Source organism: Erinaceus europaeus, chromosome 11 (genome assembly GCF_950295315.1).
Source record: "Erinaceus europaeus chromosome 11, mEriEur2.1, whole genome shotgun sequence".
NCBI lineage: Eukaryota > Metazoa > Chordata > Mammalia > Eulipotyphla > Erinaceidae > Erinaceus > Erinaceus europaeus.
In genome coordinates, this window is record NC_080172.1 from 112,280,846 (window position 1) to 112,352,934 (window position 72,089).

At 43.0% G+C, this 72,089-nt stretch overlaps 2 protein-coding genes across 2 annotated transcripts; both read left to right on the top strand.

Moving 5' to 3' along the window:
- Positions 1 to 13,138: 13,138 nt before the first annotated feature.
- Positions 13,139 to 14,472, top strand: LOC103123562 (ATP-dependent RNA helicase DDX39A-like). Its single transcript, XM_060202309.1, has one exon. The coding sequence runs from the start codon at positions 13,139 to 13,141 to the stop codon at positions 14,420 to 14,422; it is 1,284 nt and encodes a 427-aa protein (XP_060058292.1). The 3' UTR covers positions 14,423 to 14,472.
- Positions 14,473 to 28,780: 14,308 nt separating this feature from the next.
- On the top strand, positions 28,781 to 49,611 carry LOC132541485 (PRAME family member 8-like). The gene is made up of 6 exons (XM_060202390.1): positions 28,781 to 29,124; positions 31,336 to 31,899; positions 32,225 to 32,232; positions 32,878 to 33,123; positions 44,940 to 44,970; positions 49,512 to 49,611. Exons 1-6 carry the CDS (start codon positions 28,781 to 28,783, stop codon positions 49,609 to 49,611), a joined length of 1,293 nt encoding a protein of 430 aa, XP_060058373.1.
- Positions 49,612 to 72,089: the final 22,478 nt, after the last annotated feature.

The following is a 72,089-nucleotide window of genomic DNA, read 5'->3' on the forward strand; positions in this document are numbered from 1 at the left end:
GGAATCAAATTTCCAATGCCTTTGACTAACAGAGAAGTGATTCCAAAAGCCAAAAGTACATCGTTCTTTACCCCCAAAAGAGTCTACTAGGTTCATACTCCAGGAAGGGAGAAATAATAGATGACCAAAGAGCTCTGAATCCCAATTCTACCAGCACTTCAGTATGTGTCAGCAGGATTCTGATTATTTCTTTGTTTTCATTTTTATTTTATTTATTTATTTGTTTGTTTATTTATTTTAAAAAGGAGACTTTAACAAAACCTTACAATAAAAGGGGTACAACTCCACACAATTCCCACCATCAGATCTCCGTATTCCATTCCTTCCACTGATAGCTTTCCTATTCTTTATCCCTCTGGGAGTGTGGCCCCAGGGTCATTGTGGATGAAGAAGGTGGAAGGTCAGGCTCCTGTAATTGTTTCCCTGCTGAACATGGGCATTGACTGGAAGATTCATACTCCCAGCCTGCCTCCATTTCCCTAGTAGGGTGGGTCTCTGGCGAAGCAGAGCTCCAGGACACATTGTTGGGGTCATCTGTCCAGGGAAGTCTGGTCAGCATCCTGCTGGCCTCTGGAACCTGGTGGCTGAAAAGAGAGTTAACATACCAGAAAATATGAGTGGACATAAAGCACTATTTCACTTATCTGAGAGGGGAGAGAAAATGGAAGGACAATTAGAAGCATTAAGAGTTGTAATTGTGATGTGGAAATAAGTGGAGTAAGGGCTGTAGGAGAAAATATAAATGGGAAAATAAATTATAGATTGATTGATAGATAGAGTATTAGCATGATAGATGATAGAAAGTATGATTTTTGTATGTAGTCAAACGATATCTGTGACCTTGTGAAAATCATTCCAGTTTCTGCTGGACGAGAGTGGAATTCAGAGATCTGGTGTTGAAAATAGTGTGATATTGTACTGCTATTATCTTATAATTTTGTAGAGCACTATTATATAAATATTTTTTAAAGGTAGGAAAATCATCTCTGTATGAGGTTAGTTCAAAGTCCTGAAGAGTTGTGAAATTGGAAAATAAATAGATTGGAGACACTGCTGTGGAGAGCAGTCTGGAGAACTCTCAGAAGGCAAAGAGTAGACCTAACTAACCTATGACCCTGCAATTCCTCTTCTGGGTGTATATCCTTTTAAGATATAGTTAACTTATTTATTCCTGAGGAAGATAGTTATAAAGAACAAAAGAGAGAGGGAGAGAGAGAGAGAACTGATCTCACTCTGCTTCATATGTCGCCAGGGATTGAACTCAGGAACGCTCAAAGAGTCCATTAATTATACACTATGCCATCTCCTGGACCACCTAGAGATATTTCCTAATGAGCTAAATACACCCATCCAGAAAGTTACATGTATGTGTGTTTTTATAGCAGCATAATTTGTAATTTCCAAACCTGGATGCAACCAGCATTAGACAAGTGGCTGAGTAAATTGTGGTCAATATACATAATGGGTTAGCATTGGAGGTAGTAATGAGTGTGTGTGTGTGTGGGGATTGGGATGGGACACAGTCTTTTGGTGGTGGGAATGGTGTTTATGTATACTCCTATTAATTTTTATTCATATAAATCACTATTTAATTAATATGAGAGGGGAAAAATGATTTTATGTCTCAAACTTTTTAAAGCACAGACTGAATCTTTTTAATACATAGGCTGAGTCTTTGATATGTTGACTCTCTCAAAAGCCTAGACAAGGGAGAAATGAAGCAACCAGTGGCATAGCTATATACAAGATGTTGGGTATTACACAGCAAACCCTAACAAAGAGACTTTCAGTGTTAACCCAATTACCAAATAATGTGATGATATCAATAAGGATCCATAGTATTTTTGAACCATAATACAGTAGGAACCTCACATTTCCACTAAAGAGCCTATAATTTCCCAGTCCTGGAACCTTAGGGTGGGGCACACTTTCCTGCATGGTTCTCTCAATTCATATCAAATAACTTTGCAACCAAAGGACCAAAACAAGACAGGATTAGAACTCCTACAGTAACCCACCAAATCACCAGTGAGTGCAAAAACATGTGCTGGTGACAGAGAGGAACCTACAGAGAGATTAAGTGTCTGGTAATAGTCCCTCAGTTTATCAGTTGAGACACCACCTCCAGTCTGTTCCACCTGTGAGGGACCGCTACAGTGGAAGAGCAGCAGGAAGGATCAGGGAACTCTGAAGGCTACCACCTTGTGGGTCAGGAATTGGCGCAGGGGAGAACGGAATACACCACACTCTGTTGGAGGGTGAATCTGACCTCAATTTTTATTCAGCCAGTGAGAACTTATATATCTTTTAGCCTTACATAAACAATATCTGAAACAGAAAATAAAGCTCATTTCTTGATTAGATGGCCTTGCAGTTTTACACAGTAATGTCGTACTTCATGGGGTGATGCATTTCTGTGTAAAAGGCTTAGCAGATAGTATTTTATGTAGAGTTTTAACATATTTCATCAGAGGAGGTAAGTATTATTTAGAATTTTTCCTAAAACTTTATGTGTTTGATGACCCATAACTTTGTCTATCTCATTTTCTGTTCATCTGTATCTAATCTGGGAATAGGGGTTGTTTGTCCCCGATTACACAGCATTATTACCATGTACATAATGAAAACAATAATCAGAGTTTCCAATTTAAATCTGCTCAAGATGCCAAGACCCACTCCCAGAATTCTTCCTTGAAGAGAGTTTTCCTGGGTGCTAACCCTGTCAAACCCATCGTTCTGGATTTGAGTGGGGTGTGGCACCACCAACAAGGGGACAGCTGAAGGGAGGAGAGGACTCCCCGGAGACTTACCAAGTTCAACTCTGAGTCTCCATTGCTACTACCCTCATAATCTGGAGCAGCAGCAGGGAGGGACACCACGTGACATAGATCTAACCAGGAAACTCAGGAGAAGACTTATATCTAAGTGGCATAGCTGTGGGGCTGTGAAAATCTCTTTGCCTAACCACTTGACTATCTCAGCCACACCCTGCCTTATCTCTTGTTGAGAAGTCAATGATTAAGCTAAGAAGCCTACTTATAGTTCAGAAGCCCTCAGACTCCCATAGGCTACAGAGAAAAAAGGAAAAAAAAAAAAAAGAGGCTTTTAAATCACTGAGCTCCAACTCAGGGATTAATATACTATTGAAACAACTGTTAACTTCCACCACTCTGAACCCTTTAATTACCTTACTTAGACTCAAGTCAATCCAGGAAATAGTGATCAGTAATTTGAAAGTACTAAGAGAGGGAACTCATAACATAATATATAAAATGGCAAAACAAACAAGAAGAAATATGGGAGAAATGAACCAGGACAAGAGTCCAGCTAATAGCCTCCCAAAGGGTGACGCACAAAATAACAAGTTCAACATCCAAATATTAGCTAAGGAAATAATCACAGGAGTGAGCAAAGAGTTTGAAAGAATTGTAATCAGAAATACAAGAACAACAAATGAGACTCTGGAAGAAAACACTAACTATCTCAAGGTTATTAGAGAGCTGAAAGCTGAAATAGCTGAGCTAAGAACACAACTAGTTGAACAAGCTAAAATAGTGTCAGAACAGGGTACCAAAAGAGATGAACATCAAAAATAGTAGAGGGCAGAGAGAATAGACTCAATGAGGCTGAAGACAGAATTAGCAAGGTCAAGGATGAATTAGAGAAAACTAAAAAAGCAGTAAGAGATCCCTAATAGAGATTAAGAGATACTGAAAACAACCACAAAGACTTGTCAGATGACTTCAAAGGAAACAATATACACATTATTGGCTTACCAGAGGACGAAAGAGGGGGAAAGAAAGAAAGCATTCTTCAGGTCAAAATAGCTGAAAACTTCTCTAGTCTAGACAACATCAAAGACATAAAGATTCCTGAAGCCCGGAGGGTCCCAAACAGAATTAACCCAGACTTAAAGACACCAAGAAACATCATACTTAGAATGGAAAGGAATAAGGATAAAGAAAGGATCCTGAAGGCTGCAAGAGAAAAACAAAGAGTCACCTACAGAGGAAAACTCCTAAGATTAACAGCAGACTTCTCCACACAAAAACTACAGGCCATAAGATATATGTATTGAGTGCTTAATGAGAAAAGCTTTCAACCAAGAATAGTGTGTCCTGCTAGACTGTCATTCAGACTAGATGGAGGCATCAAAACCTTCTCAGACAAGCAACAGTTGAAGGAATCAACTATCACCAAGCCTACCCTGAAAGAAGTTCTGAAAGGTCTCCTATAAACTGTCAGACTACCATAAATAGGACATATATCAAAACACTCTAAAACTCTACAAGAATGGAGTTAAAATATCTTCAATCTTTGATATCAATAAATGTCAATGGCCTGAATTCACCTATTAAAAGACACAGAGTAGGAAGATGGATCAGAAAATATAACCAAACAATATGCTCTCTACTGGAAACACACCTAACTCAACAAGACAAAGACAGACTTAAAGTGAAAGGAAGGAAGACTATCATACAAGCCAATGACCCACAAAAAAGGGCAGGAATAGCTATTCTCATATCTGACAGGATAGACTTTAAAATAGGTAAGATTAAAAAGATAGGAATGGACACTACTTCACACTCAAAGGATCAGTCAACCAAGAGGACTTAACAATTATATATCTATATATTTATATCTATTTATCAATATATATCTATTTATATATATTTATATCTATCTATATATCTATATCTATCTGTCTATATATATATATATGCATATATACAATGGAATACTATGCAGCTACTAAGAACAATGAACTCAACTTCTTTGACCCATCTTGGTCAGAGGTAGAAGGAATTATGTTTAGTGAGCTAAGTCAGAAAGATAAAGATGAGTATGGGATGATCCCACTCATCAACAGAAGTTGAGAAACAAGATCAGAAAGGGAAACTAAAGGCAGGGTCTGAGTAAATTAAAAGTAGGACACCAAAGTAAAAACCCTGTGGTGAGTGAGAGGGTGGACATGCTGCTTCCTCGACTGGTGGGTGGGTGGGATTGAACACAATCTTTTGGTGATGGGAATGGTGTTTATGTACACACCTATTAAATTATAGTCGTATAAATCACTATTTAATTAATATGAGAGGGGGAAAATTGATTGTATGTCCAACAAAGGGACTTTTCAAAGTTAACCCAATTACCAAATAATGTGATGATAACAGTAACTATCCATTGTCTCTTGAACCCTAAGACAGCAGGAACCTCACATTTCCACTATAGAGCCTAAACTTCCCCCAGTCCTGTGGTAGGGTGCACTTTCCCTTTTGCTTCTCCCAATTCTTATCAAATAACATTGCATCTGCTGATTGCCACCTAATCAGTGCAGTGAGTGCCACCCCAGCATGCTTCACTTCAGACTGTGTCCAGAGACTTCAGGTGTGGAACGACAACTCTTCAGCTTCATCACTGGTGTGAGACCTTTCCTTTCTTAGCATTCTCTAATTCCATCCCAGGCGGTTCACTTCCTAACAAATTCCATAACCTAGATATAGACCAGGTTCCATGAGATAGAACATATGTTCATAGGTATCCATAAACTAGGGCAAATATATACCTGAAAGCAGTAGTACACTAGAGTTTGCAGTGAGTACCCCCCAACACTTCATCTCCACTATTCCAACCTTTGGGCCCATGGTTGCTCAACAATTTGTTTGACTTTGTATGTTAACTCTTTTCAGCCACCAGGTTCCAGATGCCGTCAGGATGCCAGCTAGGCATCCCTGGATTGAAGAGCCAACCAATGTATCCTGGAGCTCCACTTCCCCAGAGACTCACCCTACTAGGGAAAGAGAAAGGCACACTAGGACTATGGATCAGCCAGTCAATGCCCATGTTCAGTGGGGAAGCAATTACAGAAGCCAGACCTCCCACTGTCTGCAACCCACAATGACCCTGGGTCCATGCTTACAGAGGGACAGAGAATGGGAAAGCTATTAGGGGAGGAGGTGGGATATGGAGATTGGGCGGAAGGAATTGTGTGGAGTTGTACAACGCCATCCCATGATTTTGTTAATGCTTCCTTTCTTAAATAAAAAAAAATTTAAAAAGTAAAAAAAAGATTAAAAATTATAAGAATGGACACTACTTAATGCTCAGAGGATCAGTCAATCAAGAGGACTTAACAATTATTAGTAGCTATGCACCCAATGAGAAGCCATCTAAATACATGAAATGTCTACTGAAAGAAGCTACAGAAATATATTAACAGCAACATAGTCATAGTAGGGGACTTTAACACCCCACTTTCTCAACTTGACAGATCATCCAGGTAGAAGATCAATAAAGACATAAGGGAGCTAAATGAAGAGATAGATAAACTAGAACTATTGGATATTTTGAGAGTTATTCATCCCAAGAAACTGGAATACACATTTTACTCAAATCCACATGGGTCATTCTAAAGGACAGACCATATATTAGGCCACAAAGACAGCATCAGAAAATTCAAGAGCACTGAAATCATCCCAAGTATCTTTTCAGACCACAGTGGAACTACACAAACACTTAACAATCAACAAAAGATTACTAATAGTCCCAAAATGTGGGAGCTCAACAGTACACTTCTTAATAACCTCTGGGTCAAAGAGGAAATAAAGGAAAAAATCAAAATGTTTTGAGACTTCAGTGAAAATGAAGACACAAGCTATCATAATATTTTGGACACAGTTAAGGCAGTACTGAGAGGGAAGTTCATAGCTATACAAGCACACATTAGGAAACAAGAAAAAGCACAAATAAACAGCCTGATTGCACATCTTAAAGTCCTAGAATAAGAAGAACAAAGGAACCCTAAAACAACCAGAAGGACAGAAAGCACTAAACTTAGGGCAGAAATAAATCACATTGAGAATAAGAAAACCATATAAAAGACCAACGAAAGTAAATGTTGGTTCCTCGAAAGAGTGAACAAAATTGACAAATCTTTAGCCAGACTCACAAAACAAAAAAGGGAGAAGACCCAAATAAATCAGAAACTAAATGGAAGAGGAGACATCGCAGAAATTCACCATATCATACGAAGCTTCTATGAACAACTATTAGTCACCAAATTAGAGTACCTGGAAGAAATGGACGATTCCCTAGATACCTGCGAACTTCCAAAACTAAGTAAAGAGGAATTGGATAACATGAACAGGCCCATCACAGCTAATGAAATTGAAACAGTTACCAAACATCTCCCCAAAAATAAAAGTCCTAGACCAGATGGTTTTACAAATGAATTCTACAAAACCTTCAAAGACACTAATACCTCTACTTTTAAAAGTCTACCAGAAGATTGAAGACACTGGAGTACTCTCTGCCAGCTTCTGTGAAGCCAACATCACTCTGATACCAAAAGCAGACAGAACACAACCAAACAAGAAAACTACAGATCAATATCTCTGATGAACATAGATGTGAAAATATTGAACAAAATTCTAGCCAACTGGATACAGCAGTATATCAAAAAGATTGTTCATCATGACCAAGTGGGGTTTATCCCAGGAATGCAAGGTTGATTTAATATATGTAAATCAATCACCTTGATCTACCACATCGACAAAAGCAAGACCAAAAACCACATGGTCATATCAATAGATGCAGAGATAGCCTTTGACAAAATACAACATCCCTTTATGATCAAAACACTACAGAAAATGGGAATAGATGGAAAATTCATGAAGATAGTGGAGTCTATATATAGCAAAACTATAGCCGACATCATACAATGGTAATGGTGAAAAACTGGAAGCATTTCTACTCAGATGAGGTACTAGACAGGGTTACAAATACTGAAAAAAAAAAAGACTTTTTTACATTCACACAGTTTATTGCCACACTGAACTGCCAGTAGGTAGCAGTAAAATACAGCTAACTGGGAATTTTTTTCAATGACTTCTTCTAGCGTTTGCCCTTCTTCCGTAGCCAGTCAACAGCATCAGGTTGAGCCTGATGTAATGTTTCGAGACCTCCTTTGAATCTGGAGAGGTGGCAGTCGTTGACTATGTGGGTCATCGTCTGTCTGGAGCCGCAGGGGCAGTTCGGGTCATCTCTGGCCCCCCAGCGATGGAACATAGCGGCACACCGGCCATGGCCTGTTCGATAGCGATTGAGGAGGGCCCAATCATAACGTGCTAGGTCAAAGCCGGGTTGACGCTTGCAGGGGTCTGTGATGAGGTGTTTGTTCTTGACCTCAGCTGACTGCCAACTCTGTTTCCAAGAGACTGGAACATAGAAGTTCAGTGTAGGCATAGGGGACCAGATTGGGTGACGAGAAATCAAGCGTTGGACAGGGTGGGCGAATATATCCGTGTATATTGGCAAGTCCGGTCGAGCATAGACATGGGAAATGAACTTAGATGATGCCGCATCCCGACGAATATCTGGCGGGGCAATGTTGCTAAGAACTGGCATCCATGGAACTGGGGTGGAACGGATGGTTCCAGAAATGATCTTCATGGAGGAATATAATTTGGAATCGACCAAGTGGACATGGGGGCTACGGAACCATACAGGGGCACAGTATTCTGCAGTGGAATAGCATAATGCCAGAGATGATGATCGTAGTGTGGAAGCGCTCGCGCCCCATAAGGAGCTGGCCAGTCTTGCAATGATGTTATTTCTCGTGCCCACCTTTGCTGCAGTTTTTATGAGATGTTTGTGAAGTGACAGAGTGCGATCTAGAGTAACGCCAAGAGAGACCGGCTGGGCTTCATGCCGGAGTCTCGTATCGCCAAGCTGCACATTAAGCTCACGCAAGGCCGAGGCATGGTGTAGATGGAAAACAGATGATATCGTTTTTGCAGTGCTAGGGATTAGTCGCCATTTTTTACAGTAATCAGATATCAGAGACATGTCTTTCGTGAGTGTTTCCTCGAGGATGTCGAACTTGGATGCCTGAGTAGCACAGCAGATGTCATCGGCGTAGATGAACTTCCTTGAAGAAGTTTCTGGGAGGTGATTGATGTAAATATTAAATAGCGTAGGAGCCAGAACAGAGCCCTGGGGGAGGCCACTTGAGACAAGTCTCCATCTGCTAGACTTGTCACCCAGTTGCACCCGGAATCTTCTGTTTTGGAGAAGAAACGATATAGTGTTGGCCACCCATGGAGGCAGGCATCTTGAGATCTTGACTAGGAGACCACGGTGCCAGACCATGTCATAGGCTGCTGTGAGATCAACAAAGACAGCACTTGTCTTTAAATTCTTCTGGAATCCATTTTCAATGTAAGTTGAGAGGGCCAGGGCTTATTCGCAGGTAGACCTTCCTGGGCAGAAACCAGCTTGGGCGGGTGATAGGAATTTCTCTGTAAGATGAGAAATATGTGACAGAAGCAGCCTCTCAAGGAGTTTGTAACACACAGAAAGAAGAGAAATTGGTCTATAGCTGGCGGCCAGTGTTGGGTCTTTCTTTGGTTTCAAGACCGCTATTATCTTCGCACGACGCCAAACTTTGGGCATAGATTCAGATTCCAAGATGTGGGACAGGAATGAAGCGAGCCACTTCTTTGCCGCAGGAATCAGGTTAAGAATGCGTTCTGGGGTGATGTTATCATAGCCAGCACCTGTTTCCGGTTTAATGCTCTTCAAAGCGTCTTCCAGTTCAAACAGTGTAAAGGGAGAGAGTTTTGGAGATGGACAAGATAACCGGAAGTGGGATGACCACTCGTGGGAAATTTCCCTTTTCCAGACTGGGTCGATCTTAGCACGGCCAACTTGAGTTAGGTGACTGGCCACTGAGTTTGGAGATACGGGAGGATGGGAGATGGGAGGGGGTTGGTTACTGGCACCCAGTCTGTGAAGAAGCTTCCAGGCCTTCCTACTTGAGTGGGTGAAATTCAGACTTTCCGTGAGTTGTTGCCAGCGGGCTTGGCGTGCTACATCCAGGGAGGCAATGAGATGGTCGGCCACATCTGGGTCACCCGACTCATCATACTGCTTTAGTAGTTGCTCGCATTCAGCATCAAGACAAGGTGTATAGTTAGCACGTCTCCCATGAGGAATGGCTTGGGAAGCTGCTTTGAAGATGGCTTGGCAGAAGCACCTGTAGGAATCTTCAGAGGGGATAGACTGAAGATGGTCCATCCTTCCTGCCTCCTCTCTCTACCCCAAGGCTGTTAAATCTGTGGCATCATAAGTAATGTGTGACGTGTGTGCAAGCTGATATCCCAGGCTCCTTTTCCCAATTACCCTGAGTAGAGGGTGCAATTGCAGTGTCAACATGTAGACTTCTTCCAGCAGGGAGAAAGCAGGAAGTGGCCTGAGTTCTCAGTGAAGGCCAGTCCCCAGGGCCAAGGCCTCCAGGGTTTCATCTCTCTGGACCCCACAAGACCCCAGCAACAGAGTGAGTACCAGGCTGCTCCCTTTCCAGAAAGTCCTGCCCTAGAATTGTCTATCTTATCTATCTTGCCCTAATTTGTAGTGCCAGTCATCATTATGACATGAGTCTCCAGTTCAGCATGGATACTTGCCGGGTAGTGGTAAACAGCAAAATGGTTACACAAAGAGACTGTCATGCCAGAGGCTCAGAAGACCCAGCTTCAATCCCCCACACCGACGTAAAGCAGATAATCAGTACTCTGTGGTGTAATATTAATAAAAGAAAAGTGAAATGTGTCTAAAAAGAAACACACTGAATCTTCCAGGTTCTATGTTCTTGGGGTTTTGTGGGAACATATTGTAATCTCCCCGAGATTACACCAGCACTGAGTGCATATTTGGCGCCAACTTGATATGAATCACACCAATAGTCAAGCAAAATTGGTCTCTAGGCCAAAGGGAGGTGTGCTATCTAATCATTTCATCTGGGGAGGGTCTTAACCTGATAGGATTTTGGGATCTGAGTAATTAGCTTGACTCCTAAAGGGATTTGGGTGTGTAGGGTGTATCCTAAATGGGATATAAAAGTGTAGGTCCCTAAGTGGTAAATCAGACTCTTCCAGCTCTTCAGTCTGCCTGTGGGTTCTCCAGATCTGAGCACACAGCCAATTCTTCACAGCTGGTAAGTTACCCTCCTCTGCTAAGGACGCATCATGATACTGTGGTCATTCAACTATGGTAAAGTAACAATGAAGAAGGAATTTTAAATTTTTGTTCCATACCTTCTTTATTTTTTTAATTACTTTTTATTTTAATTTTTATTGGGGAATTATTAATGTTTTACATTCAATAGGAAATACAATAGTTTGTACATGTATACCATTCCCCAGTTTCAAATATAACAATACAACCCCTAGGTCCTCTGTCATTCTTCTTGGATCTGTATTCTCTTTACCTACCCACCCCAGAGACTTTTACTTTGGTGCAGTATGCCAATTTCATTTCGGGTTCTACTTGTGTTTCTCTTCTGATCTTGTTGTTCAACTTCTGCCTGAGAGTGAGATCATCCCATATTCATCCTTCTGTTTCTGACTTATTTCACTTAACATGAATTTTTCAAGGTCCATCCAAGATCTTCTGAAAATGGTGAAGTCACCATTTTTTACAGCTGAGTAGTATTCCATTGTGTATATATACCACAACTTGCTCAGCCACTCATCTGTTGTTGGACACCTGGGTTTGCTTCCAGGTTTTGGCTATTACAAATTGAGCTGCTAAGAACATATGTGTACACAGATCTTTCTGGATGGGTGTGTTGGGTTCCTTAGGATATATCCCCAGGAGAGGAATTGCAGGATCCTAGGGTAGGTCCATTTCTAGCCTTCTGAGAGTTCTCCAGACTGTTCTCCACAGAGGTTGGACCAACTGACATTTCCACCAGCAGTGTAGGAGGTTCCCTTTGACCCCACACCCTTTCTAGCATTGGCTGCTGTTACCTTTTCTGATGTATGACATTCTCACAAGAGTGAAGTGGTATCTCCTTGTTGTCTTCATTTGCATTTCTCTGACAATCAGAGGCATGGAGCATTTTTTCATGTGTTACTTGGCCTTTTGTGTCTCTTCTGTGGTGAATATTCTGTCCATGTCCTCCCCCCCATTTTTGGATGGAGTTATTTGTTTTGTTGTTGAGTTTGGCAAGCTCTTTATATATGTTGGTTATTAAACTCTTGTGTGATGTATGGCATGTAAAGGGACTCTTGGTTTGGGTAACAGTTTCTTTTGCTGTCAAGAAGCTTTTTAATTTGATGTAGTCTGATAGGTTTATACTTGCCTTAGTCTTCCTTGTAATTGGATTCATTTCATTGAAGATGTCTTTAAAATCTATGCGGAAAAGAGTTCTGCCAATAATTTCCTCTAAGTACCCGATAGTTTCTGGTCTAACATCCAAGTCCTTCATCAACTTGGAATTTACTTTTGTATTTGGTGAAATACAGTGGTTCAGTTTCATTCTTCTGCCTGTTCAACCCACTGCTTCCAACACCATTTATTGAAGAGACTCTGCTTTCCCCATTTAATAGTCTGGCCCCTTTGTCAAAGATTAGATGTCCATAGTATTGTGGGGCTTCTTTATTTTTATTATTATTTTTTAAAGTTTTCTTTTTTAAATATTTATTTATTGATTGATTCCCTTTTGTTGCCCTTGTTGTTTTATTGTTGTAGTTGTTGTTGATGTCGTTGTTGTTGGATAGGACAGAGAGAAATGGAGAGAGGAGGGGAAGACAAAGAAGGGGAGAGAAAGATAGACACCTGCAGTCCTGTTTCACCGCTTGTGAAGCCATTCCCCTGCAGGTGGGGAGCCGGGGAGTCGAACCAGGATCCTTACACTGGTCCTTGTGCTTAGCGCCACCTGCGCTTAACCCACTGTGCTATACCGCCCGACTCCCGGGGCTTCTTTATTTTTTATAAAAAAACAAAACAAAACTCTGTATTTGTGAGTGAAACAGAGCTCAAGAAACCAGAAGCCTACTGGCAGCTACTCCCTGGATTGAAGTGTCCTTATGTCTTTATTTTCAGATATACAGATTTTAGAGTTCAATATTGCTGCTCCATAAAGTTTAATATTGATTCGGAATGTGATGATTTGTATAGATAATTACTCACTTCTCACCAGTTTACCAAAGCATATTTTTATTTTTTAAAAAATGTTTTCAGGCATTTGGTGTCTCTTCCAACAGCAGGTAACGGGAGGAGTCCTGACACTGCCCACGGTCACAGTGTGAAGGCCCAGCACACCCGCATCACGCAGCTGTTCTCTGTTCCTGATCAGGCCATGGCAGAGCTGGACATGGAGAGCGAGCTAATGGACTACGAGGATGACGAGGAGCCGCAAGTGCCCCCCCAGAGCACCCCGGCCGCCCCCGAGAAGGACATGAAAGGCTCCTACGTGTCCATCCACAGCTCGGGCTTCCGCGACTTCCTGCTCAAGCCCGAGCTGCTGCGAGCCATCGTGGACTGTGGCTTCGAGCACCCTTCGGAGATCCAGCACGAGTGCATCCCGCAGGCCATCCTGGGCATGGATGTGCTGTGCCAGGCCAAATCCGGCATGGGCAAGACCGCCGTGTTCGTGCTAGCGACGCTGCAGCAGATCGAGCCGGTCACCGGCCAGGTGATGGTGCTGGTGATGTGTCACACACGGGAGCTGGCCTTCCAGATCAGCAAGGAGTACCAACGCTTCTCCAAGTACATGTCCGGCGTCAAGGTGTCCGTGTTCTTCGGGGGCCTGTCCATCAAGAAGGACAAGGAGGTGCTGCGCCGCCAGTGCCCGCACGTGGTGGTGGGCACCCCGGGCCGCATCCTGGCGCTCGTGCGCAACCGCAGCCTCAACCTGAAGCACGTGAAGCACTTTGTGCTGGATGAGTGCGACAAGATGCTGGAGCAGCTAGACATGCGTCGGGACGTGCAGGAGATCTTCCTCGTGACGCCGCAGGAGAAGCAGTGCATGATGTTCAGCGCCACGCTCAGCAAGGACATCCGGCCCGTGTGCCGCAAGTTCATGCAGGACCCCATGGAGGTGTTCGTGGACGACGAGACCAAGCTGACGCTGCACGGGCTGCAGCAGTACTACGTGAAGCTCCAGGACAGCGAGAAGAACCGCAAGCTCTTCGACCTCCTGGACGTGCTGGAGTTTAACCAGGTGGTGATCTTCGTGAAGTCGGTGCAGCGCTGCATGGCGCTGGCCCAGCTGCTGGTGGAACAAAACTTCCCGACCATCGCCATCCACCGGGGCATGGCCCAGGAGGAGCGCCTGTCGCGCTACCAGCAGTTCAAGGACTTCCAGAGGCGGATCCTCGTGGCCACCAACCTGTTCGGCCGCGGCATGGACATCGAGCGGGTCAACATCGTCTTCAACTACGACATGCCCGAGGACTCAGACACCTACCTCCACCGTGTGGCCCGTGCCGGCCGCTTCGGTAGCAAGGGCCTGGCCATCACGTTCGTGTCCAACGAGGGCGACGCCAAGATCCTCAACGACGTGCAAGAACGCTTCGAGGTGAACGTGGCTGAGCTGCCCGAAGAGATCCACATCTCCACCTACATGGAGCAGAGCCGGTAACCCAGTGCCCAAGGCCCAGGACCAGCACGCCCCACCCGCCTTGCCTCTGTTTTTACTGTTTGTATGCTATATGTTTTTGTGAAAGAATAAATTTTTATTACAGAAAAAAATGTCTTTATTTATTAATGAGAAAGGTAAGAGGAGAGAGGGAAAGAACCAGACATCGCTCCAGACATGTGCTGATGGGCACTGAACTCAGGACCTCATGCTTGAGAGTCTAGTGCCTTAACCACAGCACCACCCTCAGGACCACCCAAAGCTTATTTTCACATGGAAAAAACTGAATTTCATAAAATTTTTATTAGTGATTTACTAATGATCCACAAGATTGGGTATACTTGTAAACAATTCCAACCACTAGAGTTCCATAGCCCATCCCCTCTGTTGAAACTTGTATATTGTTTTAGTTTTTTAAATTTCTTTCATATAGCTATAAAAAAAGAGAGACATTGACATAACCAAAGGATAAGAGGGGTACAACTCCACACAGTTCCAACCATAAGATCTCCCTATCCCATCCACTGCCCTGATAGCTCTCCTATTCTTTATCCCTCTGGGAGTATGGACCCAAGGTCACTGTGGGGTGCAGAATGTGGAAGGTCTGCCTTCTATAATAGCTTCCCTGCTGAACATGGGCATTGACTGGAAGATCCAAACTCCCAGCCTGGCTCTCTCTTTCCCAAGTAGGGTGGGGCTCTGGGGTAGTGGGCTCTAGGACACATTGGAGGGGTCCTCTGTGCAGGGAAGTTTGGTCGGTATCATGCTAGAACCTGGAACCTGTTGGCTGTAAAGAAAGTTAACATACAAATCCAAACAAATTGTTGAACAACCATGGACCTAAAGGTTGGAATAGTGCAGATGAAATGTTGGGGGGATCCTCCATTTTGTAGATACCTAGTAGGCATATTTTAGTTATATTACAAAGGGCCTTTAGCCATTCTAGGTTTTTTTGTTGTTGTTGTTGTTGTTGTTGTTTCTGATCTGAAATCTGATACACATGTGGATCCAAGTCATTGTCCTGGGAGGTGATTTCATGGCTGGGAAAGGGAAGGAATGCTGCAACAGGGAAGAGAGTAGCTCCCTACCACTAGTGGATGCCTGGGAGAGGCATGGATCCACTCCTGAGTTCTCAGTCCTGGTCCTAGATGATAGGCCTGACTTGGGGGTGAGAGTGCTTTACAGACATCTCTCTTGATGAAATGAGAAGTCGCAACCATCTGACAGCACCTGTATTGTAAATCATGTAAGTCCAAATAAAAAAGGAAGACGTCAAGGAACAACATTTCTCAAATTGTCATTTAAAAAGGTGGAAAAATGAATAAACACGTGCACAAACCATCACATTTTGGATTAAAAATGAGTCTAAGAAAAGAAAATATCAAATACTGAACTCTGGTCTCCCTAGAAAGGGAGAAGTTCATCCAGGGAGCATCCATCCACTAGTAGGCAGGTCATGTTGTGATCTCTGCCTCATTCACAAATACAGGCTTATTATTACTATTATTATTTATAAAAGAGAAAAAAAGAAAAGGATGGAAAAACAAAAGTAAGCAGGAAGGGGAAATAGGATAATGTTTATGCAAACAGACTTTCATGCCTGAGGTTCTAAAATCCCAGTTTCAGACCATACACCAACATAAGGCAAAGCTGAGCAGTGCTCTGGTGTTTCTCTCTGTGTGTCTCTTGCTCTGCATTTCTCTCAAAAGCAAAATAAATCGTATATATAAGGTCATAAAAGTAACCCCTGCTAATTCCTTATGAATTTTACCATAGTTGCTTGACTGTGTGCTCAGAATTCAGGTCTCTGAAGAACCCACAGGCAGACTGAAGAGCTGGAAGGCTCTGCTTCCCGGTTTAGTGACCTACACTTTTATATCCTATTTAGGCTACACCCTACGCCTCCAAATACCTGGAAGAAAGAGTTCCCTTGAGGAAAGAGGATACCTCGTTAGATCCCAAAATCCTCTCAGGCTAATCCTGACTAAGACTCTCCCCTGTTGAAATGGTTAGATATCACACCCCCATTTGGGCTGGAGACTACTTGTGGTTGAGTCTGGAAGTGATCCTGTCAGGACATTGGTAGAGTTGAATCCATATAAGCATTCAGTGCTGGGTGTGACAGTGGGGAGAATTCAATATGCTCCCACAGAATCCACAGAACACAGCACCCAGGAGTATCAGTGTTGGACTCTAGGATTATATCATAATGATTACAAAGTACTATTGACAAGAAGAACATTAATGTTTTAGCAACCCTAACTTTGATTGTAGGAATATATGTGGCTTGGACCTTGCAGAGGGGTTGGGAACTGGAAGAAAAATGGGGCATTGTGTACAAATGCAGGCAGGTAGCTGTAGAGATGATGTTCAACCTTAGGAGAACTGCTGTGGATTGCAATGGCGGCATTGGGGATTCAGAATGATGCTTTTTTTTTTTTTTTAAACTGAAGCACTGCTCAGCTTTGGCTAATAGTGCAGACGATTGAACCTGGGACTTTGGAGTCTCAGGCTTGAGACTTTCTTTGCATCACAATTATACTATCTAGAATTGTCCAGAATTATACCCCTGATGACATGTAATTCGGTGAATCAACATTAAATCACGAATAAAAAATAAAACCAAAAAAGAATTTAATACATCAGGGCTTGGTCAAAATCGAGATCCATTCACTCTTCAGAGTAGCAGGGGACATGATGGGGCTCTGTTCTCATCCTTGCCAGGAGGTGCAGAGTGGTTCTTCACAGGATGAGATCAACTCAGAAATGATGGCCTCAGGCTAGAGACTCATTTGCATAATCACTTTACCCTCCCAGCCTAAAATTTCATATGAAGATTGTTCTGCATCTGCTAAATTCTGTAGCAGGGTTGGGATAAGAATCCAGTTTGGTTAGTGCGCTTCTGATCAGGAAGACTGTCCCAGGACACAAGAGTCGTCATCCAGGGCAGCTCCAGGCAGGGAGAAAGAGCCTCAGAGTGATAGGAGCAGCCAGCTCCCCTTGCACACACCACTCTGCAACTGTGTCTCTGGGGCCAAGGGTTTGTTCTTTGTAGCCTGGGAGTCTGACCTTCACAGGACAGCACTGAAGTTCACTGTCATCTCCTGGATTTGCCCAGAAAACCCGTGTGAGGAAAAAAAAAAAAAAAACATATAGGCATTATGTGTCTTGATCCCATGACTGCAGTTTTCAGGATTAGTATGATGTGATTATGTTGTGAAACCTTGGACTTTGTAACCTCAGTCATAAAGAACTCTTTGCATTACCATTATGCTTTTTTACCAGCGCAGGAATGCTCTCTCACAATAAAATAAACACAAGAGAACATTTGTCAGCTTAATATTAAATGCATTTTCTGTTTTTTTTAATTGATTTAGTAATGATAGACAAGACTGTAGGCTGAGAGGTCTACTGTTCCACACAATTCCCACCACCAGAGTTCCATACTCCATCCCCTTCACTGGAAGTTTTCCTATTCTTTATCCCTCTTGGAGTATGGACCCAGGATCATTATATGGTGCAGAAGGTGGGAGGTCTGGCTTCTGTAACTCCATCTCCAGTGGACATGGGCATTCGCAGGTCAATCCATGTACCCAGCCTGTTTCTATCTTTCCCTAGTGGGGCAAGGCTCTAGGGAGGTGGGGTTCTAGCACACATTGATAAGGTTGTCTGTTCAGGGAAGTCAGGTTGACATCATGGTAGCATCTATAGCTTGGTGTCTGAAAAAGCATTAAGATAGAAAGCAGAGAGGACTGGGTGGTGGTGCAATTGGTTGAGCACTGATGTTCAAGTGCCCAAGTACCCAGGTTCAAGTCCACAGTTCAGACTCCTAAGTACACTGAAGAGGCTGCAGCCTTAGGACACATTATGCTAATTATGGTTGAGAGCAAACTTGATCCTTGGTGTATCATGACCTCTGCAGAACTTACACTCTCCTGTCAACACCATTGTCTACTCTAAAATTCCTCCCCTTTCTCTATCTCTTCCCAGGAGCCTCGCCACCCCCCTCGAGGTCTTCTCACTTACTAACTGCACTGTAGGAGACTTGACATACCTGTTCCAGAGCCCACACATCACTCACGTGAAGGACCTGTGTCTGAGGGGAGTCCCCCTGACCTCAGTCAGTGAGCCCCTGCGAGCTCTGCTGGAGATAAATGCAGCCACCCTCCAGCACCTGGACCTGGGTCTGTGTGGCCTCCAGGACCCCCAGCTTGAGGCCCTGCTCCCTGCCCTGAGCAGCTGCTCCCAGCTCAGCTCCCTCAGCCTGCATGGGAACCGCCTGTCCATGGCCACCCTGGAGAAGCTGCTGCGCTGCACCTCGGGCCTCAGCAGGTTGAGACAAGAGATCTGTCCGGCCTCTCTGGAGACTTTCAGCCCTCAGGGAGTTCTGTAGCCTCAGACATTTGATTTGCTTTGTACTCAGATCTTCAAGATTCTCAAGGACCTTCAACACTTCAGGTCCATTGTGGTTTCATTTATTTATTCATTTTTAATTTTTTTAATTTAACTTACTTAGAAAATAAAAACTAGAAAACATTGACAGAATCATAGGATAAGAGGGGTAAAATCCCACTTATTTCCCACCACCAGAGTTCCATATCACATCACTGGAAGCTGTCCTACCCTTTATCTTTGTGGAAGCATGGGCCCTGGATCATTATGGGGTGCAGAATGTGTAAGGTCTGGATGCTGTAATTAGTTCTTGCTGGACTTGGCATTAGCAGATTGATCCATCCTCCCAGCCTGTTTCTATCTTTCTGTAGTGGGGCAGGACTCTAGAGAGACGGGGTTCCAGGAAACATTTGTGAGATCATCTGCCCAGGGTTGTCTAGATTGGCGTTATGGTAGTATCTGCAACTTGGTGTTAGAAAAAGAATAAAGATATCAAAAAGAACAAAATTTTTGATATTCTGGAACCTCTTTAGGTTCCAGAATATCAAAAGAAGATAGTACACAGATTTTAATATCTACAATGTCATATTTATTCTAAAATGTTTCTGAAAATAGAGAATATTTTCACTAAAGCAACTTCACTAAGAAGGAAATTCAGTGACCAGGAGGTGGTGCAAGAGATAAAGTGTCTGATTCTCCACCATGAGGCCCTAGGTCCTGTGACTGTGCCATTGTGATTTTTTCAAATTGATGGAGCCCCACTGATTTGTTTTTGATTTAATCTTCCTTGCAATTGGGTTTGTGTCATCAAAGATGCCCATGAGGTTTAGATGGGAAAGTGTTCCGCCAATATTTTCCTCTAAATAGTTGATAGTTTCTGGTCTAGCATCCAGGTCCCTGATCTATCTGGGTCACTAATGAATGCCAGTCCCTGTTCAGGGCGCTAATATGCCAGACTAGCTTCATGGGCGGGAGACAGACAACCAGGGACTCATGGCGAGCTAGGAAGCAGTATCTCTTTATTCATGTGGAAAGCAGCACAATCTAAGCTATCTCTAATCACAATCCTGTCCATATATATATATATATTCGATAGGAAGTGTGGAAACAGGATGTGACGACGTAGAGAGGATGGAGTGAAAAAAGACTGGTGCAAATCAGGGTGTACTAGGAGAGGGGGCAGAGCAAAAAGACATCATGAACTAGTGGGGATTAAAGCAGTGCACTGGAGGCAGGATGGTGCTTAGAAAACAGTGGTTATGTAAATAGAATACAGTGTTAAGCAGGGGGGGATTAAACCAATGAAACAGAAGGGGTTTTAGAAGCAGAATTAGAAACATACCAACAAATGAAAGCATGTAAAATTCGCTTTTTGAAATCAAGAATATTCTTTCCAGCATATGACAAATGTAAAATTTTAGAGTTGCAGAGGGAGATGCGATTTTTGGGTTTCAGTCCTTTAGGATGAGTGAGATTCTGACCAGGCAGGGAGCAGGCCTTGCTGACTGAGTCAGAGAAAATCAATAAATTGAACATCTTTCCTTTGCAGAACATGTCTAGGTACATACAATATTGGACAGAAGCTACTTCCCATCAGCCCCTGTGCTTGAAGACAATACTGCCACCCCTATTCAGCTTCTCTATCAGGACACATGGCTACAGCTGGAGAACCTGCAGTGACACATCTTGCCTTCAATGGCCGTCACTCACACAGGGTTCAGTCCTGATGGGCTACATCATGAGACTTTGGCCCCAACAAACCTGTGTCAATCGTTGTAAGATCATTCATCAATTTATAAATGGGTTCCTTATACCGTCCCTTTCAAAGACAGCAGAATAATAAATAAATAAGCAAAATTGGCTTATTAATATTATTATGGGATGGAGAAACAGAGCCCGAGCTTCACAGTGGCACGTGTCACACCAGGGTGGAAGTCAGGGCCTCATGGTGGAGACTCAGGCACTTTATCTACTGCACCACCTCCTGCTCACCCAGTTTCCTTCTTTGTGAAATTCTTTAGCAAAAACATTCGCCATTTTCAGAAAGCTTTTATTAAGTCTGTCATCGTAGATAGTAAAAGATATAAGAATTTCATTAAAGCACAATGGTTACACAAGAAGACTTTCTTTTTTTTTATATTTTATTTAAGAAAGGATTAATGAACAAAACCATAGGGTAGGAGGGGTACAGCTCCACACAATTCCCACCACCCAATCTCCATAACCCACCCCCTCCCCTGATAGCTTTCCCACTCTCTATCCCTCTGGGACCATGGACCCAGGGTCATTGTGGGTGGTAGAAGGTGGAAGGTCTGGCTTCTGTAATTGCTTCCCCGCTGAACACTGGCGTGACTGGTTGGTCCATACTCCCAGTCTGCCTCTCTCTTTCCCTAGTAGGGTGGGTCTCTGGGGAAGCGGAGCTCCAGGACACATTGGTGGGGTCTTCAGTCCAGGGAAGCCTGGCCAGCATCCTGATGACATCTGGAACTGGTGACTGAAAAGAGAGTTAACATACAAAACCAAACAAATTGTTGAGCAATCATGGACCCAAAGCTTGGAATAGTGGAGAGGAAGTGTTAGGGGGATAATCACTGCAAACTCTAGAGTACTTCTGCTTTTAGGTATATATTTTGCAGTAGTTTATGGATACGTGTGAATATATGCTCTCTCTCACAGAAACTGGTGTATATCTAGGTTTGGGGACTTTGTTAGAAAGTGAACCACCTGGGATGAAATTAGAGTATACTATGAAAGGAAAGGTCTCACCTGAGTAATGAAGCTGAAGGGTTGTCATTCCACATGTGAAGTCTCTGGACACAGTCTGAAGTGAAGCATGTTGAGGTGGCAATCGTTGTGTTGATTAGGTTGTAATTGGCTGATGCAATATTATTTGATATGGATTGGGAGAGGCATACGGGAAAGTGGGCCCTATCCAAGGGTTCCAGTACTGGGGGAAGTAGAGGCTCTATAGTGGAGATGTGAGGTTCCTGCTGTCTTAGGGTTCAAAAGACAATCGATAGTCAATGTTATCATCACATTACTTGGTAATTGGGTTAACTTTGAAAAGTCCTTTTGTTAGGGTTTTCTGTACAGTACCCAGTATCTTGTATATAGCTATGCTATTGGTTGCTTCTGATCTACTTGGTCTAGGCTTTTGAGAGAGTCTGCATATCAAATACACAGCCTATATATTAAAAAGATTCAGTCTGTGTTTTAAAAACTTCAAGACATACAATTAATTTTCCCCCTCTCTTATTAATTAACTAGTTATTTATATGACTACATTTTACTAGGAGTGTACATAAAAAACCATTCCCACCACCAAAAGACTGTGACACATCCCTCCCACCCACTCCCACCCCCCACTGGCCTAGGAAGCTGCATGTCTACCCCTCACCACAGGGTTTTTACTTTGGTGCCCTACTTACAATTTGGTCAGGTCCTGCTTTTAGTTTCCCTTTCAGATCTTCTTACTCAACTTCTGTTGATGAGTGGGATCATCCCATACTCATCTTTATCTTTCTGACTTAGCTCACTTAACATTATTCCTTCTAGCTCTGTCCAAGATGGGTCAGAAAAGGCGGGTTCATTGTTCTTGATAGCTGCATAGTATTCCATTGTGTATATATACCACAGCTTTCTCAGCCACTCATATGTTGTTTGGCACCTGGGTTGCTTCCAGGTTTTAGCTATTATGAATTGTGCTGCTATGAACATAGGAGTACACACCTCTTTTGACTGGGTGTTATGGAGTCCTTGGGGTATAACCCCAGGAGTGGAATTACTGGAATTACTGGATTATATCTAGCCTTCTGAGAGTTTTCCAGACTGCTCTCCACAGAGAGCAATTTACATTCTCCAATTTACATTCCCACCAGCAATGTAAAAGGGTTCCTCTGTCCCCACAACCTCTCCAGCATTTGTTGCTGCTGTCCTTTTTGATGTATGCCATTCTTACAGGAGTGAGGTGGTATCTTAGTGTTGTCTTAATTTGCATTTCTCTGACAATCAGTGACCTAGAGCAGTATTTCATATGTTTGTTAGCCTTTTGGATCTCCTCTGTAGTGAATATTTTGCCCATTTTTGGATAGGGTCATTTGCTTTTTTGGTGCTAAGCTTGCTGAGCTCTTTATATATTTTGGTGATTAGTTTCTTGTCTGATGTATGGCATGTGAAGATCTTCTCCCATTCTGTGAGGGGTCTCTTTGTTTGTTTAATAGTTTCTTTGGATGTGCAGAAGCTTTCCAATTTGATATAGTCCCATTGCTTTGTTTCTGCTTTAGTCTTCCTTGCAATTGGGTTTAATTCATGAAAGATGTCCTTGAGGTGTAGGTGGGAAACTGTTTTACCAATGTTTTCCTCTAAGTATTTGATTGTTTCTGGTCTGACATCTAGGTCTTTGATCCATTTGGAGTTGATTTTTGTTTCTGATGAGATAAAGTGGTTCAATTTCATTCTTCTGCATGTTACAACCCAGTTTTCCCAGCACCATTTATTGAAGAGAGCCTCCTTTTTCCATTTAATCGTTTGGGCCCCCTTATCAAAGATTAAATGTCCATAGGTATGGGAATTTATTTCTGGGTTTTCAATTCTGTTTCACTGGTCTGTGTGCCTATTTTTGTTCCAGTTCCATGCTGTTTTGATGATGATGACTTTATAATTTAGTTTAAGGTCTGGGAGTGTGATGCCTCCATTTCTGTTTCTTTTCCTCAAGATGGTTTTGGCAATTCTAGGTGTTTTCAGGTTCCAGATAAATGATTGTACTGTTTGTTCTATTCTCTTACAGAAGCTTGGTGGGACTTTGATGGGTATTGCATTAAATTTGTGTATGGCTCTGGGGAGAATATTATTTTGATGATATTTATTCTTCCAATCCATGAGCACGGGATATCTTTCCATCTCTTGGTATCAGTTTCTATTTCCTTGAGTAGTGACTCAGAGTTTTCAGTATACAAGTCTTTCAATTCTTTGGTGATCTTTATTCCTAGGTATTTGATTGATTTTGCTGAAATAGTAAAGGGGAGTGATTTCTGGATGTCTTCTTCTTCAGATTTAGTGTTTGCATAAAGATATGCAACTGATTTTTGTACATTGATTTTTGTAGTCTCATACCTTGCTATACTGCCTAATAACTTCTAGTAGTTTTCTGCTGAATTCTTCAGGTTTTTCTATGTATACTATCATATCATCTGCAAATAGTGAGAGCTTGACTTCTTCCCTTCCAATCTGTATTCCTTTGATTTCTTTCTCTTACCTGATTGCTATGGCAAGAACTTCCAATACTATGTTGAAGAGTAACGGTGACAGTGAACATCTCGGTCTAGTCCCCGGTCTGAGGGAGAATGCTTTCAGCTTCTGTCCATTGAGTAAGATGTTGGTGGTAGGTTTGCTATATATAGACTCCACTATCTTGAGGAATTTCCCATATATTCACATTTTTTGTAGAGTTTTGAGCATGAATGTGTGTTGGATTTTGTCAAAGCCTTTCTCTGCATCTATTGAGATAATCATGTTGTTTTTGGCTTTTCTTTTATTGATGTGGTGAATGACATTGATTGACTTACGGATGTTGAACCAGCCTTGCATTCCTGGGATGAATCCCACTTGGTCGTGATGAACAATCTTTTTGATATGTTGCTGTATCCGGTTGGCCAAAATCGTGTTTAATATTTTGGCATCTATGTTCATGAGAGATATTGGTCTGTAGTTTTTCTTTTTTGTTCTGTCCCTATCAGTTTTTGGTATCAGGGTGATGTTGGCTTCATAGAAGGTGGAAGGGAGTATTCCTGTTTCTTCAGTCTTATGGAAAAGCTTAAGAAGTATGGATACTAACTGTTTCCTGAAAGTTTTGTAGAATTCATTTGTGAAGCCATCTGGTCCAGGACTTTTTTTGTTGGGCAAGGAGACTTTAATTCCTGAGGCTCCAAAATTCCAGTTCAATCCCCTGCATCACATAAGCCAAAGTACAGCAGTGCTTTTCTTTTTTTTTTAAAAAAAGAAAAGAATTTCATTAAGATAGTACTGAGTCAGTAGATTTGAATAGAAATGGCTAATAGGGAAAGATTTTTATTCCTGTATTTGGGGTGTTTATCCAAATACATAAACTGCAGCTTCTATCCAGTGATTCCACTGTTCTACCAGGACTGCTATTTCCCAGTTGCCAGGAATTGCAGATTGAGCTTGTCAGCACTCACCCTGCTGTTTAAGCCACTGCCTCATCTTCCTCTACTTTTCACATAGGATCAACCAATGACTTTTTCACCCCTTTTTGGAAACAGTTTAGTTGTTTCCTAAGTCTGTATATGCTTAAATTGTAATATTTAATTACAAACTATCGTGCTTTGCTTGGGGTTTGATAGCATCATGATTATGCAAAGAGACTCGCAGGCTGAGGCTCCAAAGTTGTTGGTTCAATCCTCTGTACCACCGTAAACCAGAGCTGAGCAGGACTCTTTTAAAATAAGTAAATAAAATAAAATAAAATAGGAGAAAAGCATTTGTTTATAGCCATGAGCTCTGTAGACTATGATATTATTATCAGGCTTTGGCTTCTTGATGCATGTCACTTTGTTTTACCTGGGACACTAAAGTTGTGGCTTACAGTTCACAGCGCATATAATGGCCCCAACACACAGCCCATCTCCTCAGTCTAGAGACTATGTCTACATTATACAGTGAAGCAGGGAATTTCTATTTTGTCCATTGTTTTTCAAATAGGAGATAGATTTTGTGATAGGAAAAAAGTGAGTGAAGCATTGATTGAGGACCTCATGGTGTCTGGCCTTCTAGCCTTGTGGGAATAACCTTCACCCCAGTGGTTCAGTGTCTGTGGACAGTGCCAAGAAGTTACTGCCCATCACCTAACACGCCATCAGGGTCAGGCTATCGTGTTTGGCAATGTTAGGCCTTTGAGTCACAGCTTCCCAAACCTGAGTGGTATCCAAAAGCTAAATGCCTGATCATTTAGATTCTCCTCCCAGGGCTCACCTTCTTGGGATGCCATCAGTGTGGAGCCCATCTCATCCTGTGAGAACCAACCAGTTCCTTCAGGAAGGGTTCTGCCTCCTGCTGCCCTGAAGGCTTCACTGATCTCCACCTTGACTCATCTCAGGCCAGTCTCCTTTATCTGAAAACCCACATGTGGCATGATTGGGGCAATGCTTAGGGTGAACTAGGAATGCCTGACTTCCCCTTCATAGCCTCCACCAGTCACTCTGGTAGGGGTTTGACTTATTCTCCTGCAGATACAAATTTTCTTAGTGTCAAAGTCCACTCTCATGTCAGTGACAGCCCCTTGTTCACTGGCCGCACACACCATCTGCTATTACGTCCATAAAAGTGAAAGGTAGACACAAAGACATCTGTTTCATGTCTGTGGAGGTGACACTACTACTCTGAATGGGAACATTTTTCTTGGTTGTTATTATTATTTTGCAATACTGTAAGGTATTCTGATATGAGGTTAGAGTCCCTCATATGTATTTCCGCACCTAAATTATTGTGGTAATTTGTAAACAGGCTAAACTCTCCCCAATGTAACACCCAGGTCTGCATGTAAAGATGCATACAACTCTATCAATCATTCTCCATGAAGTTTGTCCCAATCACAGTTAGTCTCTAAATGGAAAGGAAGTGTGATATCAACCATTTAACTTGGGGAGGGGTCTTACTCATAGTAATCTGACAGGATTTTGAGATTTAAGTAGATATCCTCAGGGCACCATGGATTTGGAAGAATAGGGTGTAGTTTAAAAAGGATATAAAAGGGTAGCTACTAGACACAGAAGTAGAAGCTTCCAGCTTCAGGCTGCCTGCTGGTTCTCCAGAGACCTGAGTTCTGAGCACAGTGTCAACTTCATCTAGGCTGGTAAGTTGTCTTTCTCTGCTAAGGTGCTATCCTGGACCTAATGGATTAGGTCCGGGGGTAAATTTATTTTTTGATACTTTCCTCTTGTATTATTATATATTAATGAGAAAGACAGGAGGAGAGAGAGAAAGAACCAGATATCACTCTGGCACATGTGCTGCCAGGGATTGAATTCAGGATCCTTCATGATGAAGAGTCCAAAGCTTTATCCACTGTGCCACCACCTCCTGAACCACATTTTCTTTCTTCTTCTATTATTTACAATAGAAACAAAAGTATGTATTTGAGAGTGAGACAGAGATCAGAACACGCTATGTCTACAGAGGTCTCCTAGATGCAAGTTTTCCTCTTTATTTTCAGATGAAGAGATTTTAGACTTTATGACTGCCTCTGCATAGAGTCTGATCTTAGTGAAAAATGGGATGGTTTGTGCACACCACTTTCCAGTGTTTTATTCATTTATTTCTGAGAGAGTTGCAGAGAGTGAGAGAGAAACACCAGAACACTGCTCAGCTCTGGCTTATGGTGGTGGTACAGGGGGTTGAACACGAGATTTTGGAGCCTCAGGCAGGAGACTCTTTGCAAAACCATCATGCTATCTCCCCACATCCGAAAGCACATTTTCCAATGATAAACACTGGATTTTAGGCATTTTATTCCTTGACATCATAAATATTCACTTCCTTTCAGGTTTTTCTTCATTTTTTATTGGGTGGTAAATGTTGTTGGAACATGGGTATTACTCTATAACTCATTTCATTCAGATACATTTCTATAACACACACACCAAAAAAAAAAAAAAAAAAAAAACCCAAAATGAGGTCAACCATCTTGGACTAGGGACTGAAAGTGCTGGCATGGACCCAGACCTCTCTCCCTGTCTTCCTTACCCAGAGTTCTTTGTTTTAGTGCAATACATTAAACCAGTTCAAGTTTTACTTCAAGATTCTCCTTTTTGTTTCTTTTGTTTGTTTATTTTGTCACCAGGCTTGTTGCTGGAGCTCAGTACCTGTACATGAATCAGCTGCTCTGGGCAGCAATTATTTCCTCCTTTATTTGACAATACATAAAAACACGCGGACATACCCACCGTGCTCTGTATATTGCAGTCTTATTATTTATGGCATGTACCTTGACTAGCAAGGCTCTGTTTTCCATTGTTACAAGAAATGAACCGAGACCCACACACATTCAAGGCTTACTCTATGTCTGGGTAACACTCACTGATTATATGTTCATTGTAAGGAGGAGCATCAAAATAGATCATAGGATATTTACAAGAGAGAATATTCTGATCACACTGTGAGCTCTTATTACCTAAGACACCTGGCTCATAGGTGTTTCTACTGTCTGTAAAGAGATGCTACCTAGAGATGTAGGTCTCACTGTTTTCCATTTTCAGCTCTTAGATTTCTGTGAGCACCAAGACTTTTACTGTCTTATGTTCAAATACTCAAGAGATGGGCGGGCAGAGAGGGAATAATGGTTATGCAAAATGGCTCTCCTGCTGATGCTAAAGCTCACAGGTCCAGTCCCCAGCAGCACCATAAGCCAGAGCTGAGCTGGGAATTGTCTTCCTCTCTGTGCCTTTCTCTCTGTGTCCCTCTCTCATTAAAATAAAAAATTAAAATCTTAAAAATGAAAATACTTTATAAAATATCCAAATAAAATAAAATGAAACTTCATATGGTGGTGTCTCCTAATATATTATGATTCTTAGAGAATGCATTGGACAAAATGTGAAATACAAAGACGTAACAACTACAGATTTACTCATGAGTACATAGTCAAACTGAAGAGATGGACTATATTTACAAAGGAAAATATGTTGACTACTTTGTCAATCATCAATTAGCATAAGTAGACTTATTGATAATGGAAGTGATTATCTTATATAACTGCTCTCTCCATATGAGATGGTGATATAATTTCTTACATGTCTCTTAATGTTTTAATTCATAGAATCGCTGACTGGGAATGTGTGGGAAATAGCTGTGGTGACTATGCCACCATTCTCTTTGCTGCCACACCTGTGACCTGTGTGTTTAGATGGTAGTCACTTTGGGGAGTGTTAAGGTGAAATATGGGTTTCCTTGAGAAAGATGTCCTCTTCTTTGACGATTCCCACAGGTTTGCTACCTGAGCAAATAAAAATGACCAACTATAACCCATCCAGTCTCCTACAGCAAGCCATTCAGAGCTTTCTGAGGGCTGAAAACATAGCCATCTCTTCCCTGAGGAACCTCCCTGCAGAGCTCTTCCCATGTCTGTTTCTGGAAGCTTACACTCACAGACTATGGGAGACCCTGAAGGCTCTAGTGCAGACCTGGCCCTTTGACAGACTCCCTCTGGGAGCCCTGTTTCAAGACCTGGTTCCTGAAAATCCAAGTTTCAAAACTGTGATGGATCGAATTGATATCCAGCTCAAAAAGGAAGTTCCCCCCAGGTAAGAAGGATCCATAGTCAGGGACAGTCTGTGTTTCCTGGAAGACATCTGGGTCAGGGAGAGTGGAGACCCATGGGATGCCCCAAGGCTTATAATGTCAATGTGACAGCTCACTGCCCATTAGGGAGCTCTCATCAAGAGTTCATCTCTGACCATAGGTAAAGCCCACAGTTTACTTTGCACACTTATCTAAGTTCTAGCCCCTAAGATAGTTTCAGTAGCATTGTGACACAGGCACTGCCATGCAAGCTGCTTGACAGGGCACCAGCTTCTCAGGAAGTTCAGTGTGGCTGAATCCATCTTGCCTTTTGCCATGTATTGGGCTTGGGATTAAGCTCTGTGTGGTCTTAATAGCCTTTACCTATGACTAGGCTCAGAGTATGACCAATACCAAAAGTAATGACAAAACCTGCACTGCACTCTGTAAGATTGATGATAATGGAACAACCAATATCCGCAATGCAGAATTACTCATGAGCCTCCAAGAGGTAGAACTGTTTTCCCCTTTATCTACACCACTTCCTGTAGTATTTTTCCTAAAATATAGAGAAAGCTTGGTGGCTTCAATAGTGGAGGGGCCACCTTACATAGCATAATTAATAAATGGAAAATTATGGTACCCACCTAGATACAGTGGGCCTTTTAATCTACCACTATAATTCCACTTTCTTACACAGGAATAGTACACAAGAACCTAGGTCACATAGTGAGCATACAAGAAAGACGGATTCCAGTTAGAGACCTTGAAGAGGCTGGCCAGGTCAGCACAACCTTGGTGCCTTCTCAGTAAGGAACAAAACAGACTCCTTGATCAATAGAACATAGAACAATAGAACAATAGAACATACTTAATGAAAAATGGGGCTTTTCAATTTGCTTGAGGCCACTAGCAACATAACAAGCTTAAGCTTTCTAGGAACCATGGCTTCTGATGCATAGGGACAGGAGGATGGCATAAACTAGCATAATAGGTAGAATATTAATCTTTTAATCACTAGGACATCTGCCTAGATCACAGGTACAGGACTAACAAAAGACACAGAAACTGTGATGTGATCTCTAGAGAGAAAAATATTCCCGGAATGTAAATGTTCCACGAAGCAGGGAATATTGCCTACCTGTACTTTTTTTTATTTCTTTATTGTGGAATTAATGTTTTACATTTGACAGTATATACAATAGTTTGTACATGCATAACATTTCCTAGTTTTCCATATAACAATACAACCCCCACTAGGTCCTCTGTCATCCTTGTTGGATCTGTATTCTCCTCATCCACATACCCGAGTCTTTTACTTTGGTGCAATATGCCAATTCCTACTTGTACTTTTCTTACTTGGTGATTTTTGTATTAATAATCAAATCCCTGGTAATTTTTGTAATAATTACCACAGCATTGGTGATGTTTGAATTAGTGGCCAAAGCCTTGGTGATTTCTGTTTCAATAATCTATATCTTGGTGATTTTTGATTTTAGTAATTTAAGCCTTGTGAGACTATAAAATGTAATTCTTCCTGAGCATGGCAGAGGTGTCTCTCTCCTACTCTTGAAGACATGGACATGTCTCTCTTTCTTCCTCATTTTTGTGGACGCCTCTCCTCCTTTGGGATCCCTGAGACCTTCAGGGGCTGGCCCCTGGCAGTATCGGACAGATTTTTTCTTTCTTATTTACTTGCAGAGCACAGTCTTTTGTGGCTAATTGTGGTGTTGGACATTGAACCTGGACCCTGCAGTCTTAAGAATCAGAATCTTTTTGAATCACCATTATGTTATCTCCTATTACATTCTTTCTCAATCTTTCATTTTCTCTCCTCTCTCTCTCTCTCTCTCTCTCTCTCTCCCTCACTCACTCCCTCCCTCCCTCTCCATGTCTTAGTATCTGAGAAAGAGTCCACTAAGAGTGATGGTCCTGAATTCACTGTGCCTCAGTTATAGAATTGAGGGTGAGGGGAGAGAGAGAGGTTCTAATCTAGGTTGGTTTAAATGGACAGATAATGGATTAACATGACACAGTTTAGATTCTCCCAATTGAGAGGATAATGCATATGTGAGTTGAACATTAGGTGATGAAAAGAGAAATGGGGAGAGAAGGTTTGGAGTCTGAAATGGGAGGAAAAGCAGATGTGGGAAGTCTGTGTCTCACAAAGGCCAGGTTTCTATTCTGTGGTCGCATGTTATGTCTTCATCAATGTCCACTCTCCCCCAAAGCAGGTGTAAGCTGCAGGTGCTGGATTTGCGAAACACCGGGCATAAGTTCTGGAGTGTGTGGACTGGAGTGAGCTTCCGAGTGGACTCACAAAGGAGGAAACTGGTGGCTGAGGGAGCTTCAAGGAATGAGGATGGCATGCCCTGCTTGGAGGTGTGTGTAGACCTCTACCTCAGTCAGAAACCCGCAGATCAGACCTTCACATACCTGCTGAACTGGATCCAGGAGAGAAAAGGGGTGCATCTCAGCTGTAAGAAGATGACAGTATATTCCCTGCCCAGCAAAAACGACAGGTTTCTGCATGCCATGCCATTGTGTGGTATCCAGGAGGTGGAAGTACACTGCACCTGGCCATTCTCAGGCCTGCACATGTTTAGTCAACTTCTGGGCAAGATGAAAAGCCTCCGGAGACTCAGTCTCGACATCACCGTTCCTAATGCCGTCACCCCAGAAGAGGAGGAGAAACAGGCACAGTCTGTCCACCAATTGACTTCTGTGTTCCTGCACTTATGCCATCTACAAGAGCTGTACCTGGAATCTCCCTCCTTCCTGCACGGCCTCTGGACCAGGTGATGTAGCCCTGGCAGAATCACAGTGAAGAAGACAGTGGATGTCCAATGCACTGTTTCCCTCATTCTGTGATTATTACTATTATACTTTCCTGACTGTGTCAAATCTAATTTGTGGTGGTACTAAATATTAAACTGAAATCAGTGGTGCCTAAGTCAGGAAATGGCCCCCTTTTTCGTTTCTTTTTTTTTTAATTTCATGTATTATTTATTCATTTATTCATTTTTGACTGAAACAGAGAGAAGCTTGAGGGAAAGGGAAGATAGTTAGATGATAGAGACACTTTATGCCCTGCTTCACTCTGCTGAAACGTCCCCCATTCAGGTCAAATGGTATTTGATGCAATGGCAAGTTCTCTCTGAGTCCACTTTCTGAGTCTATTCTAGCACAAGCATCTACAGAACTCAAGCATTCAAAAAACAAAAAATGTGCATTTCTCTGCCTGATACACAAGGAAATATGTTTTAGAAATTGCCTAAATTGGACTGAGGAGATAGCATAATAGTTATGCAAAAAGACTCTCCTACCTGAGGCCTTAAAGTCCCAAATTCAATTCCCTGTCCCATCATAAGCCAGAGTTGAGTCAAGCTCTGCAGGGGGGGTTGGAGGGGGAGAAAGAAAGAAAGAAAGAAGGAAAGAAAGAAAGAAAGAAAGAAAGAAAGAAAGAAAGAAAGAAAGAAAATGCCTAATTTAATGCCAAGATCATAAGGGCACCATTAGGGCTTAGTCTCAAAGAGCATTGGTCTACTTTGGGGGTGACTTTATGTCAGAGTAATCTTGAGCCTGTGTGTGTGTGGTCACCACCCATTGAACTTACACCCTCCGGCCAACCCCATGGTTTATCCTAACTTCTTTCTCTATTCCCAGGTTCCTTAATGTCCCCTTAGAGGTCTTCTCACTCACTAACTCACTCACTCACTCACTAACTCACTCACTAACTCACTCACTCACTAACTCACTCACTCACTCACTTACAGAAGGAGACTTGACTCATCTGTTCCAGATCCCACACATCCATCATCTGAAGGACCTGTGTCTGAGGGAAGTCCCGCTGACCTCTGTCAGCAGCTGCTCCCAGCTCAGCTCCCTCAGCCTGCATGGGAACCACCTCATGGCCATCCTGGAGAAGCTGCTGCACTGCACCTCAGGGCTGAAGCATTTGTCTCCAGCTGTTTCCTGCCCCTCTGGAGAGTTTCAGCCCTCAGGGAGATCTCCAGCCTGTGGTATTTGCTTTGCTTTGTACTAAGATCTCAAAGATTCTCAGGGAATTAGGACACCCCAGGTACATCATGTTGAGCACTGGTCACTGCAAATACTGTGCCAAGAAGGTATACAGAACCTGGGAACCCATGATTCTACCCTGCTTGCTTTGTCTGCAAGAGGCTGTATTTTAGACTCACAGGAAGTGACATGTAGCAGCTTTGTCCCTCAGTGTGCACTCTCAATTCTGCTTTTGCACCATGGCCTTGTGATGGAGAAGTAAAGGCTCTGCAAGGAATGCATGTGACTCTCAACTGTGAAGGACCAAATGGGCACTTTTCTAATGAAATCAGAGTCATCTGTGACTGGCTCTGAATTTGTAGTTGTAATTTGGGTGGAAGTTCATTTAGGAGACTTTCTTTGCTGGATGTTTCATGAAATGATGAGAAATAAAATGGATCTCAATGTCATCTCTCACTTTTGCTTTTCATTTGGCTGTCAGAACCCCAGTCATCTCTGATAGTGATAAGAAATAGATGTGAGTGGAGAGGGCCTCTAAGAACATAATGCAGACCACACAGAACCTCGGTGTTGTCCTCAGCCACCTGCTCATTTCTGTATATATTTATATACTAAAAGCGGGGTACAAAGAGCATTAATGCCCCAACAGCCTGTCTGTGAAACTACACTAATGTAATTACCAGAGCTATGGCCAATGTTGCTTTAAATTTCATCTTGAGTGACACATCATCTCAAAGATAAATATTTAGAATTTTGGGCCATACTCCCAAAAGGGGAGAAAGATGACTAGAGGGCTCTGAACCCCAATTCCATGAGGACCTACTAGAAAGAGAAAGGAAATAAATTCATGCCGGGCTAGCATGGGGGTGCCTCTTCCTGGGCATGTACTCCCTGGGTTGAAGACAATGCCACTGGAGCCAGCCTGGGCTGCTACTCACTAAGCGACTCAAGGGAGATGAATTATTAACAGACTCGTGGTGGCGAGGCAGTTTGAATCTTTTTTGATCAGGGAGCCCAGGCTTTAAAGGTTGGACCCAGAAGTGACAAGTCGGAAACGGAAATGGCTTGAAATGGTTTAGAAAGGGGTGGAGAAAGGCAAAAGGGACTGGGCAAAGTAGGAACATCCTTAGCAACTGTTGTGAGGGTTTTAACTGGTAGGATTAATAATAGCCTGCAGGCAGGGAGGGTCTTGAAGGTAGAAAGAAAATAGGTCAAAGGAATGGAATGGGTGGGGATCTTTCAGGCAAAACAATGATTATGTAGATAGGCCATAGTATCAGGAAAGCAGGGAGTTGGCTTAATGTTTTAAGGCATGCCAGGCTCTGGGAGGCAGAAAAATGCAGGGTGCCCTGTGAGGCAGGAAGTCTGATAAGACAAGAGGATGAATGTCCCCTCAAGTCAAGCCCTGCCAAGCTCAACCACATCCTCACAATTTCCCAACAAATTAAGATGCAGTAATAGGTGCATATGTGACTTAAAATGGAAGACAAGGCAGGACCATAGGGGAAAAAGGTGAACAATAGAGATAGACAGATATTTATGGAAATATTAGTCAACACAAATCTGTGACCTTGGGAGAATCACCGCAATTTCCAGTGAAGGACATGGGGGTATAGAACTCTGGTGGTGGGACTGATGTGAAGTTGTACCCTCTTGCTATGTAACTCTATACATCACTAATACAACACGAAAAGATCATATATTATTGTTAATTTAGCAGTTAACTTGGTCTCCTGTAACCTTTCAAGGAATCTTTATAGACATACTTGATAAACCATGGATCTAGACTAAAGAAAATTGGACTATCTTCAGTCATTAGAGACCCTGCCTACTTAATTGTCTTGTTAATGACCCGAAAAATGTCCTTTTATTCTTCATAATGATTTATTTTTATTTATTTATTTATATATTTTTTGCCAGAACTCTACTCAGCTCCTGTTTCTGGTATGACTGGGCTTTGAAAACGGATAATTTGGTGTCACAGGTTCTGGAATTCCATTATGCTAACCCATAAATGAAAATTCAAAAATAGTTCTATTTTTCTTTCTATTTTTTTCAGTATATTTATTTTTTATTTACTTTCTAAGAGATCAGTTGAGAGGGGAAGTGGAGATAGGGAGACACACACACACACACCTGTGTCATTACTTCATTGCTGTAACCTTCCCCCTGCAAGGGGCACTGAGGCCTTGAGCCTGGCCTTGCTCATAGTGCTCTCTGCTCGCAGGAATGTAGGAGCCATCACCCTGTCCCTCCACACAGCTTTGGAGGCACTGTACTAAATCCTGATGCTCTGCATGTCCTCAGTGAGGAGGGTTCCCTTTATTCCCTCCACTGCAGCTCAGCTTCATTCCCACCAACAGCCAACAGACATGTCCAAAATCCAGCTTGTTGTTGCTCTCAACGAAGTCTCCTGTTGCAGTTAACTCAGCTCACACCACACTGGGCCTGGGCAAAGGGCACAAAGCAAGGACTCCCTCCTGGGCCTCAGGGCTGGGGCTGCTGGGCTGGGGACCTAGGGCAGGACTTTCTGGAAAGGGAGCAGCCTGGTGCTCATTCTGTTGCTGGGGTCTTGTGGGATCCAGAGAGATGAAACCCTGGAGGCCTTGGCCCTGGGGACTGGCCTTCACTGAGAACTCAGGCCACTTCCTGCTTTCTCCCTGCTGGAAGTCTACATGTTGACACTGTAATTGCACCCTCTACTCAGGGTAATTGGGAAAAGGAGCCTGGGATATCAGCTTGCACACACGTCACACATTACTTATGATTCCACAGATTTAACAGCCTTGGGGTAGAGAGAGGAGGCAGGAAGGATGGACCATCTTCAGTCTATCCCCTCTGAAGATTCCTACAGGCGCTTCCACCAAGCCATCTTCAAAGCAGCTTCCCAAGCCATTCCTCGTGGGAGACGTGCTAACTATACACCTTGTCTTGATTCTGAATGCGAGCAACTACTAAAGCAGTATGATGAGTCGGGTGACCCAGATGTGGCTGACCATCTCATTGCCTCCCTGGATGCAGCATGCCAAGCCCGCTGGCAACAACTCACGGAAAGTCTGAATTTCACCCACTCAAGTAGGAAGGCCTGGAAGCTTCTTCACAGACTGGGTGCCAGTAACCAACCCCCTCCCGTCTCCCATCCTCCCGTATCTCCAAACTCAGTGGCCAGTCACCTAACTCAAGTTGGCCGTGCTAAGATCGACCCAGTCTGGAAAAGAGAAATTTCCCACGAGTGGTCATCCCACTTCCGGTTATCTTGTCCATCTCCAAAACTCTCTCCCTTTACACTGTTTGAACTGGAAGACGCTTTGAAGAGCGTTAAACCGGAAACAGGTGCTGGCTATGATAACATCACCCCAGAACGCATTCTTAACCTGATTCCTGCGGCAAAGAAGTGGCTCGCTTCATTCCTGTCCCTCATCTTGGAATCTGAATCTATGCCCAAAGTTTGGCGTCGTGCGAAGATAATAGCGGTCTTGAAACCAAAGAAAGACCCAACACTGGCCGCCAGCTATAGACCAATTTCTCTTCTTTCTGTGTGTTACAAACTCCTTGAGAGGCTACTTCTGTCACATATTTCTCATCTTACAGAGAAATTCCTATCACCCGCCCAAGCTGGTTTCTGCCCAGGAAGGTCTACCTGCGAATAAGCCCTGGCCCTCTCAACTTACATTGAAAATGGATTCCAGAAGAATTTAAAGACAAGTGCTGTCTTTGTTGATCTCACAGCAGCCTATGACACGGTCTGGCACCGTGGTCTCCTAGTCAAGATCTCAAGATGCCTGCCTCCATGGGTGGCCAACACTATATCGTTTCTTCTCCAAAACAGAAGATTCCGGGTGCAACTGGGTGACAAGTCTAGCAGATGGAGACTTGTCTCAAGTGGCCTCCCCCAGGGCTCTGTTCTGGCTCCTACGCTATTTAATATTTACATCAATCACCTCCCAGAAACTTCTTCAAGGAAGTTCATCTACGCCGATGACATCTGCTGTGCTACTCAGGCATCCAAGTTCGACATCCTCGAGGAAACACTCACGAAAGTCATGTCTCTGATATCTGATTACTGTAAAAAATGGCGACTAATCCCTAGCACTGCAAAAACGGTATCATCTGTTTTCCATCTACACCATGCCTCGGCCTTGCGTGAGCTTAATGTGCAGCTTGGCGATACGAGACTCCGGCATGAAGCCCAGCCGGTCTCTCTTGGCGTTACTCTAGATCGCACTCTGTCACTTCACAAACATCTCATAAAAACTGCAGCAAAGGTGGGCACGAGAAATAACATCATTGCAAGACTGGCCAGCTCCTTATGGGGCGCGAGCGCTTCCACACTACGATCATCATCTCTGGCATTATGCTATTCCACTGCAGAATACTGTGCCCCTGTATGGTTCCGTAGCCCCCATGTCCACTTGGTCGATTCCAAATTATATTCCTCCATGAAGATCATTTCTGGAACCATCCGTTCCACCCCAGTTCCATGGATGCCAGTTCTTAGCAACATTGCCCCGCCAGATATTCGTCGGGATGCGGCATCATCTAAGTTCATTTCCCATGTCTATGCTCGACCGGACTTGCCAATATACACGGATATCTTCGCCCACCCTGTCCAATGCTTGATGTCTCATCACCCAATCTGGTCCCCTATGCCTACACTGAACTTCTATGTTCCAGTCTCTTGGAAACAGAGTTGGCAGTCAGCTGAGGTCAAGAACAAACACCTCATCACAGACCCCTGCAAGCGTCAACCCGGCTTTGACCTAGCACGTTATGATTGGGCCCTCCTCAATCGCTATCGAACAGGCCATGGCCGGTGTGCCGCTATGTTCCATCGCTGGGGGGCCAGAGATGACCCGAACTGCCCCTGCGGCTCCAGACAGACGATGACCCACATAGTCAACGACTGCCACCTCTCCAGATTCAAAGGAGGTCTCGAAACATTACATCAGGCTCAACCTGATGCTGTTGACTGGCTACGGAAGAAGGGCAAACGCTAGAAGAAGTCATTGAAAAAAATTCCCAGTCAGCTGTATTTTACTGCTACCTACTGGCAGTTCAGTGTGGCAATAAACTGTGTGAATGTAAAAAAGTCTTTTTTTTTTCAGTATTTGTAGCCCTGTCTAGTACCTCATCTGAGTAGAAATGCTTCCAGTTTTTCACCATTACCATTGTATGATGTCGGCTATAGTTTTGCTATATATAGACTCCACTATCTTCATGAATTTTCCATCTATTCCCATTTTCTGTAGTGTTTTGATCATAAAGGGATGTTGTATTTTGTCAAAGGCTTTCTCTGCATCTATTGATATGACCATGTGGTTTTTGGTCTTGCTTTTGTCGATGTGGTAGATCAAGGTGATTGATTTACATATATTAAATCAACCTTGCATTCCTGGGATAAACCCCACTTGGTCATGATGAACAATCTTTTTGATATACTGCTGTATCCAGTTGGCTAGAATTTTGTTCAATATTTTCACATCTATGTTCATCAGAGATATTGATCTGTAGTTTTCTTGTTTGGTTGTGTTCTGTCTGCTTTTGGTATCAGAGTGATGTTGGCTTCACAGAAGCTGGCAGAGAGTACTCCAGTGTCTTCAATCTTCTGGTAGACTTTTAAAAGTAGAGGTATTAGTGTCTTTGAAGGTTTTGTAGAATTCATTTGTAAAACCATCTGGTCTAGGACTTTTATTTTTGGGGAGATGTTTGGTAACTGTTTCAATTTCATTAGCTGTGATGGGCCTGTTCATGTTATCCAATTCCTCTTTACTTAGTTTTGGAAGTTCGCAGGTATCTAGGGAATCGTCCATTTCTTCCAGGTACTCTAATTTGGTGACTAATAGTTGTTCATAGAAGCTTCGTATGATATGGTGAATTTCTGCGATGTCTCCTCTTCCATTTAGTTTCTGATTTATTTGGGTCTTCTCCCTTTTTTGTTTTGTGAGTCTGGCTAAAGATTTGTCAATTTTGTTCACTCTTTCGAGGAACCAACATTTACTTTCGTTGGTCTTTTATATGGTTTTCTTATTCTCAATGTGATTTATTTCTGCCCTAAGTTTAGTGCTTTCTGTCCTTCTGGTTGTTTTAGGGTTCCTTTGTTCTTCTTATTCTAGGACTTTAAGATGTGCAATCAGGCTGTTTATTTGTGCTTTTTCTTGTTTCCTAATGTGTGCTTGTATAGCTATGAACTTCCCTCTCAGTACTGCCTTAACTGTGTCCAAAATATTATGATAGCTTGTGTCTTCATTTTCACTGAAGTCTCAAAACATTTTGATTTTTTCCTTTATTTCCTCTTTGACCCAGAGGTTATTAAGAAGTGTACTGTTGAGCTCCCACATTTTGGGACTATTAGTAATCTTTTGTTGATTGTTAAGTGTTTGTGTAGTTCCACTGTGGTCTGAAAAGATACTTGGGATGATTTCAGTGCTCTTGAATTTTCTGATGCTGTCTTTGTGGCCTAATATATGGTCTGTCCTTTAGAATGACCCATGTGGATTTGAGTAAAATGTGTATTCCAGTTTCTTGGGATGAATAACTCTCAAAATATCCAATAGTTCTAGTTTATCTATCTCTTCATTTAGCTCCCTTATGTCTTTATTGATCTTCTACCTGGATGATCTGTCAAGTTGAGAAAGTGGGGTGTTAAAGTCCCCTACTATGACTATGTTGCTGTTAATATATTTCTGTAGCTTCTTTCAGTAGACATTTCATGTATTTAGATGGCTTCTCATTGGGTGCATAGCTACTAATAATTGTTAAGTCCTCTTGATTGACTGATCCTCTGAGCATTAAGTAGTGTCCATTCTTATAATTTTTAATCTTTTTTTTACTTTTTAAATTTTTTTTTATTTAAGAAAGGAAGCATTAACAAAATCATGGGATGGCGTTGTACAACTCCACACAATTCCTTCCGCCCAATCTCCATATCCCACCTCCTCCCCTAATAGCTTTCCCATTCTCTGTCCCTCTGTAAGCATGGACCCAGGGTCATTGTGGGTTGCAGACAGTGGGAGGTCTGGCTTCTGTAATTGCTTCCCCACTGAACATGGGCATTGACTGGCTGATCCATAGTCCTAGTGTGCCTTTCTCTTTCCCTAGTAGGGTGAGTCTCTGGGGAAGTGGAGCTCCAGGATACATTGGTTGGCTCTTCAATCCAGGGATGCCTAGCTGGCATCCTGACGGCATCTGGAACCTGGTGGCTGAAAAGAGTTAACATACAAAGTCAAACAAATTGTTGAGCAACCATGGGCCCAAAGGTTGGAATAGTGGAGATGAAGTGTTGGGGGGTACTCACTGCAAACTCTAGTGTACTACTGCTTTCAGGTATATATTTGCCCTAGTTTATGGATACCTATGAACATATGTTCTATCTCATGGAACCTGGTCTATATCTAGGTTATGGAATTTGTTAGGAAGTGAACCGCCTGGGATGGAATTAGAGAATGCTAAGAAAGGAAAGGTCTCACACCAGTGATGAAGCTGAAGAGTTGTCGTTCCACACCTGAAGTCTCTGGACACAGTCTGAAGTGAAGCATGCTGGGGTGGCACTCACTGCACTGATTAGGTGGCAATCAGCAGATGCAATGTTATTTGATAAGAATTGGGAGAAGCAAAAGGGAAAGTGCACCCTACCACAGGACTGGGGGAAGTTTAGGCTCTATAGTGGAAATGTGAGGTTCCTGCTGTCTTAGGGTTCAAGAGACAATGGATAGTTACTGTTATCATCACATTATTTGGTAATTGGGTTAACTTTGAAAAGTCCCTTTGTTGGACATACAATCAATTTTCCCCCTCTCATATTAATTAAATAGTGATTTATACGACTATAACTTAATAGGTGTGTACATAAACACCATTCCCATCACCAAAAGATTGTGTTCAATCCCACCCACCCACCAGTCGAGGAAGCAGCATGTCCACCCTCTCACTCACCACAGGGTTTTTACTTTGGTGTCCTACTTTTAATTTACTCAGACCCTGCCTTTAGTTTCCCTTTCTGATCTTGTTTCTCAACTTCTGTTGATGAGTGAGATCATCCCATACTCATCTTTATCTTTCTGACTTAGCTCACTAAACATAATTCTTTCTACCTCTGACCAAGATGGGTCAAAGAAGTTGAGTTCATTGTTCTTAGTAGCTGCATAGTATTCCATTGTATATATGTATATATAGAGAGAGAGACAGATAGATATAGATATATAGATAGATATAGATATATATATAAATAGATATATATTGATAAATAGATATAAATATATAGATATAGATATATAGATAGATATAGATATATAGATATATAATTGTTAAGTCCTCTTGGTTGACTGATCCTTTGAGTGTGAAGTAGTGTCCTATCTTTTTAATCTTACCTATTTTAAAGTCTAACCTGTCAGATATGAGAATAGCTATTCCTGCCCTTTTTTGTGGGTCATTGGCTTGTATGATAGTCTTCCTTCCTTTCACTTTAAGTCTGTCTTTGTCTTGTTGAGTTAGGTGTGTTTCCAGTAGAGAGCATATTGTTTGGTTATATTTTCTGATCCATCTTCCTACTCTGTGTCTTTTAATAGGTGAATTCAGGCCATTGACATTTATTGATATCAAAGATTGAAGATATTTTAACTCCATTCTTGTAGAGTTTTAGAGTGTTTTGATATATGTCCTATTTATGGTAGTCTGACAGTTTATAGGAGACCTTTCAGAACTTCTTTCAGGGTAGGCTTGGTGATAGTTGATTCCTTCAACTGTTGCTTGTCTGAGAAGGTTTTGATGCCTCCATCTAGTCTGAATGACAGTCTAGCAGGACACACTATTCTTGGTTGAAAGCTTTTCTCATTAAGCACGCAATACATATATCTTATGGCCTGTAGTTTTTGTGTGGAGAAGTCTGCTGTTAATCTTAGGAGTTTTCCTCTGTAGGTGACTCTTTGTTTTTCTCTTACAGCCTTCAGGATCCTTTCTTTATCCTTATTCCTTTCCATTCTAAGTATGATGTTTCTTGGTGTCTTTAAGTCTGGGTTAATTCTGTTTGGGACCCTCCGGGCTTCAGGAATCTTTATGTCTTTGATGTTGTCTAGACTAGAGAAGTTTTCAGCTATTTTGACCTGAAGAATGCTTTCTTTCTCTCCCCCTCTTTCGTCCTCTGGTAAGCCAATAATGTGTATATTGTTTCCTTTGAAGTCATCTGATAGGTCTTTGTGGTTGTTTTCAGTATCTCTTAATCTCTATTAGAGATCTCTTACTTCTTTTTTAGTTTTCTCTAATTCATCCTTGACCTTGCTAATTCTGTCTTCAGCCTCATTGAGTCTATTCTCTCTGCCCTCTACTATTTTTGATGTTCATCTCTTTTGTTACCCTGTTCTGACACTATTTTAGCTTGTTCAACTAGTTGTGTTCTTAGCTCAGCTATTTCAGCTTTCAGCTCTCTAATAACCTTGAGATAGTTAGTGTTTTCTTCCAGAGTCTCATTTGTTGTTCTTGTATTTCTGATTACAATTCTTTCAAACTCTTTGCTCACTCCTGTGATTATTTCCTTAGCTAATATTTGGATGTTGAACTTGTTATTTTGTGCGTCACCCTTTGGGAGGCTATTAGCTGGACTCTTGTCCTGGTTTGTTTCTCCAATATTTCTTCTTGTTTGTTTCGCCATTTTATATATTATGTTATGAGTTCCCTCTCTTAGTACTTTCAAATTACTGATCACTATTTCCTGGATTGACTTGTGTCTAAGTAAGGTAATTAAAGGGTTCACAGTTGTGGAAGTTAACAGTTGTTTCAATAGTATATTAATCCCTGAGTTGGAGCTCAGTGATTTAAAAGCCTCTTTTTTTTTTTTTCCTTTTTTTCTGTAGCCTATGGGAGTCTGAGGGCTTCTGAACTATAAGTAGGCTTCTTAGCTTAATCATTGACTTCTCAACAAGAGATAAGGCAGGGTGTGGCTGAGATAGTCAAGTGTTTATGCAAAGAGATTTTCACAGCCTCACAGCTATGCCACTTAGATATAAGTCTTCTCCTGAGTTTCCTGGTTAGATCTACATCACGTGGTATCCCTCCCTGCTGCTGCTCCAGATTCTGAGGGTAGTAGCAATGGAGACTCAGAGTTGAACTTGGTGAGTCTCTGGGGAGTCCTCTCCTCCCTTCAGCTGTCCCCTTGTTGGTGGTGCCACACCCCACTCAAATCCAGAACGATGGGTTTGACAGGGTTAGCACCCAGGAAAACTCTCTTCAAGGAAGAATTCTGGGAGTGGGTCTTGGCATCTTGAGCAGATTTAAATTGGAAACTCTGATTATTGTTTTCATTATGTACATAGTAATGATGCTGTGTAATCAGGGACAAACAACCCCTATTCCTAGATTAGATACAGATGAACAGAAAATGAGATAGACAAAGTTATGGGTCATCAAACACATAAAGTTTTAGGAAAAATAATAAATAATACTTTCTCACCTCCTCTTATGAAATATGTTAATACTCTACGTAAAATACTATCTACTAAGCCTTTTACACAGAAATGCATCACCCCATGAAGTACGACATTACTGTGTAAAACTGCAAGGCCATCTAATCAAGAAATGAGCTTTATTTTCTGTTTCAGATATTGTTTATGTAAGGCTAAAAGATATATAAGTTCTCACTGGCTGAATAAAAATTGAGGTCAGATTCACCCTCCAACAGAGTGTGGTGTATTCTGTTCTCCCCTGCACCAATTCCTGACCCACAAGGTGGTTGCCTTCAGCGTTCCCTGATCCTTCCTGCTGCTCTTCCACTGTAGCGGTCCCTCACAGGTGGAACAGACTGGAGGTGGTGTCTCAACTGATAAACTGACAGACTCTTACCAGACGCTTAATCTCTCTGTAGGCTCCTCTCTGTCACCAGCACATGTTTTTGCACTCACTGGTGATTTGGTGGGTTACTGTAGGAGTTCTAATCCTGTCTTGTTTTGGTCCTTTGGTTGCAAAGTTGTTTGATATGAATTGAGAGAACCATGCAGGAAAGTGTGCCCCACCCTAAGGTTCCAGGACTGGGGAATTATAGGCTCTTTAGTGGAAATGTGACGTTTCTACTATATTATGGTTCAAGTATACAATGGATACTTATTGATATCATCACATTATTTGGTAATTGGGTTAACATTGAAAAGTCTCTTTGTTAGGGTTTGCTGTATAATACCCAACATCTTGTATATAGCTGTGCCACTTGTTGCTTCATTTCTCCCTTGTCTAGGCTTTTGAGAGAGTCAACATATCAAAGACTCAGCCTATGTATTAAAAAGATTCAGTCTGTGCTTTAAAAAGTTTGAGACATAAAATCATTTTTCCCCTCTCATATTAATTAAATAGTGATTTATATGAATAAAAATTAATAGGAGTATACATAAACACCATTCCCACCACCAAAAGACTGTGTCCCATCCCACCCCACCCCACACACACACACATTACTACCTCCAGTACTAACCCATTATGTATATTGACCACAATTTACTCAGCCACTTGTCTAATGCTGGTTGCATCCAGGTTTGGCAATTACAAATTGTGCTGCTATAAACACACATATATATAACTTTCTGGATGGGTGTATTTAGCTCATTAGAAAATATCTCTAGGTGGTCCAGGAGATGGCATAGTGTATAATTAATGGACTCTTCGAGCGTTCCTGAGTTCAATCCCTGGCAACATATGAAGCAGAGTGAGATCAGTTCTCTCTCTCTCTCTCTCTCGTTCTCTCTCACTCTTTCTTTCTCTCCCTCTCTATTTTGTTCTTTATAACTATCTTCCTCAGGAATAAATATGTTAACTATATCTTAAAAGGATATACACCCAGAAGAGGAATTGCAGGGTCATAGGTTAGTTAGGTCTACTCTTAGCCTTCTGAGAGTTCTTCAGACTGCTCTCCACAGCAGTGTCTCCAATCTATTTATTTTCCAATTTCACAACTCTTCAGGACATTGAACTAACCTCATACAGAGATGACTTTCCTACCTTTAAAAAATATTTACATAATAGTGCTCTACAAAATTATAAGATAATAGCAGTATAATATCACACTATTTTCAACACCAGATCTCTGAATTCCACTCTCCTCCAGCAGAAACTGGAATGATTTTCACAAGGTCACAGATATCCTTTGACTACATACAAAAATCGATCTTTCTATCATCTATCATGCTATCACTCTATCAATCTATAATTTATTTTCCCATTTATATTACTCCTACAGCCCTTCCTCCACTTATTTCCACATCACAATTACAACTCTTAGTGCTTCTAATTGTCCTTCCATTTTCTCTCCCCTTTCAGATAAGTGAAATAGTGCTTTATGTCCACTGGTATTTTCTGGTATGTTAACTCTCTTTTCAGCCACCAGGTTCCAGAGGCCAGCAGGATGCTGACCAGACTTCCCTGGACAGATGACCCCAACAATGTGTCCTGGAGCTCTGCTTCGCCAGAGACCCACCCTACTAGGGAAATGGAGGCAGGCTGGGAGTATGAATCTTCCAGTCAATGCCCATGTTCAGCGGGAAAACAATTACAGAAGCCAGACCTTCCACCTTCTTCATCCACAATGACCCTGGGGCCACACTCCCAGAGGGATAAAGAATAGGAAAGCTATCAGTGGAAGGAATGGAATACGGAGATCTGATGGTGGGAATTGTGTGGAGTTGTACCCCTTTTACCCTAAGGTTTTGTTAAAGTCTCCTTTTAAAAATAAATAAACAAACAAATAAATAAAATAAAATAAAAAAGAAAACAAAGAAATAATCAGAATCCTGCTGACACATACTGAAGTGCTGGTAGAATTGGGATTCAGAGCTCTTTGGTCATCTACTATTTCTCCCTTCCTGGAGTATGAACCTAGTAGACTCTTTTTGGGGTACAGAAAGATGTAGATTTGGCTTCTGGAATCACTTCTCTGTTAGTCAAAGGCATTGGAAATTTGATTCCTACCCCAACTTATCTCTGTACAACTACACTGATTGGTTCAACTGCCTTGTTCCCTTTTAGTTGTATTTTGTAGTGCCAGTCATCATTATGATAAGAGTTTCAAGTTCAGCATGGATACTTCAAGTGTAGGGGTAAATAGCATAATGGTTATGCAAAAACACTGTCATGCTACAAGCTCAGAAGGCTTCAATCCCCTGCACCACCACAAACAAGAGTTAATCAGTATTCTGGGAAATAATGATAATAAAAAAATGGAAAAGTGAAAACGTGGCAAAAAAAAAAACACTGATGCCTCCAGGTTCTATGTTCTTGGGGTTCTGTGGGAAAATATTGTAATCTCCCCACGATCACACCAGCACTGAGTCCATATTTGGAGAAAACTCTATGAAACACTTGGTATGAATCACACCCATAGTCAACCAAAATTGGACTCTAGGCCAAATGGATAGGAACCTGATAGGATTTTGGGATCTGAGTAACTAGCGTGTCTCCTCTAGGGATTTGGGTGTGTAGGGTATAGCCTAAATGGGATATAAAAGTGTAGGTCCCTAAGCGGTAAATCAGACTCCTCCAAGCCTTCAGCGTGACTGTGGGTTCTCCAGAGACCTGAGATCTGAGCACACAGCTGGCTTCATCTCAGCTGGTAATTTACCCTCCTCTGCTAAGGACCCATCATGCTACTGTGGTCATTCAACCATGGTAAAGTAGCAGTGGATGAAGAAGGAATTTTAAAAGCATATATTTTTTAATTTTTTAAAAAATATTTCTTTATTTACTCCTTTGAAAGATAATTGGAGAGAGGGGAAGAACTGAACACTGCTCCAGACATGTGCTAATGGGGATTGAACTCAGGACCTCATGCTTGAGAGTCTAGTGCCTTAATGACAGCACCACTACAGGATCACCCAAAAGCCAAAAAAATTGAATTTCATGAAATTTTTAATAGCGATTTACTAATGATCCACAAGATTTTGGGACAGGAAAGATATACTTGCAAACAATTCCTTCCACTAGAGTTCCATAAACCACCCCCTCCATTGAAATTTCTATATTCTTACTACCTCTAAAAGGAAGATGGTGTCAAAGTTGGAACAGGACTAAGGTGGCTCAGGGCAGAGAGTAGCTCCCAAATAGGAGAAAAGTCTATAAATACCATGACCTATAAACTCTCCATCTACGTGACCCCAGGACCCATGTATTTCCTTGTCATCATTTGGATGTGGGAAGTTAATGGTTTACAGTAAAGTTGTTGCCATGTGAGTCCACTTTCAACTCTTACCTAGATAGGTGTCAGTGAAACATTCTCAGTCCCAAATCAGGTTCATCAATACTACCATTGGCCATATTTTTTCTTTTTTCCATTGCTACCTATTAGTGGATAGGTCAGGGAGAAATTGGGAGAGGAGGGTAGATAGAGAGGGAGAGAGAGTGATACATACCTGCAAACCAGCTTCACCACCTGTGAAGCTTCACCCAATCAGTGAGGGACTGGGGCCCAAACATGGGTCCTGGCATGTGAGGTTCAGTGTGTTTAACCAGCTGTGCTGCCACCCGACCCCCAGATACTTCTCCAAGTGTAAAGAATTGCAACATGCAGGTGGGTGTCCCATTGCTGTCTACTGTGACGGCCTAGGTTTATAGCAGCACTGTCGTTGCTTACCTGTAATGGTCTCACCAGAATGTATTAGTTTCATACAATATTATCCTGTTGTTAGTGTCTCCTTAATGATTTCAATCCACCTCTGACGGTTACCTTTAGACACTGACTGAAGACTCTGCCACCATTTCTCACTCTGCTGCCAGAGCTGTGACTTGGCTGCTGAGGTGGTTCCTTGAAGAGCAGTATGATGGACTCTGGCCTTCTCATGCTCCTCATGTCCTCTTTGTTGCTATTCCCACAGGTTTGCTGCCTGAGGAGATTCAAGATGAACTACAATAATGCATCCAGTCTTCAAAAAATGGCCATTGAGAACCTTTTTAGGGATGAGAACTTGGCCATCTCTTCACTGAATGACCTGCCTACAAGCCTTTCCCAAATCTATTTCTGGAAGCAGAGTCTCACAGTTGCTGGGAGACCCTGAAGGCTCTAGTGCAGACCTGGCCCTTTGAAAGACTCCCTCTGGGAGCTATCATTTCAGATGTACAGCCTGAGGATTCAAGTTTCAAAGCTGTGATGGATGGAATTGATGCCTTGATGAAGCAGGAAGTTCCTCCCAGGTAAGGAGGATCTATAGTCAGGAACAGTCTGTGCTTCCTGGAAGACAGCTGGGTCAGGGAGAGTGGAGGCCCATGGGGAGGGCCCAAGGCTTCTAATGCCAATGTGACAGCTCACTGCTCATTGGTTCATTGCCTTTAAGAGCTGATTTCTGTCCTGTGCAGTAGCTCAAGGGTGAGCACAGGCTGCCAGTCATAGCAGACCAAGTTATAGACATAAAATACCAACATGGAGGAGGCAGCACAAGTGATAATAGTGATATCCCTTCTCTCTCTCTCTCTCTTCCCACTTCCTAATTTATTTTCTGTAGGAATGGCATGTCTGCACTCTGGCATATGTTGGTGTGAGTGATTGAACCAGGGCCTTAAAGCTCCAAGCATCAGAGTCCTTTCACATCATCATTACAATATCAACACTACACTTCCCCTTTCTTAACTATCCATCTAAATAGAACCCACAAAGTGTCTACAGCAGGGAAGGTCCTGTAGTCTCAGTTTCCAGCTACATAAATGAAGAAGAAAGAGAGAGAGAGAGAGAGAGAAGTAGTCTTCTGATTTCTTGAGTGGATTATACATGGCTACAGGGATATAGTATGGCATAATAATGATTTTATTCTATAGATTTAGAATGGTGTTTGTAATGTGAGGGAATAACACACTTGGTCAGTGTGATCCTTATCAATGAGTCAAATTCTGTGTTCATGCTTTCTATCCTCAGCAGTGTCCTATTTTCCTTCCCCCCAAAGCAGGTTGTAAACTGAGGGTCCTGGATTTACAGTTCACTGGGCAGAAGTTCTGGAGCACGTGGACTGGAGTCCAAATCCCTGTGTTTTCAGAAAGGAGAGAACTAGTGGATGAGGAGCCTTCCAGCAACGAGAAGGCCAGGCCCTGCTTTGAGATGTGTGTAGACCTCTACCTTGGTGATAAGTATGTCTAAGCATGTCGAGAGGCTTTGCTGCTACCTGCTGGGCTGGATCAAGGAGAGAAAGGGAGTGCACCTCTCTTGTAAGACACTGATGGTAGATTCCCTGACCAGAAAGGGTTTAAGGTTGCTGCATGCCATGCCATTCTGTGATATCAAGGAATTAGATGTCCATTGTGTCTTGACATTCTACACCCTGCACAAGCTTGATAACCTGCTGGGCATGATGAGTAATCTCAAGAGACTGGCTTTCTGCATTGATATTCCTACTGCAACCACCCCAGAAGAGGACGCCGGGAGGACAGTGTGTATCAGCGAGTTCACCTCTGCTTTCCTCCAGCTACTTCATCTTCAGGAGCTGTACCTGAAATCTCCCTTCTTCCTCCAGGGCCATCTGCACCAGCTTCTCAGCTAGGACTGTGCTCCTGGCAGAGTAACAGTGCAGGAGACATTGGCTCTCAAGTTCCTTGCTTTGTAATTCAGTTATTAGACATTATTTATTACTATCTTCGGCCAGATTGCGTCTAAGAAGTAGTTTATGAGATTGCTAGAGATCAAACATGAGAGGATAAGGGTAGATAGCATCCTGGATATGCAAAGGACTCTCATGCCTGAAGTGCCAAAGTTGCAGGTTCAATCCCCCACACCACAATAAGCCAGAGCTGACTGAGCAAAGCTCTGGTAAAAGTAAATAAATAAAAATTAATTTTTTGCCTCCAGTGTTATTTTCGAGTCTTGGTGCCTGTACCATGAATCTAATGAATCCACTGCTCCTGGAGGCTATTTTTTCCCTTTTGTTGCCCTTGTGGTAGTGTCATTGTTGTGGTTATTTTTATTATTGCAGTTTTTGTTGGATTAGACAGAGAGAAATGAAGAGAGGAGGGCAAGACAGAAGTGGTAGAGAAAAAGACAGCTGCAGACCTGCTTCAACTCTTTTGAAGCGACCACCATGCACATGGGGAGCTGGGGACTCGAACCAGGATCCTTATTACCCCATTTCTTGGACTTTGCACCATATGTGCTTAGACCTGTGCTTCCCAACCAACCCCATGAAAATGTAATTAAAAAAAATAAAGATTAAACCTGAGACAACTGGGGACTCTGGAATGAAGGACATTGTACACAAACACTACATTATTCCAGTTTTACCCAGTTTCTCATCCTAAATATCCCATCAAACTTTAACCATAGGAAGCTGAGGACAAAGTTTCACAGAGTTCTGGAAGGGACCCCTTGCTCAGATATTCCTTGGGGGAATATCCAGCCTAGTGAGGGTGTTGGATTCTCAGGTTCCAGTCTGAAGAGATCTCTTAGATGACTTGACAACTATTAGTGAAGGGGACTGTGAAGAAGAGATCCCACACAATGTCTCCAATTCCTTGACTACCAGGAACTGACAGTGACCTGGCAAGATTGTGAATACACAGGCAGTGCAAGCACACAGAGGGCACTAAACAGGCTATCGCTGGGGAATGCGGATCTCTAGCAGAGCATATGCTGAGCATGGAGAGGTGTCAGGGAGGCCCTGGAGACTGGCAGGATGAGCAGTTGCTGTGGGACTTTGGCCAGGCTTGGTCTGTGACCTACTGGTTACACCCAGCCCAGGGATGGGGCAGCTAGAGTCCACAGAAGTCTGAAGGCAGCTTGAGTGAGAGTGCTTTCATTTGTATCCAGTGATGCTGTCAAAGGTGCCAACATATTTGTATAAAACGGCCAGTTCTCTCAGAGTATGTTTTAGCATATTCTGAAATTTATGCATTTAAGAAAGGAAGGAAGAAAGGAAGAGTGAAAGAAAGAGAGAAAGTGAAATGTGTGCATTTCTCTGCCTGAAAGAGAAGCCATGTGTTTTAGAAATTGCCAGGCTCCTAAGGACACTGAAGAGGTTGCAGCCTTATCACATGATGCTATTTCTGGTTGAGAGCAAACTTAAGCTTTGGTGTTTCCTGACCTCCACAGAATTTACACTCTCCTGCCAATGCCATTGTCCATTCTAACCTCGCTCTCTTCATTTTCTCTCTCTTCACAGGACCCTTGCCTCAACTCTGGAGGTCTTCTCAATCAATAACTGGGGGTTTACAGAAGAAGAGTTGACACACCTGTTCCAGAGCCCACACATCACTCACCTGAAGGACCTGTGTCTGAGGGGAGTCCCCTTGACCTCTGTCAGTGAGTCCCTGCGAGCTCTACTGGAGATAAATGCAGCCACCCTCCAGCACCTGGACCTGGGTCTGTGTGGCCTCCAGGACCCCCAGCTAGAGGCCCTGCTCCCTGCCCTGAGCAGCTGCTCCCAGCTCAGCTCCCTCAGCCTGCATGGGATCCGCCTATCCATGGCCACCCTGGAGAAGCTGCTGCGCTGCACCTCAGGGCTGCAGCTTGAAAGCTGTCAGGAGCTGCTTGTTGCTGGCTTTGAAAGTGACTGGGATCCATGTGGATTCAGTCGGCTAGGAAGGATCGTCAGTTTCCCCAATGAATGGGTACTCACGAGATGCACCACGGGAATGTAGATCCAATGCTGTCTTTGTTGATCTCACAGCAGCCTATGACACGGTCTGGCACCGTGGTCTCCTAGTCAAGATCTCAAGATGCCTGCCTCCATGGGTGGCCAACACTATATCATTTCTTCTCCAAAACAGAAGATTCCAGGTGCATCTGGGTGACAAGTCTAGCAGATGGAGACTTGTCTCAAGTGGCCTCCCCCAGGGCTCTGTTCTGGCTCCTACGCTATTTAATATTTACATCAATCACCTCCCAGAAACTTCTTCAAGGAAGTTCATCTACGCCGATGACATCTGCTGTGCTACTCAGGCATCCAAGTTCGACATCCTCGAGGAAACACTCACGAAAGACATGTCTCTGATATCTGATTACTGTAAAAAATGGCGACTAATCCCTAGCACTGCAAAAACGGTATCATCTGTTTTCCATCTACACCATGCCTCGGCCTTGCGTGAGCTTAATGTGCAGCTTGGCGATACGAGACTCTGGCATGAAGCCCAGCCAGTGTATCTTGGCGTTACTCTAGATCGCACTCTCATTTCACAAACATCTCATAAAAACTGCAGCAAAGGTGGGCACGAGGAATAACATCATTGCAAGACTGGCCAGCTCCTCATGGGGCGCGAGCACTTCCACACTACGATCATCATCTCTGGCATTATGCTATTCCACTGCAGAATACTGTGCCCCAGTATGGTTCCGTAGCCCCCATGTCCACTTGGTCGATTCCAAATTATATTCCTCCATGAGGATCATTTCTGGAACCATCCGTTCCACCCCGGTTCCATGGCTGCCAGTTCTTAGCAACATCGCCCCACCAGATATTCGTCGGGATGCAGCATCATCTAAGTTCATTTCCCACGTCTATGCTCGACCGGACCTGCCAATATACGAGGATATCTTCGCCCACCCTGTCCAACGCTTGACGTCTCATCACCCAATCTGGTCCCCTATGCCTACACTGAACTTCTATGTTCCAGACTCTTGGAAACAGAGTTGGCAGTCAGCTGAGGTAAAGAACAAACACCTCATCACAGACCCCTGCAAGCGTCAACCCGGCTTTGACCTAGCACGTTATGATTGGGCTCTCCTCAATCGCTATCAAACAGGCCGTGGCCGGTGCACTGCTATGTTCCATCGCTGGGGAGCCAGAGACGACCCAAACTGCTCCTGCGGCTCCAGACAGACTACGACCCACATAGTCAACGACTGCCACCTCTCCAGATTCAAAGGAGGTCTTGAAACTTTACATAAGGCTCAACCTGAGGCTGTTTACTGGCTACAGAAGAAGGGCAAATGCTAGAAGAATGCTTTAGTATTGATTCACCAAATTACATGTCAACAGGGGTATAATTCTGGACAGGGGTAGATAGTATCATTGTTATTCAAAGAGATTCTCATGCCTGAGGCTACAAAGTGCCAGGTTCAATCCTCTGCACTATAAACCAGAGCTCAGCAGTGCTTCCATTAAAAAATAAAAAAGGTGGGGGAGTGGGGTTATAATTCTATAACATTCCATTGCCAGCATTCTGAATTCCCAATCCCTCCATTGCAAGCCCCAGCAGTTCTCCTAAGGCTGAAGACATGAGTTAACTGTCATCTCTACAGCTATCTATATGTATTTGAACACAATGCCCCCTTCTCCAAGTCCCCACCCACTCTTCAATTTCCAAGTCACACATAACCCTGTTCCTACAATCAAAGTTAGGGTTGTTAAAACATTAATGTTCTTGCTATTGTCAGTAGTATTTAGTAACCATTATGATCTGAGCCTAGAGTCCAACTTTGATACTCCTGGGTGTTGTGATCTTGAGTTCTGTGAGAGTGTATTGAATACTCCCCAGTGTCACACCCAGTACTGAACGCTTATGTGGCTTCAACTCTACCAATATTTTGATAGGATCACTTCCAGAGTCAACCACAAGTAGTCTCCAATAGTCAGCCTCTCTACCAGAGGACACAAGGCTACAGCAGAAGAACCTGCACTGACACATCTTGCCTTCAATGGCCATCACTCAAACAGTTTTCAGTCTGATGGGCTACATGAGAGTTTTGCCCCACGCCATCTGTTTCAATCTTTGCAAATTATTAATCAATTTTTAGCATTTAAAAAAATTTTTTTTTTTTTTTTTAGTTGCTGTTGGATAGGACAGAGTGAGGCAAACGCTAGAAGAAGGACAGACTGAAATGGAGAGAGGAGTGGGAAGACAGAGAGGGGGAGAGACAGATAGACAGACAGATAGCTGCTTCACTGCCTGAGAAGAGCATGCCCCCCCTTCACGTGGGCATATGGGGACTCAAAGCAGTATCCTTATCGCCAGTCCTTGTGCTTTGCTTCATATGCACTTAACCCAAAGCTCCACTGCACAGCTGCTCATCAATTTATTTACTAATTAATTTATTTATTTATTTTCACTTATTTGTTTTCTTTTTGTTGCTCTTGTTTTGTTATAGTTGTTGTAGGTATTGTTGTTGGTAGGCAGCAGGAAAATAAATAAATAAGCAAAGATGTTTCATTAATATCATTGTGGGATAGAGAGACAGAGCCCGAGCTTCACAGTGGCACGTGTCACACCAGGGTGGAACTCAGGGCCTCATGGTGGAGACTCAGGCACTTTACCTACTGCACCACCTCCTGATCACCCAGTTTCCTTCTTTGTGAAATTGTTTTAGGAAAATAATTCTCCATTTTCAGAAACGGCTTAGAATAAGTCTGTCCTCATAGATAGTAAAAGGTACAAGGATTTCATCAAAGACTGGGATACATGGCATGATGGTTATGCACAGAGACTCTCATGCCTGAGGCTCTAAAGTTCCAGTTCATTCCCACCATAAGCCAAAGAACAGCAGTGCTCTGATTAAAAAAAAAAAAATCACTGAGATAGTACTGAGTTAGTAGATTTATATTTGAATTGACTAATACAGGTAACATTTTTATTCTGTTAGCGAGCAAAATCAAACCACCACCCATTGAAAGGAAGCAAAAGATGTTTATTCATGAATTCGAATCCAGGCCGAGAGGTGACTGACAGCAGTCCACCAGCTCGACCCCTAACAGGCCTCAAACCACACAATTTATAGGATTTCTGAATACACTCAGGGAGGGGGAATGCATCACCTTATCAATCTATATCCAATAGTATGCTATAGAAAACGCAGAATCCAATCATTTCAAACCTAGCAAAAAGCAGGATCCACTCAAAGCAAAGCACGGGCTAATTTCAAACATTGCAAAACCATACAACCAATAGAACCTAGCCAGAGTATGGTCACCACATCTTCCCGCCATCAGCTGCAACCTTTTGGTAAACAGTCTTCTTGTGCAAATGTCCTGATAAGCCTTGCCTGTATGCAGGGTCTTGGTAAACAACTAGTGGCTTAATGGCTTACTGATTAGGTCCTGTTTTCCAAGGGGAAAGGGGAAGGAATTTTCCACTCCACATATTCCAGTATTTGGAGTGTTTATCCAAGTACATAAACTGCAGCTTCTATCCTGTGAGTCCACTGTTCTACCAGACCGCTATTTCTCAGCTGCCAGGAATTGCTGATTAAGCTTGTCAGCATTCACCCTGCTGTTTAAGCCCTGAACTCACCTTCCTCTACTTTCCACATAGGAACAACCAATGATGTTGTTTACCCCTTTTTAGGAAACAGTTTACTTGTTTCCTAAGTCTGTGTATGCTAAAATTATAATACTTAATGACAAATTATCCTGCTTTGCTCAAGGTTCAATAGCATCATGGTTATGCAAAGAGACATTCAGGCTGAGGCTCCAAAGTCCCAGGTTCAATCCCAGCCACCACTATAAACCAGAGTAGAGCAGTGCTTGGATTGCACAATGACCCAAGATTCTCCAGTCTGCACAGCCTCAGAGACAGGAGGTTGGAAGGATGGGCCATCTTCAGTCACTGAGAGGAAAACTCCCACGCTGTAGTATTTTACTCCCTCCTGCTGTCAGTTCAGAGAGACCAAACATGGGAATGTCAGAAAGACTTTTTTTTTCAATATTTCTGGAAAAAAAACCTGGTATGTATACATGAAGAAAACAAATATTTGTGTGGAAAAGTATATAAATATTGGAATTCAGAAATCTTAACAATAAGAAAGTTTACTCACAGAATGCATACACATATTTATAAATGTTGACACTGGTTTTGCATATCATATGAAGAGAAGCATGAGCATTAATTTTTCTTAGATACAAGGGGACAGTTGTACCCCTATATTCACAGCTGCCATCCTCACCCTCCAGCTGTGGAGAGAGTCAAAATGCCCATGCACAGAAGATTGGATGAAAAAAATTAGGGGAGTCAAGGGAGGAATACGCTACAGTTTAAAAGGATGATACTGGGTCCTTTAGGACCAATGGAGCTAGGAATGATTGTGCTCAGTGAAGAGAGTAAGGAGGTGACAGACTGGGGAGTTTCTGTCATACATGGAATAGAGTATTAAAGCACGTGGACTCCCCTTCACGCACGTCACAGGAATGGAGCTGGTTTTGTAAGAATTATGACATCTTTTACTAGGGATGGGGTCACTGAATTTTGACAGGGGGGTGTCATGGAATATGCTCCCCAAATATTATCTCACCTATTCTATTCTTATAGTATTTTATATTATCAGGACATTATTCAACTCTGGGTTTTGGTGCTGTTGGTATTGAACTTGGAACATGTGGTATCTCAGGCATCAAAATGGTTTTGCATAACTATGGCCCTATCTCTGCAGTCCTCCATCTATACTTGTAATCTTGTAAACTATTACTAAATCTCTAATGAAAACATTAAAATTGCTATTTGAAATAGAGAAAATTCTTTCCAAAAGAACTATAAGTTGCAGTTGTCTACATTAAGTTAGCTTATGATCAGTGAAATGCTGAGTTGGCAGGGAGCTGATGTCTCTTAAATACCACACATTGGAGAACTGAATCATTACATAAAACCCTTTTAGTTTTCAGGCCACATTTAGGTGACACAATGATTGACCTGAGGGTACAGATGTCTGATGTTGTTCCTGGGATGTGAACACAAACAAAGCTGCTTCCATGACACAGCATCCCCACCTGAGTAGACATTTCTACATCTCAAGAACCTGCCCTGACACACCATTACCCCCCAAGCCCTCTCAGACTGAGGGTTCACTAAATGCTGTAAATTTGGGGAGTTGTAGCCCCATGTCTCCTGCCTCAATGATTGTTAGCTCATTTATCAGTTCACAAGCAGGATCCACACTACCATCCTCTAAAAGACAGCCAATAATATACTTAAGCTTGTCATTTATTGAAGGGACAAGAGGAAGAAAGAATGGCATAGAGGGGTTGGAGGAGGTTCCTTTGGGTGCTGCTACATGGTGCTGGAAAAGGCCAGAGATGGGGGTGAGACTGCTTTGTAGACACCAGTCATCATGGAATGAAAACATTTACACATGTGCCCACAACTGTAGTGTAAATCATCACGGCCTGTCAAATGAAGATGATAGCAGTGAGCATAACTGAATGATGTTTAAAGGTGAGAGGTATACAACACATCACCCAACACCACATGTCTGTGCCTACCTGTGCCCAAGTTAACCACCACAGTGTTCAGAATGTCACATAAGTTTGATGCCTTTTTTTGCATGGATGATGAATCTTTCATGTAATTCAACACTCCATTCCATATACGAAAAAATCAAAAGCTGTGTGTTAGTTGTCTATCACCTCCATACTTACCTCACTGAGCATATCACCTTCAATTTCGTCCACTTTGTCCCAAAGTTATAATATCATACTCTTAATTTCCAAAGTAGTACTCCACTGAGTCTCTGAACTTCTTTTTAAATATTTATTTTATTGAATATGATTTTATTTGAAAGGGCCTAAGAAATTGAGAGTGGAAGGAGAAACAATAAGACAGAGAGAAAAAGGGGTGAGAGATAAGAGAGATAGAGAGTGGAGAAAGATAGAGAGAGAGCATGAGAAAGAGAGAGAGGAAGAGAAAGAGCAAAGCATACTTCACTAATTATGGAATTTCTCCCCTGCATGTGGAGCCAGGTCCCTTGTTTATAGTAAATATATTCTCAGCTTCCTATACACGTGCTCAGCAAAATCCCATGATATATATATATATTGGGGGCCAGGAGGTGAAGAACCTAGTTGTGTGCACATGTGACAATGTGAAAAGACCTAGGTTCAAACCCCTGGTCCCTAGCTGTAGAAAAAAAGCTTCACAAATGGTTAGGCAGTGTTGCAGGTGATTCTCTGTCTCTCTCCCTCTCTACCACATCTTCCTCTCAACTTCTGGTTGTCTCTATCCAATAAATAATTTATTGTATAATAAAAATAACAAAAAAATATTTCTTTTATTTTATCCAGAGCACTGCTCATGTCTGTCTTATAGTGGTTGAAGGAATGAATCTGGGACTTCTAAACCTCAGGGATGAGAGTCTGTTTGCAGAACGACATGCTGTGTATAACAGGTATATAATTCCATACCATTCCAACCACCAGAGTTCCCTGTATGCATTCCCTCCTTTGAAATATGCAGTATATCTCCTAAGGTCTCAGATTAAGGTTGACAATTATTTCTACAACTGGATATATTTATATAAATTAGACCATTTTCCCTATGGCCCTGCTTTCTCTTTCATTCTAAGTCACAGATAAACCTATTATTCTTTGAGATTTTCCTTCCTTTTTTTATCTTCTTCTATCTCTAGGTGCTGATGGAATCAGATTTCAGAGCTCTCTGGTCATCTACCACTAACATGTCTCCCTCTCTGGGACTATTTATCAAAATGCTTTATGGAGTCCACATAGTGGAAGGTCTGGCTTCTGTCACTTCTGCTCTCCTGCACGTGGGCATTGGCAGGCAGATCCCTAGCCCCAGCCTATTCCTCTTTGCCTAGGAGGAAGGAGGGCTCTGAAAAGGCGGATATTGCAGACACATTGGTGAAGTCATCTGCCAAGGGAGTTCAGGATGGAGTCATACTAGCATCTACAGCTTGGTGGTGAAAAGACACCAAAGCAAAACAACATGTTGAATAAACAGGAAACAAATAGTATTACAGAGCAGATGAGAGTAGGGATTTGGGGGTAGAAAGAAGCTAGAAGTCCTACTTTAGGTCTGCCCCTATGGGTACACGACATTAACAGTTTTTCCCTGAGCTTGATGGATAACAGGGAGGCAAAGTAAAAATACTGATTAAGATGATGGCATCAGAGTTGAGAATAGGACTAGAAAGCTGGACCAGGGCAGACAGTAGCTCCCAAATGTAAAGAATATATAAACACAATTAACTCTCTACCATGTCCACCTGACCAGGGCCCATATATATTCATATTTATAGCACAGGAGCCTGTATAACCTCTGAGTCCCTGTCAGACTGAACTCAGAATCCATGGTCGCAACTAGGAACATTCTAGGCTGCACTTATTTCAGTTCGAGATTTCCTTGAGTGTCAGATAGGATGACCAAGCTTCCATTCAGAAAGTGTGGCAGTTCCTATCATTGCTAATTCATAGTGAGGCAAAGGTCCTGAAGATGCCCACGGAAGGCTAAAAATTCCTTCCTGTATAAAATGACCAATGATGGTGGACCAAGGTGTCTCTTAGAGATCTAAGTCCATTGTACAAGATAGACTTTAACCATAGAAAGCTGAGGACAAAGTTTCACAGAGTTATGGAAGGGACCCCTTGCTCAAATGCTTGGGGGAATATTCAGTCTATTGAGGGTGGTTGGTTCTCAGGTTCCAGTCTGAAGAGATCTCTTAGATGACTAGACAACTATGGCAGATGGGTGAAGAAGAGATCCCTCAGAATGCCTCCAATTCCTGAACTGCGAGCTGTGACCAGGCAGGATTGTGAATACACAGATAGTGCAAGTGTGCAGAGGCCACTGAACAGCCTAAGCAGAGAGGCCCCCTAAGAACATAATGCAGACCCTATCTACATAATTGAATTGTTAATGACCTGGGAAATGTCCTTTTATGCTTCATATTGATTTATTTTTATTTATTTATTTTTTGCCAGAACTCTGCTCAGCGCCTGTTTCTGGTAAGACTGGGCTTTGAAAATGGATGATTTGGTGTCACAGGTTTTGCAATTCCATTATGCTAACCCACCAATGACAATTCAAAAATAGTTGTATAAAATGACCAGTCTCTCAGAGCATATTTTAGCATATTCCAAAATTTATGCACTTAAGAAAGCATAAATTTAAATAAAGAAAGAAAATGAAGAAAGGGAAAGAAAAGTGAAATGTGTGCATTTCTCTGCCTGAAAGTGAAGAAATGTGTTTTAGAAATTGCCAGGCTCCTAAGTACACTGAAGAGGTTGCAGCCTTCAGTCACACTATGTGAATTATGGTTGAGAACAACCTTGAGCCTTGGTGTATCCTGACCTCCACACAACTTAACACTCTTCTGCCAGTGCCATTGTCCATTCCATTCTAACCTCCCTCCCCTCTTTCTCTCTGTCTCTTCCCAGGAGCCTTGCCAACCCCTTGAAGGTCTTCTCACTCACTAACTGCAGGGTAACAGAAGGAGACTGACTCACCTGTTGCAGAGCCCACACATCACTCACCTGAAGGACCTGTGTCCGAGGGGAGTCACCCTGACCTCTGTCAGTGAGCCCCTGCGAGCTCTGCTGGAGGTAAATGCAGCCAACCTCCAGCACCTGGACCTGAATCCGTGTGGCCTCCAGGACCCTCAGCTTGAGGCCCTGAACCCTGCCCTGAGCAGCTGCTCCCAACTCAGCTCTCTCAGCCTGCATGGGAACCGCCTGTCCATGGCCACCCTGGAGAAGCTGCTGGAGGGCTCTGGCCTGGGGGTGGCCTACACTAAGGGCACAGTGTAGGCTAGGCTTTCCCTGCAGGCAGAATCCTCCAGTGAATGGCACCCTGGAATTGTTCCCTGTCTTCTAGCTAATGGGTGGGGAGTCAGGGGCTGAATCCCACTGTGCATGGGAAGCAGCTTGAACATGTGCTGGAGGGTCTCATGATTGTCTTCTCTGAAGAGCCTTGGAGGAGAGAGGGGAGGCCTGAAACAGGGATCCTCTTCAGTGATTTCAGGTGAAAATGCTCAGTCTTCAGTCTCTTTGTGCCACCTGCTGGCAGCTCACACCTGAGAGAACCCAGGAATGACAACAAGACCATCTTTCATTTATTTATTCATTTTTATTTTTGAAGATTTATTTTACTGATTACTTATTTTTTCTACAATTTTGAGGGGGTGGGGTTTTTTTTTTTAAAGATTTTATGTATTTATTAATCAGAAAGATAGGAGAGAGAAAGAACCAGACACCACTCTGGTACATGTGCTGCAGGGAATTTAACTCAGGACCCCATGTATGAGAGTCTAGTCCTTAGCCACTGTGCCACCTCCCAGACCACAGTTTTTAATTTTATAAGCATAAGTTATTTACCAAATAAAAAATAGAAAATATTGACAGAACCATAAGATAAGAGGGAAATTATTCCACACATTTCCCACCAGAGTTCCCTATCCTATCCCATCCACTGGAAGCTTTCCTATCCTTTATCTCTGTGGGAGCAGGGGCCCAGGATCATTATGGGGTGCAGAAGGTGGGAGGTCTGGCTGCTGTAATCGTTTCTTGCTGGACATGGGCATTGGCAGATAGATCCATATTCCCAGCCTGTCTCTATCTTTCCCTAGTGGGACAGGGCTCTGGAGAGATGGGGTTCCATTTCCAGGACATGTTGGTGAGGTCATCTGCCCAGGGTTGTCCAGCTTGCTGTTATGGTAGCATCTGCAACTTGGCATCTGAAAAAGTATAAAGATATGAAGAAGAACAAATTGTTTAATATTCTGGAACCTAAAGGCAAGAATATAGCAGAAGATATTTTAATATCTACGATGACAGATTAACTCTAATATGTTTCTGAAAAATCAAGAACGTTTTTGCTAAAGCAACTTCACCAAGAAGGAAATTCAGTGACCAGGAGGTGGTGTAAGATAAAGTGTCCGATTCTCTACCATGAGGCCCTGGGTTCCACCATGGTGTGAATTGTGCCACTGTGATTTTTTTTTTTTCAATTTGATGGAGTCTCAATGATTTGGTTTTTATTTGCCTGCCCTTGCAATTGGGTTTGTGTCATCAAAGATGCCCGTGAGGTTTAGATGGGAAAGTGTTCCACCAATATTTTCCTCTAAATAGCTGATAGTTTCTGGTCTAACATCCAGGTCCTTGATCCATATGGATCACAAATGAATGCATGTGAAATTTGCTTTTTGATATTAATGATGCTGCCTCAAGCAGATGACAAATGTACAATTTGAGAGTTGCAGATGGAAGTGAGAATGTTTAGGTTTCAGTAGTTTAGGGTGAGTGAGATGTGGAGCAGGCAGGGAGCAGGCCTTGCTGGCTGAGGCCCTCCAGTGACCACCTTGGACAGAGAGATCAAGAAAACCAGCCTCTTTCTTTTCCAGAACATGTCTAGGTACATACAGTACTGGACAGAAACTACTGAGTCTTCTCATCAGCCCCTGTGCTTCAAGACAACCCCCCTCCAATAGTCAGCGTCTCTACCAGAAGATACATGGCTACAGCTGAAGAACCTGCACCCACATATCTTGCCTTCAGTGGCCATCACTCACACAGGGTTCAGTGCTGATGGGCTACATCATGAGAGTTTGGTCCCACTGCATCTGCGTCAATCCTTGCAAGGTCATTCATCAATTTTTTAGCACTTTTTAAAAAAATTCTTATTGTTGTTTTAGTTGTTGTTGGATAGGACAGAGAGAAATGGAAAGAGGAGGGGAAGACAGAGAGGGAGAGAGACAGACAATGCTGACCTGCTTCACCACCTGTGAAGAGCCTCCCCCCCCATGCAATTGGGCATCTGGGGACTCAAACCAGGATCCTAATCTCCAGTCTTTGCGCATTGCTCCATGTGTGCTTACCCCACTGCTCACCCGGTTGCTCATCATTTTTTTTCACTTATTTATTTACTTACATATTTATTTATTTATTTATTTATATTTAGTCATTTTCACTTTTGTTGCCCTTCATTTTCTTGTTGTTGTTGTTGTTGTTGTACTTATTGTTGTTGTTATATGGGCAGAGAGATATCGAGAGATGAGGGGAAGACAGTGGGGAGAGAAAGACACCTGCGGACCTGCTTCACCATCTGTTAAGCGACTTTGCTGCAGGTGGGGAGCCGGGGGCTGGAACCTGAATCCTTACGCTGGTCCTTGTGCTTTGCACCACTTGGGCTTATCACACTTGCTACCCCATGACTCCCTCATTCATCAATTTTTAGACAGGTTTACCATCCTCTTCAAAGGCAGGAGGAAATTAAATTAATAAATAAATAAGCAAAAATGATTTATTGGTATCATTGTGGGATGGAGAGACACATACCGAGCTTCACAGTGGCACGTGTCACACCAGGGTGGAACTCAGGGCCTCATGGTGGAGACTCAGGCACTTTATCTACTGCACCACCTCCTGCTTACCCAGTTTCCTTCTTTGTGAAATTGCTTTAGCAAAAACATTCTCCATTTTCAGAAACGTCTTAGTACACGTCTATCATCATAGATAGTAAATGATATAAGGATTTCATTAAAGGCTGGGGTACATGGCATAATGGTTATGCAAGGAGACTCTCATGCCTGACGCTCCAAGTCTCAGTTTATTCCCATGTACCACCATAAGCCAAAGGACAGCAGTGCTCTGGTTAAAAAAAAAAAAAAAGAAAAAGAAAGGAAAAAGAATTTCATTGAGATAGTACTAAGTCAGTAGATTTAGATTTGAATGAAATGGCTAATACAGAGAACAATTTTATTCCTCTATTTGGAGTGTTTATCCAAGTACATAAACTGCAGCTTCTATCCTGTGAGTCCAGGGTTCTACCAGGGCAGCTATTTCCCAGCTGGCAACAATTGCTCATTAAGCCTGTCAGCACTCACCCTGCTATTTAAGCTGCTATCTCATCTTCCTCTACTTTCCACATAGGAACAACCAATGATTTTTTTTTACCCCTTTCTAGGAAACAGTTTAGTTGTTTCCTAAGTCTGTGTAATACGTAATGACAAATGGTCATGCTTTGCTTGAGGTTTGATAGCATCATGGTTATGCAAAGAGACTCTCAGGAGGAGGCTCCAAAGTTGCCAGTTCAATCCCCTGCACCACCAAAAACCAGAGCTGAGCAGGGTTCTGGTAAAATAAATCAGTAAAATAAAATAGGAGAAAAGCATTTGTTTATAGCCGTGAGCTCTGTAAACTGTGATATTATTATCAGGCTTTGGCTTCTTGATGCATGTGAATTTGTTTTACCTGGAACACTAAAGCTGTGGCTTAGAGTCCACAGTGCATATAATGGTGCCAACCTACTGCCCATATCCTCAGTCTAGAGACTACGTCTACATTTCTACTGTGAAACAGGGAATTTCTATCTTGTCCATTGCTTTTCAAATAGAATATTGGTGCATGCTCCCAGAGAGGGATAAATGTTAGGAGAAGATGACTAGTGGGCTCTGAAACCCTATTCTACAAGGACCCACAGAGAAAAGAGAGAAAAAGAGAGAGAAGGAGAGAGAGAGAGAGAAGGAAAGTAAATTCAGAGGTAGTAATAGGTGCATGTGTGATTTAAAACAGAAGAGAAGGCAGAACCATAGGAAAAAATAGGGAAGAATAGAGATAGACAGATATTTATGGAAATAGTAGTCAATCCAAATCTGTGACCTTGGGAGAATTACTGCAATTTCCAGTGAAGGGCACGGGGATATAGAACTCTGGTGGTGGAGATGGTTTGAAGTTGTATCCCTCTTGTTGTGCAACTCTACATCACTAATACAATACTAAAAGATCATGTTTAATTATAGTAGTTAACTTGGTCTCCTGTAACTGTTCAAGGAATCTTTACAGACATAACTGATAAACCATGGATCTAGACTAATATCGGGGTCTCTAGCGGGGTGATCTCCAAGAGAAAGGTAACGGACTGGTTCTTTTTCACTCATGCAAGGGATGACACGAAGTAAAGACACCGGGGAGACCAGCAGTGTGTTCAGATCTCAGATCTCAGGTCTCGTTTATTAGCAGGTGGGCAAAGTTTAAGTAGAAAACCAAACAAAGAACAGTATTCAAATATGTCAGAAATTACAGGTTTCTTAAAGGTCAGCTTGCCCCTATGGTAGGGAGCTGGTAAGACAAGAATTGATGCAGATACATAAAGTTCAAGATAATTAGTCTCCTGATGCAGGTATTTAATTACCCAAAGGTGTTTGAGGGGAGAATAGGGGTTGAACCAGTTAAGGCATGATATAGAGAAGATAAGCAAGGATTGATGCAAATTGAGGACATCAAAGGGCACTGCTAGGTGTGTGTGATAAGGTGTGTTCTCCTCTGTGAACTTTGAGTAAGTGAATCTTAAAGTAGGCGGCCATATGGCCTGCAGTTAATGGAGAGAAGTATTGAGGTCTCTGTGGGCCTGAGAGACTAACAAGGCAAGCTTAGTCTGGGACACTTTTTCCCTCTTGGCTCACCTCTATGATGAGAGAGACTTACCAGCGGGGTGTCTATCCAGACCTCCATCCAAGGATGGGAGAGCTTCCCTATGCTCTACCAATCTATCACATAGTCCCACAGACTAAAGCAGATTGGAATATCTTCAAAATTGCAAATCATCAGAGAGGACCCCATCTTGTCTCTTTAATGATTTGGAAAATGTCTTTTTATTCTTCATACAGATTTTTTTTTTTTTGCCAGAGCTCTGTTCAGCTCTTGTTTTTGGTAGGACTGGGCTTTGAAAACGGATAATTTGGTGTCACAGGTTCTGCATTTCCATTATGCTAACCCACCCATGACAATTTCAAATATAATTCTAATATTTTTCTTTTTATTGTGCTCAATATATTTATTATTTATTTACTTTCTACCAGATCAGTTGAGAGGGGAAGTGGAAATAGGGAGAGAGACAAACACACACACACACACCCCTGTGTCTTCACTTCATTGTTGTAACCTTCCCCCTACAGGGGGTACTGAGGCCTTGAGCCTGGCCTTGCTCACTGTGCACTGTGCTCACAGGAGTGTAGGAGCCATCACCCTGTCCCTCCACACAGCTTTGCTTTGAGGAGGTGCTGCATGAAATCATGATGCTCTGCATGTCCTCAGTGAGGAGGGTTCCCTTTATTCCCTCCACTGCAGCACAGTTTCTCTCCCACCAACAGCCCACAGACATGTCCAGAATCCAGCTTGTTCCTGCTCTAGGCAAAGCATCTTGTGGCAGTTAACTCAGCTCACACCACACTGGGCCTGGACAAAGGGCAACAAGCAAGGACTCCCTGCTGGGCCTCATGGCTGGGGCTGCTGGGCTGGGGACCTAGGGCAGGACTTCTCTTTCCTGGAAAGGGAGGAGCCTGGTGCTCACTCTGTTGTTGGGATCTTGTGGGATCCAGAGAGATGAAGCCCTGGAGGCCTTGCCCCTGGGGACTGGCCTACACTGAGAGCTCAGGCCATTTCCTGCTTTCTCTCCCTGCTGGCAGAAGTCTACATGTTGACCCTGCAATTGCACCCTCTACTGAGTAATTGGGCAAAGGAGCCTGAGATATCAGCTTGCACACATGTCACCAATGACTCATGATTCTTCTAACTTAACAGCCTTGGGTTAAAGAGAGGAGGCAGGAAGGATGGACCATCTTCAGACCTTGAGGAAAACTCCCAGTCTGCAGTATTTTACTGCCATCTACTGGCAGTTCAGAGAAATAAACTGTGGAAATTTAAAAAAGACTTTTTTTTTTCAGTATTTCTGAGGATAATTGTCCTTTAGCTGATATACATATAGTTATTTATTTATTTATTTGACTGTGTATCTCTTGGATAATTGTAGACAGTGATTATGCAGGAGTGACAATGTTGATGCTGTCTAAGGTATTAAGACATATATGTTACTTTCTTTGTGTAGCTAGTTGAGGACTTACAGTGAGTGAGGGGAGTGAAGTAGGCTGTATGGGTGTGTCTAGGCCTAAGCAGTGAATTCTTGAGAAGACAGTCTGTGGAGCACTCATAGGCCTTTCTGCTACAATGCCAAGCTATTTAGGTCTCAGTCTATCACAGAGGACTACTAAGCGCTTTTCCTCTGAGGTATGTATGTGCCCCTACCTTATGAACACGTGTATACATGTGCTCCCTAGGTGCTAGCCTATATCTAGGGTCTGCAATGTGGTTAGTGCACCATCTGAAATGGAACTAGGTAGTTCCTTGTGTTAGGGAAAGTCTTACCAAACTGTTGCAGTTGAAAGGTTGAAATCTCAGGCTTGGCGTCTCTGATTATAATCCAAAGGCAAAAGTCAGTGGTGATTTATAAGACTGTAAGTTAAGGGGAGTATAGTTTCACACCATTCCCACCATCAAAGTTCTGTTTCCTCACCTTCACACCCCTATGGCTGATGACTGCCTTTATTTTTTTTGATGGTTATAAGAGAGATCAGGGTAGAAAAATGAACAAGAGAAAAACTACATTGAGATCCATTTTATTTCTCAACTCTTCATAAGACATACAAAAGGCAGAATCCCCCAGATGATTTTCAACCAAATTAGACCCCTCATTGCTTGCAACTATTTAAAATACTTGTAAATCTGATTCTATTAGAAAAATGCCCATTTAGTGTTGCTGAGGAGTTATTCTGATGCAGTCTCCGCCCCCAGGTTTTACTACGCCGCCGCGCAAAACCCTAGCATTGCCCCCTTCAACCAATCCTGGCCCTACACATCACCCCTGGTTGTCGCCCTATAAGAAGCCCCCTCACCCCCCCCTCTGGGCTCTCAGCTCTCCCTCTCTGAGGTCTCACTCCCTGCTCTCCCCCCATGTTTGGCCATTGCCGGCTGGCTCCACGTGATCCGAACCAAACCCCCTCCCATCCTATAATAAAGATTTGTGTACCCCTTTGCTCTGGACATCCGCTCTCTTCTCCGCGGTGCAGCCCGACACCAGACCACCTCAACAACATCTGGCACCCATCGTGTTCCGTACCCACACCACGCCCGGCCTGAGGTCTCCGAAACCGCCCAGACACAGGTAAGTGGCATCCGCCCACTTCTGTGGCCCTGCGTTTCCCTCCACCATGGGAAATTTCTCGTTTTATGAGGAGGTGTCCCAGTCATTATCTCTTGACCTGGGACAGATTCACGCTGTCATAAACGGTTTAATTTTCACTACCCCTTGGATTTTTTTAACTGTGGTCGCCACTTTCAAGATATGTAAAACGTGGTATGCCATAAGGATAAGTGACCTTGAGGCTGAAGTACGAGAGTTAAATCACATGTGCTTAAGACTTAGACGTCCTAAGCGATCAGCGGCTAAACCCAAGAATTCCGTTCCCACAGACACTCACGTGTTCGGACGCTCCTCCTCTGACCCCGCCCCCTTCCGCCCCGGTTTCAGCTCTGCCTGCAGCTTCTGCATTCCTGAACCCCACCCCTGCCCCTGCCGCCCTGGTTTCAGCTCCGCCTGCAGCTTTCGTGTCCCTGAACCTCCCCCCCCCGCCCCTGCCGCCCTAGTTTCAGCTCCGCCTGCAGCTTCCGTGTTCTTGACCCCACCCCGGCCCCTGCCGCCATGGTTTCAGCTCCACCTGAGGTTTCTGCGACCCTGAACCCCCTCCCCTGCCCCTGCCGCCCCGGTTTCAGCTCCGCCTGCAGCTTCTGCATTCCTGACCCCGCCCAGGCCCCTGCCGCCCTGATTTCAGCTCCGCCCCCGGCCCCTGCCATCGCGGTTTCAGCTCTGCCTGAGGCTTCCTCGTACCTGACCCTGCCCCCTGCTGATATGTCACCATTAAGGGACCTAGTGGCTGAGATACGAGAGCTAAAGGATATTTTTTCAGCATTTAAGGATTTTAAACCATGTGCAGTCCACCCCAGGAGCTCCGTCCCCGTAGATATGCGTTTAGTCTCCCCTGCAGCCACTACAGCAGTTTCTACGGCACTTTCCACTTCTGTAGCTCCCTCTCCCGTGCCATCAGACCAAATCCACACATTCCCGGTAAACTTGGCCCCTTCAAAACAAAACCCTCAGTGGCAGCCATATTCCTCTAATGAAATTGGAACACTCAAACAAGAAGTCAGGGAGGACGGAATGCATTCTCCATGGACCAAGTCCGTCTTGAGGAGTTTTTACCAGCATTTAAATTTTAAATACACCACAAGACTGGAAAGATCTGGCTCGTGCTGCACTCCCAGACCCACTCTATCTTCAGTGGCAGGCATGCTTCCGCGATGAGTGCTCTAGACAATCGCAGAAAAATAGTAACAAACAGGTAGAATGGAATTCTGATGCTTTGTTTGGAGCAGGAGCTTATGAATCTGGAGCTCAGCAGGCAGAAGCCAGGTTTCCAACCGGTTATTTTGAACAGGTACGCATCTGTGCAACACAAGCATGGGAAAGGGTGACCACACCCGATGTAGATCCGTCAGCTCCCATTAACTCTTTTCACCAAGGCTCTGATGAATCATTGGCGAGCTTCATCTCAAGGGTGAAGAGAAGCTTAGAGAGAAAGGTTTATAATCCTGATGTCCGCAAACTACTCCTGCGCTCTATTGTCTGGGAAGGCATGACACCACAATTCTGTCAGGTATGCCTTAATCTTAAACACCTACACCCAGATAATTGGATTCTAGCGACACAGGAACTTACATCAGGCAATTATGGGGCACCCGCTATGACACAGGTCTATGCAGTTGCCCCACGTAAGCAAAACAGGGCCTGCTTTCAGTGCGGTCGCCAAGGACATTGGCGTAACCAATGTCCTGATAAGTTGCGACCACGCCTCCAGTCAGGGAAACCATGCCTCCAGCCAGAGCAACCCTGCTTTCAGTCAGGGAGCCAGAGACCACGTACTGTTTGTCCAAAATGTCGTAAGGGGTTTCATTGGAAGAGAGATTGTTGGTCCATATTTCATAAAGATGGTTCACCCCTGAATGGTACAAATTTGGGGCATGAGATATTGTGGACCACTCCTGTTTTAGAATGGGGCCACCCTTCTATGACAGTAAAGATTGGCAATATTCCTTTTAAATTTTTTATTGACACGGGGGCAGAAAAGACGATTTTAAGGCAAGAAGAGGTTCCCCAAGATTGGGAACTTATCCCTGGATCCAGTTTACATGGAATAGGAGGGATGACCAGAGCATTTTGCACACGAGACTCGCTCATGTGGGAAGACCCAGAAGGTTCTACCGGACACTTCCGCCCTTTGGTAGCTAATATTAGCAACAACTTACTGGGCAGGGATCTTCTGGAATGTCTTGATGTTAGGATATCCACAGACACCTCTGCAGAGCGTAAAACTCATTCCCGTGATACCAGGTCTATTCAGCACCCCCAATACTAAATGCCACTGTTCGTAGCCAAACACCCCACTTAAGCTGGCTTTCTAATGAGCCTGTCTGGGTGGAACAGTGGCCTTTAACTAGGGATAAGCTAAAAATTTTAAAAGAGCTCATCCGAGAGCAGTTGTCCTTGGGACACATTCATCATTCTCGAAGCCCATGGAATACTCCTGTCTTTGTGATTAAAAAGCGCTCAGGAAAATGGCGCCTCCTTCAAGATCTCCGTGCAGTAAATAAAACCATGCAGGTCTGGGGCTCCCCCCAAAGGGGTTTGCCTCTTGCTTCTGCAATTCCCATGGGAATTCCAATCATAGCTATTGATATACAAGATTGTTTTTTCTCTATCCCCTTGCATCCACAAGATTGTAAACATTTTGCCTTCTCTGTTCCGTCTATTAATAACACCAGCCCTGCTGATAGATTTGAATGGGTGGTGCTGCCCCAGGGTATGGCCAATAGTCCTATAATTTGTCAGGAGGCTGTTAAATCTGCCCTTGTCCCATATATTCATAAGGGCCTTACTATTTTTCATTATACAGATGATACTTTAATATGGGGAAAATCAGATACAGATCTCTATGCCTTACGTGATTTTCTCATTCCTGCATTAAAGAAAAGTAGCCTTAATGTAGCCCCTGAGAAGATACAGCTAATCCCTCCAATATCCTTCCTAGGTTCATAGATTTCTCTAATGCAAATTCGTCCCTTAAAACCTAATGTTACCTTCCCTTCTAACCTTACTTTTGCTTCTTTACAAAGTTTTCTAGGAAATTTAAATTGGCTTAGGCAGTATCTCTATCTGCCCACAAGCTGCCTCCAACCACTGTTTGACCTGTTGAAAGGAAACAAACAGCCCTCTTCAAAACGTAAGTTAACTCCTGAGGCCTCCTTGGCACTGGAAAGGGTTAACCAGGCCCTCCAGGACACGCACCTTGTTCGATTTTCCCCCTCCTCTCCGGTAAACCTTCTAATCTTCAACTCCACCCCCACAGTAGTAGGGGCACTGTGGCAAGACCATGGGGTTCTCGAATGGCTTCACACACCAGTAGGAGGAGCTCCAAGACTCCTCACTGAGATAGACGCATTAGCATTCATGGTTCGCCAAAGGAGAAATAGGTCTTTGCAGGTCTTAGGGAAGGAACCGGATTTAATCATTCTGCCCTTTTCTCTCACAGATACAAAGTGGCTTATACGCCATCATTCCCACTTTCCATAAGCTTCGTGGGGTTTCCAGGACAAATAGATAACCATTTTCCTTCTAATAAATTGATAGCTTCTTTACCTCTTCTGCCTCTACTAGCCCCTAAACTTTTCTCTCGGGATCCCATTCCCTCTGCTCCTACAGTCTTCACTAATGGTGGAAAAAAAGGAGCTGCTGCCCTTATATATTACCCAGACAAACAATCTCCTAAACCTCTCTTTACTGAGCTTCCTGATAATTCCCCTCAGTACAAAGAACTTTATGCTGTTTTTCTTGCACTAAAAGCTGTACCAGAATCCTTCAACCTTTTTTCTGACAGTGTGTATACTGTTAACTTACTTCCATGGCTTGCTCGTTCTTATGTGAAAATTGATGACAACCCACTTTCCCCTCTCTTGATTCAAATCGCCTCTATGCTCTGTTCTCGAACCCAACCACTGTATATTCCACACCTTCATTCCCACAGCCCTTTTCCTGGTTCCCTGTCTGAAGGGAATGCTGCAGTTGACTGCCTTGCCTCCACAGGAACTTTCCCAGTCTCTGTCTCTGATCCTGCTAATTTTCATTCTCTAACCCATGTTAATCTTAAAGGCCTTCGAGCTCGATTCCCTGATGTTCCTGTACCACAGTTAAAACATATCCTTGCTACATGCTCTTCTTGTGCAAGTCTTATAAAGACACCTGCTATCCATACCCTTGGGGTTAACCCCCGAGGTTTAAAAGCTAATGCTATTTGGCAAATTGATGTCACCCACATACCAAACTTTGGCAAACAAAAATATGTGTTTGTCTCAATTGATACCTTTTCTAAATTTATGTGGGCTATAGCTCAGACAGGAGAAAGTGTTAAAAAGCTTTTAAGCCATATGCT

Excerpts from the sequence above, each read along its gene's own strand:
- LOC103123562 (XM_060202309.1), top strand. The coding sequence starts at position 13,139 with ATGGCAGAGCTGGACATGGAGAGCGAGCTAATGGACTACGAGGATGAC.
- LOC132541485 (XM_060202390.1), top strand. The coding sequence starts at position 28,781 with ATGTCCTCTTCTTTGACGATTCCCACAGGTTTGCTACCTGAGCAAATA. Across the intron at positions 29,125-31,335 it reads AAAAAGGAAGTTCCCCCCAG|GTGTAAGCTGCAGGTGCTGG; the intron begins GTAAGAAGGATC and ends CCCCCAAAGCAG. Across the intron at positions 33,124-44,939 it reads AGGGAGATCTCCAGCCTGTG|AAGAGGAATTGCAGGGTCAT; the intron begins GTATTTGCTTTG and ends ATATACACCCAG.